This window comes from Morus notabilis, unplaced genomic scaffold (genome assembly GCF_000414095.1).
Source record: "Morus notabilis unplaced genomic scaffold, ASM41409v2 Scaffold1725, whole genome shotgun sequence".
NCBI lineage: Eukaryota > Viridiplantae > Streptophyta > Magnoliopsida > Rosales > Moraceae > Morus > Morus notabilis.
Window position 1 is genome coordinate 38,432 of NW_010362632.1, and position 68,037 is coordinate 106,468.

Consider the following 68,037-nt stretch of genomic DNA (forward strand, 5'->3'; position numbering starts at 1 on the left):
ACAATGTCGGGTTGTTGTGGTAATCAGCGCAAGCTTTCCGCAATCCGGCGGCGAATCTAGGATTGTATTGGGGATCGCACTGGGAAGATTTGCTGTAATTGTAGATCCCATCGCTGAATTCCTTGCAATGGGAGAATCCGACGGTGTGGGCACCGCATAGGGCGACCATTTCCTGGACGGAGAAGCCGCGTTGGGCGAAGATTCGGGTGATTTCGGAGATCGGCATTGTCGGTTTGGGGAGATTGCCGTCGACATCTGAGGCGCGGGAGACGCGGGAGTCTTTGCGGCCGAGGGGGACTGTGTAGAAGGGACCGCCGACCATGGTGAGGAGGTCGCGTGTAGCGACGGCGAGAATGTCGGCGCAGGAGACGGTGTTGGGGCAGGCGAGCTCGATGGCGGTCTTAGCGCGGACGACGACGTCGAAGGCATCGCCGGGGAGGGAGAGGTTGATGTCGGCGTCGCGCTCTGCCTTGTTGAAGGGGGTGGAGGAGAGGAGCGTGGAGGCGTCGCAGCCGTTGAGGAGGCAGTCGTGTAAGAAGAGCCGGATTGTGGCGGCGGCGGTGGTTGGGCTCGCGATCTGCTTGTTGGTGACGGTGTCCTGCACGATCTGCTCGAATCTCGGACACGATTTTCGGTAGTAGTTAGTGTACAGCCTCGGAGATGCCGCTCTTGCTCCACTCCCTCTGGGCTTCGCCTCCACTACCGCCATGGAAATGGCGAGTAAGAGAAGGAGGAGATTTTGCATTTGCATGATCGCCATTGCCATGGTTGAGACTTAAGAGGTGTTTGGATTGGGGTGATTGAATTCCTCTGTCTTAAGATAAAGGATCGGGCTTTTTAGCTCAAATGAAGTGGTGAGAGGGAGAGTGTGTGTGGGAGTTCTAGAGAGAGAAGTAGATTGGGAGGGTTTCACAATCTACAGTCAAGTGTGAACTGTGATTTCTTTTTGCTCCTCCAATCACGGGAAGCGTGCTGCTCTGAAACCTCTGGCGCGTGGTTTTTCTTTTTCTTTTCTTTTTTCCGCGTAAAGAGTTTTAGCTGGCTGTCCAAAAAAGTCAGAATATCCTTTACCAAAATTCTTACTGTTAAATAACGCGCTAAATTATCAAATAAAAATAATCGTATTAAAAATTCTATTTTTGAATTTACAAATTGCCATGACGAGTGATGAGTTTGGTCAGGATAGAAAAACTCACGTAAATAACACATCTATACTTTCTAAGCCCTCGCTTATTTTTTAAGTTTTTATAGTTAAATTTTTTTAAAAAATATCACATTTAATTTTTTTGTTACAATTAATTCAAAAAAACGTTATATCATAATTTAAATTGAAAATTTGAATTTGTAAAACAAACAATATCTAAATTGTGAAAAAAAGGTTAGAATAGTGAGAGATAAACACAAAACTACTTATTTACTTTTACTAAATTCTGAAACTGAATATTTGATAACACACTAGTTTATTGGGAAAAATAGAATAGTCGATTCACTAGTTTTTATTAGAATATCGAATTACAGTATAATCACAAAAAATCATTGGAGTGTTCGTGGTCGGGTTGGACTTTTTTTTTTTTTTTTTAAGAAACCACCAACCAAATGAAAATAATTTTTTTTAGACTATTTGATATTTTTAACAAAAACTAAATTGAATAAAATCACTCATAAACGGTTTAGGCGGTTTAAGTTTAAAACTAAAAAGTTTGCAATGATTCATAAAAATTATAAAATCGTTAATCAATAAAAATAAAAATAAGGTTTAAGTTCACAATATAACTTAAAAATAACAAATGTCTAAAAGTTCACAATTTAAAGTTTTAAAACAAACCAATAAAAATATGATAGGGTATATTTTATACGTGTAGAACATTTATTATGATCAATACAAATTAAAATAAGTATAAACATATATTAAAATTAAAAAATATATATGTATATTTTTGGGCAGATTAGAGGACGTTTAGTTGATGTATTCGTGTCATGATTTGAATTATAGTTCGTGATTCGCTACAGTATTTTCTTTTACAAAAAATACATGTAAATCGATAATAATTTAAAATCACAATTTTAAATCCATAAACTAAATGTCAACGCAATCTATGATTTGAAAACTTAGATTAAAAAATCAATTAAACTCTCTAATAAAGAAAAAATAATTAATAATTTAATTTAATTTGATTGGAATCAGGAATTTTCACAGTTTAATGGATTTTTTGAACATCCGACAAGCAGTTTACCAATGATGTGCTAAGTCCCGTTCATTTCACAAATTTAAATTTAAAATTTAAATTTTATTACAGTAAAAAATTATCAAAATAAATTATATTTAACTTTTTTACTATAGTAATAACGAGTGGAGTTTCGGGCGCGTGCGTGGGGTACAGTGAGTAGTATTCTTTTTAGCTGTGGTCAGTTCCAGCAAAGCACAACAGACATCATCTTAAGAAAAGCGGCACGTAAGTAGATAAACTTAAAGAGCAATTTTAAATGACGTAAATACCCACACCTGTCGTTTCAAACGACGTCGTAAGCCAAGGTGAGCTATGATTGATTTGATCATAGGCAGGAAATAAAAATCGGAGAGACTAGAGACTGCATCGGAGTGTGGGTCCTTTTTTGACTCCAGTCATAATCAAACGGTTACGGCTTGCCACGAACCTGCGGCTTACAAAACTGTGCGTTTGTCTCTCACTCATTCATTTTATCAATTTAAATTCAAAATTTAAATTTTATTATAATAAAAAAATTTTAAGAACAGATACATTTAAATTTTTTTATTATAATAAAAAATTCTTATATAAAATTTCATCTCAACTCAAATTAAAAATTCATATCAACAAATTAAATAAGCCGTTTATTAATTATTGTTGACAATGCGGTGGAATAAAATACAATATTTTCCCCTGTTCCAATTAGAGAAAAGGGAGGCACTTTTGTATTGGTTTTATTTACGAAATCTGGTTTGAGAGAAATTGGCGGAAATAACGAAGTAAGATCACGTTTATTTCACTGATTCGAGTTTAGAATTCGAGTTTTGCTACAGTAAAAAGTTCTCACATAAAATCACATCTCAACTCGAATTAAAAACTCAAATCAGCGAACTAAATGGGTCTTAAAAAAGTGAAAACAATTCCTTATATTTTTAGACAAGAAAGAATAAAAATTAATTTTATTTAACAAATATGAAAATAATATTTAAATTTTTGAAAAAGGAATAAAAAAATATTCATAAATTTATATTAAACTTAAGATATAAATTTTGAAGTTTGATTGAATTTTTTTAGAGAACTAAACATTTTTATAAAAGTCATGATAAATAAATTTTGAATCCAAAAAATAAAATATAACCTTCAATAAGCAGTGTAAAACAAGATAAAAGACGAGCAAGAAGAAAAAAAGAGATGACGTACAAGTTTAATGGATTTTTTCGTAGAAGACATATTGTTTAATCATTAAAGTATTTGAAAATGTAACGTCGAATTTGGCGCATATTTCGTTGGGCACATGAGAGATCATGCCCATCATTGCTTTCAAACACCTAATTGGCACTCATCGTCCATCTTAGCCGCCTATACGCAATCGGGTTTTGCTCAAAATGGGACCCATCCTAAAACAGCTGTTATCCTTCTGGTATTTTATGATGTGGTAGAGCTCGGAAGAGAACAAAAAACAAGGTTGGGTTTGGACGTTTCGTTCAAATGGAATGGATGGTCCCGTTTATTTCACTAACTTGAGTTTAAAATTTAAGTTTTGATATAATAAAAAATTTTAAAAAATAATTACATTTAATTTTTTTATTACTGTAAAAAATTCTCATATAAAATTACATCTCAATTCAAATTAAAAACTCAAATTAATAAATTAAACGGACCCTACATGTCAAATTATTCTCTTTTATGGAGAAAAAAACAGAATTAGAAGAGCTACGGAAAAAAAAGGAATTCTTGAATACATTTTGACTTGTAATTTACATATTTTGGATTGAACCCGAACCATGATATGATTTTGGATTCCATCTCTTTTCTATTTTAGTGCATTTATTGCCCAAATGTAATCCAACTTACTTTCTTTTACAAAAGTGTCGGTGAAAGCTTTCGAGTACTCTGATACCAGGCAAGTTCAATTCAAAAGGTGAAACAAAAAAACGTCATCGATGATAAGACATTACTTCGGCTTAAAATTATATTTAATTTATATATTTAAAATTATAATTTAAAATTATTTTTATTTTATGTGTAATTTTTATAAAAAAAATATTATAAATAATTATAAATTATGAATGAATATAATAAATAAACGTCGTCTTAATGGGTCTGCGTGGTTGGGCAAATAACCAGAGGGAAGATGGTTAGGTGGACGAGTGCATGTGATTGGCTACAGGCCGGTCCCACCTAAGCCTCAATGGACGGTGTGATTCTTCTCTGGCCCATTTACGTTCAACAGCACTCTTTTTATTATTATGATTTTTTTTTTTTTTGTGTGTGTGTGCATGTGTGTGGGGCTGAAGTAGTTTCAACGTGACACTTGTATCACAGCTGAGATCTTACCGGATTTGGGCCAAACAATGTCTTGAGATGGCCGACTCATTGTGATAAATTTCGGTTTGTTTTGGCGGAAAAGACGTCACTTTGGGTGGGTACTACTAATGCCTCGTTCACTTCGCGGATTTGAGTTTTCAATTCGAGTTGAGATGTGACACTTTCTGAGAGCTTTTTACTGTAGCAGAAAAATTTGATGTGATATTTTCTGAGAGCTTTTTACTGTAGAAACCTAAAACTGAAAACTCGAATCGGTGAAATGAACGAGGCCTTAACATCACAATTCAAACATTTTTTATTGTAGTTTGTGCCCGGTGCCTCACAGGACTATGCTTCGTCAGGGTTGAATAGAAATCTTTTAAGCATTGTATAATTTTTTAATTTAAATTAAAATGTGATTTTATAATTAAATGTGATTATTTTTTAAAATTTTTTTACTGTAATAAAATTTAAATTAGTGGAATGAACTGGACTTCAATTTATGTTTTGCTTTAACGGAAAAGTTATCACCTTAGCCTTAGGTGGGTTAAGAAAGATTTTTATTGGATGTACCTTCTCTTTTTAATATATGTTTTTATCTTGTAACAGATTACTGATAAAAATGCATTTATATGCTACTCAAGAAAAGAAAGATTGACTTGACTGAAAAAACGACATGATATGTTGACGAGTGAAGACGAGAAATATGAAAGGCAACGATAAATGGACGAGTGACAATAGGATGGGAAAAAAAAGAAAAAAAAAAAACGGAATAAGAAGAATGAAAAAGATCCAACTATCAATAATTAAAAGAAATAAAGAATACAGAAATTGATCACAAATAAAAACAACAGAACACGATGACGAGTAGACATTTCTAGACAACAAAGGAATAAGCCGATTTACATTGAAACGACTTGAATGGAGAAAATGATAGAAAAGCCACAAAAAAGAAAAAAAAAAACGACAATTAATTGAATAAAGAACCACGTAAGTAGTAAAACAGAAAAGCCACAAAAAAGAAAAAAAAAAAAACGACAATTAATTGAATAAAGAACCACGTAAGTAGTAAAAAAGAGAGCGCGACAGGGAATATATGAGAATGAAAAAGTACGGATAAACGACCACCAGCACTAGAGCGACAAAGAAAGAACTACAATTAACTTAGTACGATAAGGCAAAAACGACATCAAAAGAGAACGACAAAAGAAACTCAAGTTGATTGTCGTTGTTATAGTTACCCTGTCGCTGCCAGTGCCAGAGAACCCTCTCTAAGCTCGCCACATCTCAGGATTTCTTTTTTTTGTTTTTGTTTTTTCAAGTTGCCTTTTATTTGTTTTTCTATGTACCGTAACGATTCGGGAGAAAATTCAAAAAGTATCCGTTTAAAATACAATTTTTATTCTTGAGTTTTTTAAAATTTAAAAAGTATTCCCTGTGTTTCTTAACCCACACAAAAAGTATTAATTCTTTTAATTTTTTAGGTTTAAATTTTTTAAAATAACCAAACTGTCCTTGAATATTCTATATATTGTCCAATGATAAAAATGAGTTACCAAATGAAATATACAAACTCCAAGGTTTATGCTGCACTGGTTGTAGTTTATAGATGTTTATACAAGTGACAAAAATTATCTTAGAAAGCAAACATAGATTAACAATTACAAACAAAAAGAGGAGCAAGAATCAACTGTCCGGTAAAAACATAGCACAAATGAAGAATGCAAAATTTATCCAAATTTCATCGTTACAATTTATTAGACTTAGTTGACTAGTAAATGTAGCACAATGAAGTGAGATTTGGGTAACAATAATCTATAATTCAGAACTTCCCTTCGGAATAGTCTTTATATTTTCGACTCACCATGAATTTAGTGAGTTCTGAGGAATAGGATCTTCCCATAGCGTCCTTGTAACCTTTCCACCAGTCCATGAAGCTGCTTCCTCCCAAGAATATCTCAGGAGACACTGAATAGTTTTTGAGCAAAACCAGCACATCTTTCTCAAACTTCTTCAACTTCTCATCGCAAGTTTTCTTCTCTTCAACACTTGCTTCTTCTTTCTTCATCAATTTGCATAAATTGATAGCCTCCTCAACTTTTGCCCAAAAGCAAGAATCTTCAGTCAGAATATGAGCAACATTCTTTCTTTTCTCAATTGAAATGCTCTTATTGGTCTTCTTCGCTGCAGCGGACAATTGCTCCAAGCGGGTTAAGTGTTCAAGCCTTCCGTGACTTTTATAGTCCGGAGGACTATTCTCATGGTAGTAATCGGCTATGTAAAGTGGCTCAACCATCTTCATATAGGTTATACCAGCGAAAAGCCATCGAGTCCGTAGGGAGGCTCCATCTTCCTGAGGCTGCTTGTCTGCTTCTTCAACCACGTCTGTCCAGTAGTTGATCAATCTTTTAACAATCTCCTCAACGTTTATGTCACTCATAAAGCTCTTGTTTTTGTAGCTGTCATAGTATCCAATTCCCTTATCCTTGGAGGTCTTCTTGTACCATTCGAGTTTCGCCATATTTATTTTGGACTCGTTCAACTTCTTGTCAGGATTAACTTTCCTTTTTCCCATTAGGAACTTCATTTCCTGTTTCTCTATCCATTCAACCAGTGGGTTTATGTCTTCATTCAGGTTATACTGCTGTGGAGTCACAGAATTCAATTGAGAATAACTTGTTTCATTACCAGAAAGGAGATTAACAATAATTTAATAATAATAACAATAAAAAGAGTAGATAGGACTTGCCTCTATTGCTGAGAGTTGTGTAACAATGCCTGCTGCATACGGACTACTAGCCCAGTCGGCGTCCAATACATTCTTGAATAAGGCCTTGCGTTTAAGAGTTTCCAAAATGTTTCCATAATCACCTCCTTGATCGGAACCTTCTGAGGCAGTTGTCCCCAACAATTTAAGAATGGTATCGGGCTCCTCAAAACAAGAACAGCCCAAATTGGAACACAGGAGGAATGTCCCAAATGGCTTGTAGTCATTAGCATTATGGTTTATGAGCTTCCTAGGTACTGGATCTTGTTTTGAGACCACATGAAGGAAGCAAGAGTTCCAAGGAGAGAATAGAAACAGGGTCTTTTGCAGGTTGCTGTCACCGATAAGGGGTGAACCAAATGTGACACAAATTGGGCGTTTGGTGTTTGAGAAGTTGACGCTTTCCAGGAGCCATAACGTGAAGAGCGAAGCAATTGAGCCTCCGTGAGAGTGTCCAGTGACAATTATTGGGTATGAATAGTTTATCTGCATTTAATTTGTAAAGTATAAGAAGTTAGGTTCAAATTAGTCCTAATCCGTTAAGCCAAAAAAAAAAAAAAAAGGCCCCTAATCTGTGCAAAAGGAACTATGAACAGTGAACTAGTCACGTTCCAAGTCTCACGGGCATTTTTGGAGGTAAAAGAATCATCATACGTATGAGTACTCATTAGGAAGATATTATGGAAAAGTAACAATCCAATAATTTGACAAATGCAAAGGAACTGTCGTAATCAAAATCTTAGGGTGCATTTAGAATTGGTTTCAAAATGTTTTTATTTTTTATATGAAAATGAAAACGAAAACGTTTTTATTTTCATTTTGAAATTATTTCTGAAAATGCGTTTGGTAGTTTTATTTTGAAATTGTTTTCAGTTTTAAAAAAAACTAAAATTGTGTTTGATAGTTTAATTTTTAAAAACATGTAATAATATTTAAACTAATAATATATTAAATAAACATATCAACCCATTTCCTTACCTCATCAATCAACCCAAAAACGGGGCCTAAAACAAGAAAAAAAAAAAACCCATTTCTAGATGAGGAGGGGGTGGTTAGGGGCAGTGAGGTCGAGGCGGGAGAGGGCAGTCGGAGACGAGTGGGGGGATGGGGGCATAGTCGGAGAAGACTGTGGGGGGAGGCAGAGGAATTTGAGTTGATTTTTTGATTGAGATTCGATTACAGCTTAGAATTGGAAGAAGAAGAAGAAGAGCAAAATGAAAATGAAAATGGAAAACTAAAAACGATTTTCAATCGTTTTCAATTTTGTTGAGTTTTTAAGAATAAAGTAAAAAATGTTTTCATTTTCTGTTTTTCAAGAAATGCTGCCAAACGACTTCCTCAGAATATTTTCAGTTTTTAATTCTTAGAAAATGTGAAAAATAGAACCAAACAGGCCCTTGGTTTTTTTTGCTTTTGAAAATGAAAAAGAGTGGTGGGATTTTCTTAAAAACATCTTTATTAGATCGCCCAATCATTTCAATTATTTTTCGTAGTAACAGTAAAACCAATACTAGCAATCAAAAGAAAAATAATTGGTCAACCACATAGTTCTGTAAAGTCAACATTTCCGCAAAATCATATTCTTCATCAGGCAATCTGAGCTAGCTATTTGCAATCACAATTCACAATTCCTACTCCGATCAACAAAACAAAAAGATTTTGAAATTTCAAGAGGAGAAACAAGAAGCACCTCATTTTTCAGCTGAGAAAGCTGGTGTCGGTGGCGGTCAAAGAGGGTAATGGCAGCTCTGTCAACGGCGAAATCGGCCTTTCGGCGTAGAAATCCAAAAAGAGCGAAACTTTCCGCGGCAATCGACGACGAAGACGGGACCAAATCAGCACCTTCTTGAAGAAGCTGGTGTGTGGCAAAATCGGGCTTAGTAACAAATGTAATCACAGTGAATTTCTTTTGGTGGTCGTAGCGCAAATTGAATCTGAGACTCGAAGATGAGTGATCATGAGCATTATTGAAGTCCTTGTAAAGCTCTGAGATATCGTTCCATAACAATAGCAGTATATTACTGTTGATCAGCAGATTTGCTTGTTCCAACCCAGTGCTGAAACTGCAATATCACCAAACTTTGAAAAATCGCCACCAAAAAAAAAAAAAAAAAAAAAAAAAGACAAGAAAAGGGGGGAAAAAAAAGAAGCTAGAAAATTCTACTCACAGCTTCATCTTCTTTGGGATGGAGGAGAGAGAGCAGAAGGAGAAACGCGTGTGTATGTGTGTAAATATATATATATATATATAAAATAAAATATCTTGAGAAGTTATTGGCCCATTAATGGAAGATGAAACTGAAAAAAAGAAGCTAGAAAATTCTACTCACAGCTTCATCTTCTTTGGGATGGAGGAGAGAGAGCAGAAGGAGAAACGCGTGTGTGTGTGTGTAAATATATATATATATATATAAAATAAAATATCTTGAGAAGTTATTGGCCCATTAATGGAAGATGAAACTGAAAACTTATTTAAGAAATGGAGATAGGACCCAATGGAAGTCAACGTGAAACATGTTGTCGTCTAAATCCGTGTTATTCCTTGGATGCTTCTTCGTCGTCTTCTTCTTCTTCTTCATTTAGCTTCTCTCCAAAGTAAGAGGGAGGAAATTTCCTCTCTCTCTCTCTCTCTCTCCCTTTCTTCTAGAAATATTCCTTCTTGTGCTTCACCTGCAAACGTAATAAGAATCATTCGAACTTTTTCATCGACGTCGTGTGGACTCAATTAAACTTCTGTGTAAAAGTGATTGATAATTCTTTACCTAACTCTTACGCCCTTGTGATTAGCTCTACTTAGTGCCACGTGTACAGTGTTTATTGGACCCCTCTCTCTCTCTCTCTGCTGCCTCTTCATTTTCTGGTAAGATTTCCATTTTAGACAGAGAATGACAACGGAAACTCGTCCGCAATTGCGTTTTTTAAATGAATTTAAAAAAAAAAAAAAAAACGGCCGTTTTACATACGCTGCTGAACTAGTAACAATATTTGAACCCTTTTTCACTTTTCTTTGTTTACAAGTAGAGTTCCTAATAACAGATTTATATTTTATAAGAAACAAAGAAAACAAAAAAATAATAATAAATAAATAAAATCCTAAGAACAAAACTAGGAAAACGACACAAAGGGAACAGACATGGAAGAATTCGCACGGAGACGGAGATCCTCTCAAGTAGGGTGAGGATGGAGGACAATCATTCGAGATAGGGGCATGTATGGAGATAGAATTTTGTCCCTGAAATATGGCAGGGGAAGGAGAAGCACACTCCTGCCCCGCCTCCCCACGATATACATATATTATAAATTTTACACACATAAATATTATATAATATTAATGACCCGTTTAGTTCGTTAATTTGAATTGAGATGTGACTTTATATGAGAATTTTTTACTGTAATAAAAAAATTAAATGTTATTTTTTCTAAAAGTTTTTTAATGTAATAAAACTCGAATTCTAAACTCAAATCGGTGAAATGAACGAGGGGCCTAAATATTCAAAAATAATTAGTCGTTTTGCTCATGTTCAGACTTTGAGTTCTTTTAGAGAACCTAATTTGATTTTGGTTTAAATTTATATGTAACTTTTGTTTTAAACTTGTAATAAGTTACCATAATTTTCTTACCGTTGAATGATTTCAAGCGAATACTTGTATTACTTAAATCACGAAACTACATATATATATATATATATATATATATATATGTCTCTATCTATATGAGTCAACTTGTCAAAACTCAGAGACATCTGCATTTAATTGGTGACTAAAAACCGTTCAATGGAATAACTTGAAAAGAAAAGAAGTCGCTTCATTAGTCGCTATTACTCACCATTGGCTCTAAATAATACATCTCAAATCAGACGTCACAAAATGATTTGATGTACGTTCTGAACTCGTTTCTGTAAATAACAATAACTGTAAATAATTGATAATGGTCTGCTTGTATTGATAACTTGTAAACTCTTCATGAAAACCAAAATTTCAGTTGTAGTCGTACAATGAATGGGAGAAACCGGGGGAAAAAAAATCCCATTGGTCAGAAGCTAATCCTATGTGGGCAACAAGCACTTCTACAAAATTCCAGCAACAAAAAGCACTTCTCCAAACAAAGGAGAGGAAGAATCAGAAGCTGCTCTTAGAAGAGGAACACAAGCGCTTCCATGAAGACCGTTAATGCTTACTATTTCTTCAGGGAATCGGTAGATTTTGGTGCTAAATTACCGCTATTCAGCTGCGGATTCTTACATTGCTTTCTGAGAGGACGGTTTCAGTGAACTAATTTGGATATCTTTTGTGTATATGTTGGTGAGGGCAAAAAGCAAGAGCACAAACACAACTTGAGCGCTCACGATTCCAAAATGGCTGATGCTGTTGCCAATTTCCATCCAACTTCCTGTATTTCGTACCTGATATCAATTGAAAAAAAGGGTTGGTAAGACTACTAAAGGCATGTGACAATATGAAAGAATTTCATCTCTAGAATATAATAGGGATGTACCAGGAAGAAGAAATGGATAGTCATAATATCTGAAAATAATATGACGAGAAAATAACATCCCAGTCGTGGAAGTCGGTTCATCTTTGTTATTGCACTGAATACGCATCTGCATTGGAGTCCAAAAGCAAGTAAATATGAAACATTGGTTTTGTGTGTAAAAGAAAAAAGATGGGCAATGTTAAGTTAAACTATGCTTACATGACAAGCATGAATGGAATGAATAGCTTGAAGATAAGTAAGGCTGCCATCAGGAACGGCTGCAACTCAGACGCGGATATATCAGAGCAAAAACAGATGTTAAGGAAAAGAAAAATGGCAAAAAAAAAAGGAAGGAATTTCAACCTTTACTTACACTGAAGATGGTAATGAATCGATAAACGGATGAAATCTCAAAACTTGCAATACTTGCAAAATTTCCCGTTCCGAAGAAGGCGACATTAAATAAAACCATCTAAAATCACAAGAGAAGTGAAAGAAACAGAAAAACTTTGATGTTATAATCGTGTAGAATAAAAATGCTGAGGATCTAAATTGGCTTGGTTTAAATGAACTATTTAGGCCACCATCAAAATAAAGCTAGGTAAGTGAAACCGAAGAAAATATATTACTTACAAAAACTAACGGAATCCTCACGTCAGACAACTGCAAGTATCTATCATTGGCTTCCAGAATATTACCCTCCAAATTTTTGAAGGAAGCTGATGATCTTTTCACCTTACTCGTGTAAATAATTGTGTTTTCAAATAGTATCCATGCCATAAGTACAAGAGCGAGAGCACCATAAAAGACAGCTTCATATCTGCATGGGTTTGACTTTCGAGTAAAATGGATTTGAAAAAAAAAAAAAAAATCCCATCTTTACATGAAACTATTAAATGTATACTTCCAAATCCGTAGCATATGAAAAACACATACCCGATGGATAACAGAAGGAAAGGGGGTGCAAAACCGAGGAATATAGAAGTAAGCCGGGATAAGAGACTATTTTCCGAAAACAAAGGGAGAACCATTGAGAAACCTATGACACCATAATATAGACAGACAAGTAAGTTCAGTCCTAAATGACGCACAATTTTTGTTTTTTTTAAGATGTAATGCTGAAAAAGCTTCTGCAACTAAACAAAACAAATAAACAGTGTAGACTTTCGGAAGTTTACCAGCAATGGACCAATTAATGAACTGGTGTAGTGGAAGCAGTTCTTGTTTTTGTGTCCTATGAGACGTTGATAACGGCACCATGACAGATGATAAACCAACCAAAAGCACCTGAACGAAAAAAGAATTTCCATTAGAATTCGTTAATGCAAATGGTTGAGCTTCTCATGCCAAGAGATGATAAGGTAACTTTTCTACCTGTAAATGAAAAAGCATGGGAAACTTTGGTTTCTTGATCTCATGATTACAGAGACTAAGCCAATATTTATTTCCTTCAGCATGGAGATCAAGCCACCTTGCTGCAATTCCTATAATGATGATCATGGCTCCACTCCCGATTCTAAAAACAAGAATGTAACAAAAAAACATCACCAAAACAACGTCGCATGATTAAATTACAAGTTTCTTCTTTTCAGAATGATTTAAACTGCTTACTAGATTGCAGATTTTAGTTTTTTTATCTGTATCTACAGATATGCTCTCCTCCCTTCAGAAATTTGCACATACCCCCCTCCCAAATACACACACCAAAAAAGAAAGGGAAAATGTGACTTACACTAAATAAGTATTATCTGGAATTTCTGCTGGCATTAGGGTAAAGATAGATAAGAACCAACACACGACACAAACAAATATTGGTATCCCAGATCGCCATGGAATTGACTTAAATACATAAACTGAAGCAACAACTCCCGCAACCAGGAAATACCAAGAATAGAGTTTCCTCTCTGTGAAGCTATTGACCTGCAAAAGTTGCAAGATCATATGGTTTAGAATTCATACTAGCACTTTACCTTTGACATAGTGCAGGATAATTCATTGTATGTTTGATTCCAATACCAGAAATTCAGAAATGAATACTGACACAGCACAGGTGGCTAGAATTTTGGCCATGTAATAAATTCTTCTTCCATGTAACTGCTTCCACAATGCTTTTATAAACCGGTATTCACTAAATATTTGTGTCCATGAAAACACCGTCATTGCAGTGTAGGCATGGTAAAGAGGAGGAGAACGTTCAAGAAGCAGAAGAATACTAATTACCGCCATCAAAAGGCATCCACATACTTGAACCTGCCATAAAGAGTATTTGAGACGTGTAATTTCATAGTTACATAAGAAATAGCAAACTTGAATTACTTGGAGAGTTACTTTTCTGGTATCTTGTGTTTGGTAAGCTGTTTGTTCCTTTCTAAAGAGATCACCTGGCAATGAAGTATAAGATTGCAGCACGTAAAGAAAAAGATAGATCATCCAACCAAGATATCCAAGGCCAATGACACTCATAAGCATCAGCCAATCGTATGTTTGAAAATAATGGAGTCCTTGCAGTGCCAAGCTTCGGAGATCTTCGGCTAGCTTCGTTGCTGCTTCATAGTTTCTGCCAGATATGAGTTCCTCAATTTGGTCCAAGACTGAGGAATAGTGGGCCAGGGGTTTGAAAGGCTTGAAACTTAATGAATTAGCCTGTTTTATTTCTAAGTTTGTTAAGAAACCATATATACTATTTATCCATTTCCCGCTCCTTCCACAAAGGCTTTACAAAAAAGATTCCTTGCTATAACTGAAATACTAAGAAAAGGAAAAAAAAAAAAAAAAAAAAAAAAAGCATTAAAAAAAGGAAACGTGACTTCCGAAGGCTTTACAAAAAAGATTCCTTGCTATAACTGAAATACTAAGAAAAGGAAAAAAAAAAAAAAAAAAAAAAGCATTAACAAAAGGATACGTGACTTCCGAAGAAACTGGTTCAGAATTTGCTTCGTATTAGCTAGAACAGCTTCAACCTCTGCTGCCTGAACATTAAAATAAATGAAGAACCGTCGGTTTCTGCTTTATGCTGGACTAATTAGTCCCAAAAAAAAAAGCATAAAAAATTCATTTTTTCCATGGAAATAATGAAAGGTAATCTGTCACATCTTCATTCTGAGTTGGACATTGAGCTAAAAAAATTACAATTCTGCAGACAGAAAGATCCAAAATCAAACATTTTTTGCCCTATGCAGATGAAAAAAGTCTCAACGAGCACTAGATATGGGACTATACCTCATTTATGTTGATGTAGTCAAGAGGCAAACTTCCAACCGAGTTGACAGGACATGGCAAACCTAGAAGAGTTGACTGCCAGAACAGTTGATGAACATGTGTCAGCTTCTAGAATCTTCAAGATAAAATAAATATTCTTATGAAATCAAAGTGTACAACCATGAGCGGTGCAATATCAGCTTGATTGACATCCACCCTTTCAATGTCATGAAGGCCCCATTCTGCGGGCGTTGGTGTGTCATGCATATGTTCATCAACAAAACGAAAACCACAGTCAGAATGGTTGCTGCTAGAAACTGGCCTCGGATATTTAACACCAGCACCCCAAACAACAAGGGGAGTGTCAGTGTTTGATGGATGCCCGTCACCATGGCTACCTATCAGTAAAACCATAATTGTGTAAAAATCTGGTATATAACCTGAAAGGTCATGTTGACATATTCATATTCCAGGACAAAGACCAATGTTTCAAATTCAGTACCAGCCATCACTTTTAGGAAGTGGCTGAGGCTTGGGACTTGGGAAAAGCTTTAACTGCTAATAACATGTTTTAAGCACCATTCATTTGCTTGTTTGAACTTTGAACAAGCATTCCTCGAAGGAATTAACTAGGCATAGTTGTGACAGATAAAGGCTAAATAACCAAAGACGAAGAGTAAAGGATTGAATTCCAACCATTTATCTGGTCAAAGATTATGATTATTAAATTATACATTGAATGCTTTTTGGAAAATTGGTCATTTATATAAACCCAGGAACAACTGACACTAATTTATCTGATTAATGCAAGCTTTGGACAGTATACAACGATCAAACAAATTAATTCAGTGAATGAAGTGAGAAGATAACACCCCAACTATAAGGCAATCAAGTCTAGTCTCACCTTTGTCACTCATCCCATGATCAGCAGTGAATATGTACGCTGTACGATTGTCCTTGAAATAATCTTCAAGAACGTTGTAAACCCTTACGGCAATATTGTCAACAACCTTAACATTATTGAGATAAATGGAAGAATATGGTCTATGTGCATGACCATTCGAGTCACAACCAAGTAAGTGCAAAAATATAACAAGATTATCCTGTAGAAGCAATTCCTTCAACTTTGGGTCTTCATTGGACCTATTAAAAAGACTCTGAAATTGATGAAAAGACCACTCATCCAGAAAGGAGGCATCTGCATATTAGACTTACATCAATTCAAAACCTTTGTGCTAAAGATAGTTTCTGAGCAAGTAATTATTCAGGAAGGAATCCCTAGTAAATTTTCAGGATTTCAAAGCATGATTGAATCCAAAAAATAAAGAAAGAAAAAACGTATAAAGCATCGAAAATCTTAATAACCCAACTTTAACATGTCATTATCGGTATGGTGACTTTAGAAAAACCTATAATAGGATGCTCCTATCAATCACTTGGAACATGTAATTTCTAACGGAGCTTAAAAGAAAATGCAAAATAGCAGCTTGGAGACAAATGTGTTTAAAGATCGTACAAACCAGTTGCAAAGTCTTCAAATTCATGAGGATATGTTTTCCAGGTGCTGTGTGGCAAGGCCCCACAGAAAATTGGAACTATATCAGGGCTACCAAAAGCAAACGTATGCCGACTTCGATTGAATACTGAATCAAACTCTACCGGGTTCGCTTTCCACCCTGAAAAGACAATGTAGTATCTTTAGCTGACTGAACGGGACGCCACAAAGGTGGCTTAAACAAAGAAAAAACAAGTAAAAATACCTATGAGAATTAATATCTCGAAGGTAGCACAAAAATACAGAAGCATCCACCTTTTGTTACTGCACTGGGATCCTCATAGAAACCCGCGATTATGGCAACATGTCCGGGCCTCGATTCTGTTGGAGGACGAGCATGAGACACTCCCCAGCGACCATGCTCTTTAATCACACTTCTTAAAAATGGCGCTCTGTAGTTTCCCTCCGAATCGGGCTCAAAGAATTTGTCAGCACGCAAACCATCAGCTGCAGAAATTTGAAGCTCTGAACATATCAACTTATTCTTTATCGAAAAAAACTATATTTAGACAAACTATGACTTTTGCAGCTGACAAATAACAAAAACTCCACAACCCATTTCACATTCTAGTACGAGGAATATATCGACACCGACAAAACAACAGAAAAACATTTGACTTTCAGTGAGGCAATATAACAAAGAGGTGGTGTGCGAAGACAGACCAACGAGGAGAACGAGCCGCTTTGCAGGAGCGTGGAAGCGGGGTTTGACGGGATCCATGCCATGAACAATGGGGGTCTTGAAGTAGATATCGAAGATGCTTAGCATATAAACGGCGTGAAGTATCACGCCCAACACCACCAGCCATCTCTCTCGGCTCTTCACCCATTTCCTTGGATTCGATATGCTCGATTTTCTGTTTCCCAAAATCCCGTCGCCACCAGCCATGTCTCCTCTGCTCTTCGTCTTCTATGGTCTTGCTTCGTGGTTACGTTTTCCCGCTCTGGTTTCCGCTGTTAAAGAGGAGAGTAGAATTGGTAATTCGTAATTTGGTCCTCGCCACCTTGAGTTTGGTTGTGCACCGGATCTGGTGAAAAGTCGCCCGGACGTTCCAAAGTTTTTTTTTAATGGAATTTCAAAAACTAGTTTTGATTTATTTCAAAGAAAAAAAATCTCAAAAAATAAAAATAAAAATAAAAAATGAGTAATTTGCAATGTTGGTCTATAACAAACTTTTCAATTTTTTTGCTAATCCTATAATAAATTTTTTTAACAAGTGACATTAATTAGTTGTTGTTCTTTTAATCAAATTTTATTAATTTTTGGTCCGCAGCAATAGCGACGTCGGAGAAAGAAATGAGAGAGGTGGCAGAATGTTAGAGAGAGAATATACAGAGTTGAGAGTCAAAAGAATCTGATAAAAACCCTATAAGGATAAATTTGGAAATTACTGATTTTTTTAATTATGAATAATGAAGATATGCCATAATTTATTAAGCTTTTAAATTTTTAAAATCATGTTATTTACTTTAAACATAGATAGAAAGTATGGCATAGAGTGTATTGTCCTTTTTTTTTCCCCTTAGTTGGACCACTACAACTATTTTGCTTTCAACGGAGAAATTCTTATTTTAGAGTGTGTTTAGTTCGTTGATTTAAGTTTTTTATTCGAGTTCAAATGTGATTTTATGTAATAATTTTTTACTGTAGTAAAAAAAAAGTTAAATGTGACTGTTTCTAAGAGCTTTTTACTGTAACAAACTCGAATCGGTGAAATAAACGGAGCCTTAAATTATCTTTTTACTTACAATTGCGTTGTTTTGCCTTTTCATTTCTAAATTTGATAAATTTTCTCTCTTGCTCTGAACTGAGATGCTTTCAACGCATAAGGTATTGTTTAGCAGCTCGCGTAATCTGTATGCGGCTAGTGGAAACTAAGAAGTTATGACCGTGTTTGGAATTGATCCGTTTTTATTTTTCATGTTTTTTGAGAAAGAAAAAATAAAAACGTTTTTAAAACGGCGTTTGACACAATAAAAATAAAAAACATGAATGAAAACGATTTTTTGATTTAGTGTGAAATAAGAGAGAAATGAAAAATGACTTTTAATCATTTTTTATTTTTTATTTTCATTTTCTCCTCTCTTGAGTGGAGAGAGACATTAATGAGTTTTTTTATACTGAAAATAATCTCTTAATAAAACTATTAAACGCATTTTTAAAACTAATTCTTATTTGAGATTAAAAATATTTTTATTTTTATTTTCATATAAAAAATAAAATTATTTTAAAACGAATTTCAAACACGCTGGTGTATCTCCCGAGCAATGGTTTCATATTCTCAAAACAAATTATATAAAACATCCCATCATTTTTATTAGTACAAAAATAAAAGTAACAACGTGCGATATTAAACACTAAGACTTCGTTCATTTCATCAATTTAAGTTTTTAATTTTAAATTTTTATAATAAAAAATTCTTAAAAAATGTCACATTAAAATTTTTTGTTACAGTAAAAAGTTTTCAAAAAATATCACATTTTAACTCGAATTAAAAACTCAAATTTGTGAAGTGAACGATGCCTAATAAAATGCTTTCACAAACTTCTAACAAGTACACGACAAATAACACATGATTTTGAAAGCAAAATGCTCTAAAAGAACATCATGATTAACACACATATATATGCACACATAGTACAGGCAAATGGGAACCTCTTTAAGCAAAACCAGAGTTATTACAGCAACGCTTGTAATATATATAGCCAATCAGCTTTTGACTGAAAGCGTGTGAGAATAGTACGACTTGGCGCATCATTTGGGGTTGGTGGTGTTTCAACGTCTTGTCCAGAAACAGCCAAGATGAAGCTAACAAACAAAATAACAAATATGGAATTAGCCCTTTTGAAAGGCATCTTAAAATCTGATAAGTAAGTTTGATATATAAAATTTGCAATATCTGATATCCGGGTATAATGTATGTCACCTTTTATAGGGGCATTCCAATTTCCCACATAAATGTAGAAAAATCAGAATTGCCTAGCTCTCTTCTTAGCTATAATAAGGCAAAACCTATGAACTTTTCTTGTCTTTTTGGATAATCGTAATGCATACCGAATAACGCGGAGATGATGAAGTGTAAGATGTGGTATTTGTTTTGTTTGTTTTTGCTGACAATTGAAAAGCCATGCATAACTTGCTATATTTCGGCCTCGTTCACTTCGCTGATTCGAGTTGAGATGTGATTTTATGTGAAAATTTTTTACTGTAGCAAAAAAGTTAGATGTGATTGTTTGTGAGAGCTTTTTACTGTAGAAAAACTCGAATTCTAAACTCGAATCAGCAAAATGAACGGGGTTAATTCATTCCTAGATTTTAGTGATGCTGATTTTTAAGCAGTCTACCTGCGAAACTGCTTGTTCATGTGATGAATTTTTTATGTTCATTTTTTTTTTTTTTTTTTTTTTGCCGAGGAACAATGTTGGAAATATCTAGTAGGAGCTTTTGCCCATGAGAAAAAGATCCCATACCATATTGGAGGAGACAAAATTTCACTTGGCTGAATTAGTTTTAGCTTTTGTTACTTAAATGTCTTCAAATACGTAGACCCACTACATGACACCAAAACACACACAAAAAAAAAAAAAAAAAGATTTTTAGGACATAAAAAGAGAGGGTAAAAAAATATATATACATGGTTAGAACATAAAAAGAGAGGATAAAAAAAATATACTTTACTAGTACTGCGTAGTTGTGATTTTCCTACCAAATATCAAAATGTAATGGCACATGAATTTGACACTGCAATGACGCTGGGACACCTCTAGCATAATGAATGCCAATAATATTGAAAACTGCTTATGTACGTTTGGAGGATATTTTCTCTGGCATAATCAATGCCTTAAATTCCCCCCCAAAAGCAGACACTCAATTGGTGAACCTTTGGATCACGGGTCATCGTCATGCCACGTGGACCTTTTTATTGAAAAACACACAATTTCTAAGCAGCTTATCCCTCTTCAGAGTCATTTAAAACACATAATTTGATCATCAGAGAGAAAAAAAAAAAAAGAAACACATAATTTTATTGATGGTGAATTGCAAGCAGAACTGTTTGTTTTTATTCGCTACCATGGAATTGCACGTTTAAGAAGACACTCTTGTGAAGGATGATACATCTCAAAAGCAGACAAATTTCGAAAGTTTTTTTTTTTTGTTTTTTTTTTTTTAAAGAAAAAAATTATACATATGATCAACACATGAGAGAAGAACTACACCAAGAACTATTACTATTATTCTTACATAATGATCCCATAATAACATAACCGCAGGGAAGTAGTAGAAAGTCAAGGGAGCAAAAACCACCATCGTTTTTCTCCTCATTTTCTCATGGTTTAAACATCACAGATCTTCTTAATCTAATCAAAACAAAATCAAGGGCACTTGTATTGGTTGCGGCGGGTTCTCATCTCAGAATAGCACTTGCCACATTTTTCCCTGTTGCCGTACGTGCCTGGTGGAACACACTTGCATCTATCGCAGCACGTCACGCATGCCCTTTTGCATACATTTGGCCTCGAGTGTAATGCGCACCTTGCGTCACATAATGGTATGCAATCTGCCACCCCCACCAAAAATAAAAAATTAAAAATTCAGTCCTATTTGGGAAAAAGGTCATCGCTATTGTATGTATAATCCATAAATGTGATCAGTCATGACATTTTTCACGAGGCTAGGAAGATCACATGCATGTGTCATGATCTAATAATATCTTGACAACTCTCGTAGTAATAGCTCTAGTAGTTTCAAATATTGGTTTTTATGTGTCAAATTCTTATTCCCCTCAAGATGTGTCAAATTCTAACATCTTAATGCTATGACAATAATGTGGGAGGCCAGTCAATAAGACAGGAAATTCGGAACAGCAGATTCAGATTCATTGTTTACCTTTTCTGGACTTAACTGGAGGCAATGGTGGAGACACAGGAGCTGGAGGTTTAACCACAGGTGTTGGAGGTGGTTTGACCACAGGTGTTGGAGGTGGTTTGACCACTGGAGTTGCTGGTGGTTTGACCACTGGAGTTGGTGTTGCTGGCGGTTTGACCACTGGAGTTGGTGTTGCTGGTGGTTTGACCACTGGAGTTGCTGGCGGTTTGACCACAGGTATTGGAGGCGGTTTGACCACTGGAGTTGCTGGCGGTTTGACCACTGGAGTTGCTGGCGGTTTGACCACTGGAGTTGCCGGCGGTTTGACCACTGGAGTTGCCGGTGGTTTGACCACTGGAGTTGCCGGTGGTTTGATCACTGGTGTTGGTGGTGGTGTGACCACAGGAGCTGGTGGTTTGACCACTGGAGTTGGTGGTTTGACTAATGGAGCTGAAGGAGGAGGAGCAGATGCCTTAGGAGGATATGTTGTTGATGGTGCTGTGTTGTCGGCATAAGCAACCTCCTAAATATCAAAGTGGTCAAAAACTTTCAAAGTTAGATTTCGCCAATCAGTTTGACAACGCTAACACCAGAGAGGACTTTGTTGTACTTCGAAAAAAGCAGTATTATGGGACAAAGACAATTAATGTAACTTAAGCTGCTGTTTTATATAAGTTAAGTGTGACCCATGAAGTGAAAAAGAGTTGGGAACCTTTCTTATGTTTATAATCATCAAATGAAACTTAACTTGAAAAGGGTATTTTTAACTTACCATTTACAAAGCCACCTAGCTACTAAGAAGGAACAAAGAAATACACAAAAAAAAAAAAAAAAGTGATTTACTTTTCTTCCTAGTGTGTGGGAGGACTTGAGACTTGAGAGTGAAAAAGATCTAAAGAGTGAAGAAATTTCGTACCTTTGTGGTTACTAGGAAGGTAGTAGCCAATAGAAGGAGCACAGCAACAGCTCTGGAAGCCATTGGGGATAAGGAAACTAGAACAAATCTCTCAGATGATTCTAGCAAAAGCAGAGTGGCTGTATAAATAGTGTGAGAAAGAATGATCAGTGAAGAGAGAGAAAGATGGAGAGAGAACTAGTAGGTGGTGGCAGTCTGGTTAAAGTAAAAGAATTGTGCATGCCAGCTTCTTCACCGAGACATAAAGTGTGGCTCGCTGACCAATATCTGACTAAGTAGTTCTACCCACGTGGCCCAAGTACTGTGTCTGCTAAACTATATTATCTATTCTTCTTCTGCTTCTCACCTCTAACTCTAACATCATGTCGTTCACACTTCACACGAGGTCTGTCTTCCAAACTTGCAAGCAAAGCAATTCTTCGCTTGCTACTTTCTGGCTCTTGTTTTTGCAACTCTCCTGGTTTAGCAGCTTCATTTTATATTAAAATATGGGACAATTAAAGTCAGCGGTGCTAGTCCTGCCCAGGAAACATGGACATGTGCTATTTATTAGCATATTAACATCACCCAATTGAAAGAAAAGGTTTCTTGGTATTTATTAGCTAAGCAACAGATTTAATATTGCAACGCAAAGGTTTTCTTTTTCTTTAAAAAAAAAAAAAAAAAGAAATAGAAATAGTACTGAGGTACTAAATATATCAATGACTAGCACAAGTGCAAAATCTAGACCGTTTATTATTGTGATCTACGCCGATCCCACAATCAAGTCTACACGAAAGAACAATCGAGATCTTGCATTTTACACTACTTGTGAGTGCATTTTAGCATTTCGCTTGAAAACACATGGCAGTAAAAAGGTCTCTGGTAGTAAAAGGAGGGTTTTTTTTTTTCTAACTATGAAGGCTTTAGTTATGAAGTAGCTTGAAACATTGCCTAGTTGAGACTGAAAACTTCATTTTACTAGGATTAATGAGGGATGAAATCCACTGTGTAGTCAATGCCAAGATTATTCCCCCGCAAGGAAACAAAAGATTTGAGTCGGTGAATCTTGGACCACACGTCACTCTCACCAAGCAATGTGGACTTTTGTTGAAACAACAAATAATTTTGTGATATCGGATTGACCCTCTTCAGGACCATTAAAGAGCATGACACAGTTGGTGTGTAAATATTATATGTGTAGGCAGAGGTAGGTAACGCTAGATTACAGCTTGCTGAATTGTCTTGGCCAATCACAATATAAAAAATCCATAAGCAATTTGACGGTGCCTTGGTTTCCTTTCTCTCACTCTCAAGCACCAGTGCACGTGACATATCACATGTCGTGCCATGAACTATTAATAAAAATGGAAATCAATGCATTGAGTGAGCTAGAAAGATCCGTGTTGGTGTTTCTCCTAGTGTAGGTAGGTGTTGGACTTGGACCGGTTTATGCAGAACAAACTCCAGAAGCTATGTATATGTATATATTATACATCAACTTGCCAACATTGCAGTGTTATTAACAAAAAAAAATGAAAATTAAGTAGCAGATCCGATAACAAACCATTCCAAAGCAGCCACGGGGAATTTGACGGTGGTAAGATTATTATTTTACACAAGAAAGAGTGAATCCTATCAATAAATTATATATGAGGACAAATTTCGTGAACGATTAATATGCTAGCCTGCTAGGTTAGGGTGCATAACCTTTCTATTCCAAAACAATCGCGAGGAATTTAACAGGATGGCGAAATTGCCCATTTTACTTGACAAGATTTCGAGTTCGGGTGAATCCACCTGTAAATCACATATGTACAAACATAGCGGACGATCTATATGCTACGTGAGGATATCTTTATTAGGTCATTAATTTCTGTGAATAATTATGTGTTGCGGACTGTCATATAAGGTTAAGTCTAATTAAATGTGATATACTAATGCCTCGTTCATTTCACCGATTTGAGTTTTCAGTTTTAAGTTTCTACAGTAAAAAGTTCTCAGAAAATGTCACATCAACTTTTTCTGCTACAGTGAAAAGCTCTCAGAAAATATCACATCTCAGCTCGAATTAAAAACTCGAATCCGCGAAGTGAACGAGGCCTAAGGTTTGAGTATTTTAGACTTTAATGTACCTAATAGGGTGTGGACCTTTAATGTGTAGAGATTTAAGTGTAAATTCTATTTTTATGATGGGTTAAAATATAAATACCAAAAAATAATAAGAAAATTATCTATAAATATAGCGATTATGATTCTGAGATCGCACGTTACATTCTATTCTTTCTGACATTCTATCATTAGAGAGAGTATAGAGAGAAAGTTAAAAGATTCTTTAAAAAAAGTATTAATTTAAAAGATAAACTGTATGACTGTAAAGAAAAATCAGTCAATATAAATTTAGATACGCTTCCGCTTATAAAGTTATTAATTTTTAATGACCCGTTCGGTTCGCTAATTCGAGTTGAGATATGATGTTGTGTGAGAGCGTTTTACTGTAACAAAAAAGTTAGATGTGACTGTTTCTGAGAGCTTTTTACTGTAATAAAACTCAAATCAGTAAAAAAAATGAGATCTTAATATGAATATTTTTGACTTTTGAGCAATGATTTTCACCTTTTAACTATCTTGCCTAACCGTTCCAAAGCAGTTCCTAGTAATTGATGCAAATGGGGTTTGGCCCTTGCTGGAAAAGAAGTTGTTCAAAATTGGCATACAGCAAACTTTTGGGAGGAAACCATTTAAGAGAAGCAGAGTATCCAATGCTTTTTTTCCTCAGAAACACAATGCTTGATTTGATATTTCCATGAACGTGTTAGGTTGGATTTAGGTGCATCCGACAAAATATCTATCATCAAATCTCGAGTTTTAGTGACTTGCGGGTCCTCCTCTCGTTTGTTTGGATATGACACTAATCTGGTCTTTTAGGTGTTAACAAAAGCCGCATTATGAAAAGGGCTCAGCTCAAACAAAAACGCTAATCATGTTAGTGAAATTAAAAAGTGTTTTATCTCTCTGTTTTTTCTCATTACTCAAATTGAATGAGATTGTGAAAGAAGTACGACGTTGGGCAATAGGGTAGGTTTTCCAAACGGCAGTGTCTTATTGGATCAGGAAATAATATCTCTCTGGCCTCTGGGATGTACGGAACAGCCATGAATCGACGCAATAGACCCACCTATTAAACAAAAGCTTACAAATAAGTACTATATATGATCAATAATTATGTCCATGGGGAGGTGGAGACTGGAGTCTGGACTGGACCAGGGTACAGATCTTATGGTGATCCAGCTATTTACGCATAAAATAGACCCTGCACTTGTCAATTGTCGTTTCTTCCTCCCAGCTTTTATGGGCATAGGAATGGGATCCTACTTTATGCTGGTGATGATCGGACGACATTGCTGGTGATGCAAATTTTACGTAAAGTTCAGACGTCTTATGTCCAGACCCAGACCCCAAAGCCTACTCTGTCCAATAGATTCAAAAGTAAAAATAAAAGGATACTCGATTTAGAATTATAATTTTAAATTTAGTTCAAAATTAATATTTATTTAAAATAATTTTAAATTATAATTCTAAATTATGATTTTAAATAATAATTTTGAATTAGTATTATTTAGATTATTTTAAATTATGATTCAAAATATGATGTGATATTTTAAACTAATTTAAATCTACTCATCTCTTGATTAAAGTGATTCAAACTCTTAATTCTGAATCATGATTTTAAAATCATGATTTAAACTCAAAATTATAAATTATTATTTTAATTTCAAAATCATAATTAGAATCAGCATAATTTAAATTATCGTACCAAACAAATTCAAATTAATTTAAGTAAATGGGTCATTTGTACTCCATTGAAATAATAAAAAAAGGTTTTTTGCTTGGAGTGTCTAGGTGCATTTACTCCGCAGGTAAGAACTATTTTTCTACTATAATTAATTTTTTAACAGTTAAATTTATAATAAGTGCATTTCTTTATGACGTAAATTTTTATACAAATTTATACAGATTTGAACGGTTAAAACCTATTATTCCCACCAAGAGAGCAAAATAGCATCCTTCACGTAAAGATTCCCTTTTTTGCTAAAAAAAAATAATAAAAGGGGTTTGATGAGACTGAGAAATGAGTGTCTTGTGCTTGCAAAAATGTCTTGGCAAGTTTGTGCTCGCCTTTTTGGGGAAGGCCATAGTGAGACTGAAAACTTGCCGAGGCGTGATTCATATTAGAGAGCTTATAGTTGTTGATCCGAACTTATAGGTAATACTAGCTAGGATTTACTCGTGGCATCCAAATTGGTATTTATACTATAGAGCTTTCTATGGTAGGAATACCAATCGCGTGTTTTGAGCGTTATCATATTTAAATCACATCAAATGTACACGCCTGCCAAAACCCGATACGAATGGACGATCTTAATAGAGTCCTATCAACAAAGTATTTCAAACCAGAACACTTGTACCAAGGAAACTGCAAAATCAGGGGACCTGCATCATGAAAACAATTTCAAACAGAATGATATCATTTCTCCTCTCTATGCAGATTGCAGAAGATCATATTGCTCAGACACCAAGTAGCGTACAGCCTGTAAACACTATCAATTCTCAGTAACTACAACAAAGATGCCATGATCCAAACTTCAACAATAAATTTCTATTTTTCTTTTTTGGGCAAACTATGAAACTAAAGATGAGCATTCATGAATCATGCCCTAGACGACAATACTCTCTTCATCCGCGAAACTCAAATTCAATGTTTGTAGCTTGAAGCCAGAGCCCTGTATGCTCTCAACCAAGCTGGAAGCCACCCCAGTCGCTTGCACTGTCGTCAGTTTTTCCAACTGAAAAGGAGAGAGTAAAAAATATTATCCACATTAAACATGGAATTTCTTCTGAAAAACATTAAAATTTGATGACTTCATAAAAAAAAAAATCGAAACTACTGAATTTTGATTTTTGACAAACTGATCTATAAAGTTTAGTCATTAGTTTCCTGTGGGCTGATATATTATGTGTATCATACATTTTCCCATCTTCCAATGGGGTCCAGCCGAAGAATTTAGCATTTTCCTCGAGTTCGGTTATCCGAAATTATAAATAACTTAGAACATATAATAGCGGAAATGAATGGCAGTTTGGTAAATGATACAGCAAAAAGCAAGTTGTAAAGTCAATACATACCTCAACACTTGCAATGCCCTCAATAACTTTAACTTTCAAATTGCTAACACCCTCTATTTCCTACGAGACGAGGCATGTGTCAGCAGTGTAAGAGGTTGATAGGCTAAATGCAAGAATATCCATGAAAGGTAGATAGCTCCAGCTGATCAAACTAATTGTTTAAAAATAGATAAAAATGCCATTAACCAAATTGAAAACTTTGAACATCTGAATAGATGTTCATGGTGTTACTTCCTATGTTTCACTAATTGTCTTCTAATCTTTCCGAACACCATTACAATGTCAAACTTTTCTAGAACAAACTTTCATTATAAATGGACCATAATATATAAGAATATAAACCAAAAACAACCATTTGCATTCAAAAACTGAATCAATGCCTCATCAGATAATTTTCGTGTTAAAACTGTTAACGTAGTTGCAACATAGAAATAAGCAAATATGTACTATGAAAACGGAATGTATCATCTCCATCATGAATTTAAAAATCCCATTTAAGAAAATAAGATCAAAGCAACATGCAGTTCAACCCGTAAATATAAGAACTTGGGATTATACATACCTCTAAGGCTTGGATCACAGTAGGAATAGCCGCCTCACTCAAAGTTCCATCTGCCTTCAAATATGCAAGAATAGAATGTCATTTAATACATCAAACAGCGCTCAACATATACCATTAATATCCATAAATTTCTTTATCTCATGACTGAGAAAATCCGAAACAAGAAACAACAATAAATGCAATTGTAAAGAGCAGAATATCTTTTTTTGAACCTTCCAACGAAGCAATTTCAAGAAAGAGTTGCAATTGATACGCTACCAAAGCCATTACTATAAGAACAATTCAAAGTTCGTTTCTTTGTACAATAATATGTCTTTCTATCCTTTTCTTTCTTGAAAATTGACGAATTCAACAACTTCCTGTTCGCAGAATTATCACAATCTATATATACTTCTGGAAAAATTAACATTGGCGTAGTGTCTTCAATTCCTGTGTTAATTTGACAACACAATTCCTCTCTTTTTTTCAAAAAACCTAAAGCATAAGTCTACATATATATATAAATATATATATTACCTGAAAGAACATGGTGAGAGTGTCAGAGGGCGAAACGGGGACCGAAACGGCTTGCTCTTTCGACGAAGAGGCTACCTCACCTTCAGCTTCAGCCTCTTCTTGTTGGCTGCTCCCCGGCTCTTCGTCTTGCTCCGGAGCCAGGGTTTCTTCTTCGGCGGACCTCAACCTTCTCAGTCCTCGGCGCTTGTTCGGCTTCGCCGTCGCTATCCGATGCCTTGTTGAGGAGCTGGCGACGCCGTGGCTTCGAAGGCGAACGCTTCGACACGGAAGGGACGGAGAAGAGCTGGGACTGAGAAGCGAAAGACTGGGCTTGTGAAGAGCTAGAAATGTTGAGAATGAGAGAGTCGCCATTTTCGGTTCGTTGAGTGAGAGAGAGAGAGAGAGAGCTTGCGCTTCTGTGCTTCGCTCCGTGTCATACGGCTATCCTTTAACATCAAAAGGGATTTCTCGCGGTATGAGCACTCAGACGATTTACAAAGTTACTCCGTGCGTAATCAAAGCCGTCGAAATGTTGTCCTTTTAGTGATGAGCGGGCTAAGAGGAATGTTACGAGAAACGGCATGTCGTCTGATCGATATATTTATCAGTTGGAGGGCCTTGTAATAACTAAAAAGGGTCAGATTTAACGATATCAAATTGTAGGATTTTTTTTCCCCCTCTCCGTTCTCTCAGGAACGATCTTAAATTCAATGCGAAGATTTCAACACCCGAGTTTTTTTTTTTTAAAATAAATAAAAGAATAATATATGAGTCTTAACTTTTATCCAAATTGTTTTGTTTTCTTTTTTTTTTTTGTTCTTATATGTGTTTCTAACATTTTAAATAAGGTTTACCAAATTGATACATCAATTAGTATTAAGAAATTGCAATCAATGGAAATATACCAATTTACCTCCATGAGTTGGGAGAAAAGTATGATATCATAAAGTTGAGAAAAATGTTTGAGTAGCACTACTTTTTCTTTTTCAAGAAAGAATCCCAACTGTAATTAGCAGCGCAAATATTGAAACTACAATTATAATGCATGCACAAACAAAAATACCTACATACATTATACATAAACAAAAACTTGTTTTATGTTGCAGAATAATAAGAATCACAATCTCTTTCGTCAGTATGCTTCAGAGAGGTTCCTGTATGGAAAAACTGGTCAGCAGAAGGTTTGCTACATGCAAAGGGACAACCCTGCATCCTGCGTCGAGGGCATTGTTTAAGAGAAGTTCAATTCCAAATGCCTTTTCCGAAAGTGTTATATTACAGCCATAAATAAGCATAAAAAGTATTCATGTTTTCCTTTTTAAAAAAAAGTATTAATACATCAAGACCTTGTACCATAGTTGGATATTCTATACATCAGCTGAACAAAAAGATATTCACCCAAACCATTGTGCCCACAACCTATAAAGTATTAAGAATAAATAGCAGTTGGTAGAAACTTAAGTTACATCCTCTGACAATCCTCTTCTACTTGTCCATCTGCAGATGCATACCCTGATCTCATCAATTCTACTGAAATACAACATTAACAAAGATCGAATGAAGCTCAAACTAGGTGCTTACCCTTGAGATTTATAGCTCGGTTGGCTTCAGCATCAGCCTCAAAATTGAACTCCTGACAAATGAAAAGATATATTCCAGTTTAGGAAGAGAGTAAATTCTGAGTTTCTTATCTGCGATGACGCACTATGAATGTCATTGCAATGTTGTTTACCAACTATCATACTATACTCTGTCTTGTACCATATTAAGTTCTCAGAGTTTTACAACTATACAGAAGCTTTGGTTTTCTTGAGATTAACAGCAATAGAGCATAAATAATTGATAAATCTATATCCACACACCCTCAGAACATGATTGATCTGAAACGAAACAAACTTCTCCTTGAGCTCCCTTGCCTGTTCACACAAGTTAGCCATATTCTGGTTTTTGGTTTTCCATAGACCTGAAATCTGTTATATGAATAGTTATCATTAGAATCACAAACAAATTGTATCTCATCATTGAGAGATAATAGAGGCATTTAAAATGATAATGTGGATGATAAATTGATATTAGGGTACAAAATCAACAAACCTGCATACAGACAAGTTTAGAGTCGCCCTGAACGCGTATATGTTTGAACCCTTTCTTAAGGGCATGTTTCAATCCTAAAAGCACTGAGCAATATTCGGCCACGTTACATGTTGCCTTGCCAAGCCCTTGTCGTAGCCTCCAGATCTACAAAAAATAAGAGTTAATATGAAGCTATACTTCACAAAGAATAAATGTTAACAACCTCATATACAATCAAACTGCATACCGCACTTCCATCGTCAGCACGTAAGATAGCTCCAGCACCAGCTGGTCCAGGATTTCCTTTTGAAGCACCATCAAACTCGAGAGTACAGGAAGCCTGAGAAATGATGACATAAACAAGACATTCTCACAGTTCATTTTCCAGAATAATCATTAGTCTTTAACATGTTTTTGCTTCAAGAAAAACTAAAGATATCACATATCAATATGGAAGATTATCATATACACGAAAAGTGTTAACAACCGAGTAGGCATATACAAATTCGAGAACAAGTGTCATTCAAAAAGCATGATTTTTTAGATCTTTTATACATAGAACCTGGATTTCAGCCATAAACATGTATGTAATATCACATGTCGCATCAATAGAGTTTGTACTAAACATTAAAATCAATGACAGAACACCAAATATCTTCAGACAGCAACTTACACAACTTAGAGAAACTGTTTGAGTGTTAATGTAAGTCATCGAATCATCGAACTTGAAATTTTTATTTTGAGCAACTGTCAGTATCGAACTACCTACAACACTTTCCTGCAAAGAACAAGAGTCAAGAAGCACATCTTTAGTGCCACAACATGGTAATGCCAAATAGAGGATTCTGAACATGGGACATGGGAATATAAGTTTGTAAATGAGCAATAAATATCTTCAAACAGACACTTACACGACTATACGAAACTGTAGGAGTTACAACGGAAGTCATGGAACTATCTGATTTTAATTTTTTTTTAGGGCTTGTTAATGCACTACAGCCAGCCGTCTCCTGCAAAGCAAACAAAAATTGAGTCATCACCTGCCACAGAATCAGAATGACAAAGCCAACATAAAGGCATCTGGATCCAAAAGCTAATCTGATCAAATCTCAGTGACAATATAGGACCAAGCATAAAACAAATGACTATCCTTAACTACATTCCCAATGTTGATGTTGGAAAGACTATTTTCTCATATCAAAAACTTTATAAAGCATTGTAGACATACAGCAATTTCCATTAACTTAATGGCTTCCTGCCATCTCTCTGGTGAAGAGTCGTCAGATGCTTCTACTTCAAAGGATTCTGGTTCCTGAGAAAAAATAAAAAAAAAATAAAAAAAATAAATAAATCAGTTTCCTTTGCACCTAAGTCAGAATTTAGATTCGTTACTATCTCAAAGATATAGATTATGATTTTAAATCCCCACCAATATCTATGCCTAAGAACAAAACATCCAAGTTTAGAGAGTCTCGAGAGAAGCAATAGATTCAAACCTGGTAAGGACAAGCAACTAGTGACCCAAGTTTACCAAAAAGACCATCTTTAACATCATTGACGCATACAGAGTAACAAGCATTCTTAAGCCCGTGTGAGCAAAGGAAATCCTCAGCATCCTTGGGCATATTATAGCCCTTATACACACTGATTGAAGGATCACACGCCTACAACCAAACAATAAAACCTCATGCATATATAATTGAAAGTTCAACTATTATCAAACCAATGCAAGACGCAGGCTAATTATCATTTTTAAATGGTCACGGAAAAAAATCATTTTATAAAGGTGAGGGAAACTACAATCAAGAATTGCACAAACCCATATCGAAATCGATGATGAACATGCAAAAACAGGCCACAAATTAAAATGAAGGAAACCCAGAAGAAAAAATTTCGACTAAATCCGTCAAGTTTTATTTTTGAAAAATAAAAAAGAAAGGGTAGGGTAATGAAAAAGTACCGAAAATCCTGCTAGAGATTGGCAATCGCTTAAACTCTTATATATACCGATCATCTCTCCCTTCCTAACAAGATAAAATGCGTTGCTTTCTTCCTCCATTTTTAACTCTTCAAATTCAAAACAAGCGTGAGAATTACCCAAATGGAAGCCCTAATCTTTTGTATTCAAAATTTGAATTTTGAAGCAAAGAGAAGATGGGATGGCTGCCCAGAACCCAAAAACCTCCGATGGCTTTTCCTCTCCGATCACATGTCCAAACTCCAAGGGATTTAGCATAATTGAGGTCAAAGTGTGTTCCTTTTTTTACTTTAGAATACGCGATTATGTCGTGAGGTTGATTTTTTTCTCTCGTTTTGAACGTGTGTTGACCTGCTAATCTGAGAGGAGGACGACGACGCGTTCCGGCGGAGATTGGATGGCTGCGGTGGCACTTCGATACAGAGGGGGAAGAGAGTGAAGCGAGGGCATTTCGGTTTTCTGAATTATGACCTTTTTTAAAAATATTTACGGGAAAAAGTAATAATTATGGAATTTTTTTATTGCTCGAATTTATTCTAAAAAAAAAAGGAATTCTTTAAGTGTAAAAGAAAGTGTTATTTAAAGAATTAAAACATATTTGTAATATTATGTGAGAAAGGTAGAAAAAAACTAAGTGCTAAAAAATTAAACATATTTGTAATATTTTGTGAGAAAAGTAGCACAAATTAATTGTAGATATTCGTGTAATTATCTCATAAGACAAACATAATTTGAATGTTGGTAGATTCAAGCAATATTTGAACAATAATACATGATCCACAAACTATAGAAGGATATTAGGTGATAAAAATTTATTATTAAGTTAATAAATTGATAAAAGAAAAAAATAAAATATATTTAATGTTGATGTTTGTAATTATTTTGCGAAAGTTTTTAATATTTTACCCAATATTTTCTCCATATTTCTATGATATTTTCCGAAATTCTGTAAAAGAATACACTATAATTAACAATCCTACTGGAATCGGTATTCTTTGATATTATTTCAAAAACATTTATTTAATTTGGACAAATTTAAAAGAATTTATGGGGATCGTTTTTAATAGAAGAATAAAAAAATATATTTAAATAAGATAAGAACACATTTGAAAAGAAAAAATTTATTATGGGAAAATAGAAGAAGTATTTCAACATGCACATTTAGTAGTTAAATATTTAAAGATCGAAAAACATCCACCGTCGTTTTGGTCCAAATTAACAGAATTTTGAATTTTGACGAATAAAAGGAGAAATTACATGCAATTAATATTACAGATTAAAAAAACAACTCTTTTTAGTTTCTTTGAAAAAATAAACTCTTTTTGGTTGGAACTAACAGAATTATGAATATTGACAAACAAGAAGAGACGTTACATGAACAGAATGGAATGCAGCAAAACTGGCTTCACAAGATAGGATATTTCTCAGCGAACCAAAAGTCATTGCTGCAAATAGTTCCATTGCGAAAGAGGTTGAGATCAACTGGCCATGAGACAATCTACGTGGAAGAATGCTTAGACGATTCTAGAACATGTGCGATGAAGTTTGTCAGTTACAGCAAGAGCCCGCGCATCAAAGATCTCTATTTTCCGGCACAACCTTAAGTAAACGGGCAAGGTCATAAGAATTGAAATCTTTGCCATAACAAAAGGCCAGATCCAGAGGTGTTTTTCCATCCTGAAGACAGTAAACCAACAATCTTAAGATATCTTTTTTAAGTAAAACAGAGTTTTCGATGCACTAAAAAACTTCAAAAAAACAAAAAAAAGTCTATTGTATCATGCAGTTGAAATCTGGATTCCTTGCATGTTCATCTTCACAATGTAGCTCAATTTAATCAATGATCTTTCTTGAAACAGATTTAATTGGATTCTATCCGAGCTCTAAATTAATTCACGAGCACTTTGATCCAAATCGCAAATGCAAAACTAATGTATGATTCTACTGTTCTACAAGGTTACCTTGTTTCTTCTGTTCTTATCTGCGCCGTTCAGTAATAAAACCTTCACTATATCTCTATTTCTACTCTGCACAGCAACGTGCAATGGAGTCCACCCCTCCTGAAAGATACCAATAGTCAACAAGCAGAAAAAGAAAAAGAAAAAGAAAAAACATATGAACTGTATACAGGTATTATACGGGGTAAGGCGCAAACTTTAAAGCAGTACTCACATTATCTGCAACATTGAGATCAACCTTGTATTTAAGTAATAACTTCACAGTGTGCATGGCACCAACTTGAATAGCATAATGAAGAGGTGTAGCACCATCCTGTTACAGTGATAAAATCCTTAAACATTTTAAACAGGAAAAAAAATGAAAGGAGAAATTAATAATAAAAAGGTTTAAGCTCACCCTATCTTTGACATGAGGACTCGCACCTTTTCTCAAAAGATGGCTGGTAACAACATCCTTTCTGCCGATAATTGCTGTGTGAAGGGCGGTTAGTCCGTCCTGTTTCAGAATAATCCATGAGATCACTATTCAAATTTCCAGGTGTTTCAGTGAAAATCAAACGGTATGAAAACAACTACTAGTAGAATTGAGACACAGATTATGCTTGCCTGATCAATAACATTGATATCTATGCCTTGTTCAAGTAGTTTGTCCATGAAAGGAATTTGTCCTGATAGTGCAAGAGCATGGAGCGGATTCCATTTTGCCTAAATAATTAAGTATTCAGTATTAAGAAACCACGTGTTTTAACTTTAATGTATAGCCAATATGCATAAACAAGTGAAAGTTAGTTCAATAGATAGCTGACTACTGCTTTCGGCTACACAAAACTCAGAATCAAAAGAAAGGAAGATGGCAAGAATTCAAATATTTTCAATAACTACTGTCGATATTTTTCCCAAATCGGGAGTTGCAGACTTCTGCAAGATTGCCCTTTCTTCTGGTCCTAAAAGCTGTTCAACCTCTGAAAAACAGAGAAGACTGATAAGTGACCTCATGTGAACAAAAAAAGTTATAAATTGACTAATAGCAATGATTTTGAAATTTTGGCCATATAACCTTTTACAAGTTCCTCTTTATACTTGTCCTTCTGAGACTTCTGAACACTAGCAGCTGCAGGAGCTTCCTTCTCTTCTTCCCAGTCACTTTCAATGTCCAAGTCATTCTCTTCCACGTCCTCATCGTCTTCGTCATATTCACTGCCACTGCCATCGTCAGGATCTTCCCAAGTTCCCTGATGGGTTTGCAACGACGATACTTTGTTTGACTCCGCGACAAGAGTTCGAATGCTCGAGTGCTTTTCAGTCAGATGGAAACCAAATCTTCTCCACTTTGGACTGTATTCTTGCGAGATATTGGTATTATATCTAGATGTTGATGCAGCAATATCTCCAGCGACAACAGCAAAACATAAAGGAAGCTGATTCAGTGTATAAGCGGCCGTAGCCCATGAGACCACCATTGTCTGCGTATCACACAACTGTTAACAAGTTAATGAATTTCATATCAATCCACTTGATGAGATAAAATAAGAGGATAACATCCAAATCCAATTATTATTGATCAATGTCTCTTTATCACTCCAAGTCCTCCCTAATCTGCTTCCTAAATATTCATGGCACAATGCAATGCTTTGTCTTAGACATTTTGACAAACACTTGGTGTGCAAAGCGCTACTCATTTCAAGTTTAAAAAATAAGAATAATGAAAATAAAATTGAACGTTAACATGTGCTACCGATTGAAAACTATATCACCCAATGGATGCAATGTTGACATATCCATGGGATTAATTCTAAATAACACAATACATAAAACAAATTGGAAGGAAACTTTCTCCAAGTACTTTAAAAGACCCTGGTCATCCCAGGTTTTCTGAGAAACCAAACACCAGCCTTTAAGTGACACTATGAATTAGAGATAACGAACAAAGGGAAGGAGACGAATCCATTAATGGGCAAAGATCGGATATATATTTGACCTGAGACACAGCGAAGATGGTGCTTCTGAAGAAGCGTACACGGTAGTACGTCTCCGATAAACCTTCGTAATCGTCTGATGGTAAACAACAATATCTAACTTGAAGTACAAAACAAACAAAACAAAACAAAAACAAACAGAGGTGATGTCGTGTGAATGTCTAGATTTTGCCGTCGTTGATTCGTTTATGGGGATATGTCCTGTCGTCTACTGACGAAATTCAGTTCGAGTTTCGCACGTTTTCAGAATCGGTTTTAGATTTTTAAAATAATCTCATTTTTTTTAATTTCATTCGCTTTATATTTAAGTTTTCAATTTAAATTAAAATTTAATATTTTTTAAAAATTTTTAACTGTGACAAAAAATATTAGATATAACATTTTCTCATAGTTTTATATTATAAAAATCTGAAAATTTAAATAAATGAAATGAGGCCATGAATCTTAACCATGTTCTAGCTGTTGTTTTTCTCCTCCATGTAAGTTGTCGTTTATACCTACAAACTACATGTCGTTTTTATACAAACGACAAGTAGTTGGTAGTTACAGTAGTTGCTGCCATTTTATTCAAAATTCACGTGTAGTCTAGTTTGTCATTTTTGGAGGATGCCTTGTGCTTGTGTTGTGAAACTCGTAAGCAACCGGAAAATGCAATATTCATGGTATAATACTAGAGTCAAAAGAGAGGGAAAAAACAAAAAAACAAAAACAAAACAAAAATGAAAGAATAACTGGTTTCTTTATACTGCGATAGTCATTATTATGAATATACTGATCACATATGAAATTGTACAATATTCAACTTAGTTCGCATCTCTTATGATTTCCTTACACATTCAAGTAGTAAATAACTCAACCTGTGATAAAATCTAGTTCCAGCCCAAGCTCATTAGGCAGCAAAGAGCTGGAAAATCTGTTTGTAAGTTCAACATATATAGCTGTCAGAAACTCAAAAAAAAAAAAAAAAATTACAAGTAAACAAATTCTCACTCATTGATTTCAGCTAATCTGCTCTCCTATTAAGTCCAACCCCATAACAAGAAACGACAATCCCTGGAAAAGCAAGAAATAGAAGTGGAGTCCATGAGCAGATAAAAGGCTCCTGGCTGAGGCAGTGAGTAAAAGAAAAGCAAGTGCAAGCTCCTTCTTATAGAGCTTATTGGCCTTTTTCTTAGAAGCCACTTGTACTACTATTTCTTGCTCTTTTAGTTTACTTAGCAGTTCTAAACCCGATTCGGAATACCTCCTCAAGATCTTCTCTTCGTTGGAGGACTTCGATTCCCTCTCCACGAGGGCTAATAAATCCGACTCAGATGATCTTCCCGTCTTCTTTGTCACCACCCACTCGTAAGCACTTCCGAGCTGAAATAGCCCGGAGACCATGGCATTGAATTTTGTGACTGACATTGTGTTCTCAAACAAGAGGTATGGGACCAGGAAAGGGAAGGATTTTGGTGCTGGGAGAATGTTCAAAAGGGACATACATATGGGCACATAGCAAATCACCCAAAGAGGCAGTTCAGCCTCAGGAATGAACATGGTCAATGGAAGTATAATACAAAACAATGTGAATGAGTAAAAGGGCAGTATTAACTTCCTCAGAAGAAAGAAGAGAAATATCAAGTTAGCCTTCTTCCACACTGATGTCTGCACATACAAAAATTCAACTGTCTTAGACAACTTTCAAGTATAACATTGCAGTTATTGCATTCAAATATAACAATAGGTGGAATTTAGTGTGAATCATAGGGCCAGTTTGGTATTTCTTTTTGGCGGTCTCAATAGACGTGATATTAGTATTGTTAGTCCTTAAACTATGAGAATCGTGTCACTTTGATCTTGAACTTTTTTTCTCTACAGATTACTCTCTGAATTTTTATTTTTTGACAGTTTTAGTACTTAACACTAAAATTGACAAAAAAATTTCTGAAATTTAACAAGATAATCACCGTTTTTTAAAACTAAGTCGTATATAATAGAGAAATCGTACCTTGGAAGTTATGATAGAAGGAAGGCATAATCTGAAGAGCTGCATTGGGCCAGAGTGCCATCTATGTTGCTGCTTCTTGTAAGCTTCATAAGACTCTGGCAATTCACAGAGAACTTTGACATCATTAAGAAAGACAAACTTCCATCCATTTAAATGAGCTCGAACCGCGATGTCCATGTCCTCAACCGTTGTCCTCTCAAGCCAACCTCCTGATTCCTCCAAGGCCTTGATCCTCCAAACTCCTGCAGTTCCATTGAACCCAAAGAAGTTGAGGAAAACACCATTCACTTGCTGTTCCACTTCAAAGTGGAAGCAAAGGTTGATGTTCTGAAGCCTTGTCAGCAAGTTCTCATCCTTGTTCACAAACGACCACCGTGCCTGGACTAGTCCCACATCAGGTTTCCCCTGCATCAAATTTCAGTTTCAGGAATGTTAATTATATTGACATTAATTAAACTTCGCCAAGAAAATCACTTTCTCCATAATCACTTCATTGGTACTTTAGGACTTTTAGTTAATAACTTTAACTGCACTAATAAAATCACTTTCTCCAACTGGGTGTTTTTTTTTTTTTTTTTTTTTTGGGAACAAAATCATTTCTTGGCTATTTGAGGACTGTTAGTTAATAACATTAGTTTCACTAATAAAATCACTTTCTCTAGCTGTTTTTTTTTTTATATTAAGAAAATGACTAAGAACTAACTTTTTTTTTCCTGACCAAGGGACTCACTTTCTCCAGCTGGTTGTCTCTCCCTTTTCTTTTTTTTTTTTTTTTTGAAAATGACTAAGAACTAACTCTCACTATCTCTGACTGGGTATGATGGATCACCTTGAAGTGAGGAATAGTCTGTTTAAGGAAATCAGAGTTAGGCTGGAAATCTGCATCAAATATGGTGACAAACTCATAGTCCTTGACATAATCACAGGCCATGGCTGACTTAAGGTTGCCAGCTTTATACCCAGTTCTGATCAATCTATGTCTGTACACAATATTAACCCCTTTCTGACTCCATGAAGACACTTCTTCCTTTATCAAAAGCTGCACACTTCTATCACTTGAATCGTCCAAAACTTGGATTAGAATCCTGTCTCTTGGCCAATCCAGCTGACAAGCTGCTGCTATTGATTGTGCATACACCTATATATATATATATTATAATTCACACAAACACAAATTATTTGAAAAGTTTAAAGGAAACAAAAATTTATTAATATCTTTATATAGTTTGTTTTGTTACCTCTCTCTCATTGCACATGGGAATTTGAACAAGGACTTTTGGGAAGCTTGAAGGGTCTTCAATGTCATAGCCTTCTGGCTCTGCTGTTGGCTTCAACTTCTTGTATTTGATCCAGAAACATCCAACACAAAGGACTAACCGGTCGAGCGACTGGATCAAGAACAAGACAGTGCAGAATTTGGATAACATGATCACCAAAGGAGCAACATAATCAACCCTGAAAGAAATCCAAGCCATATAAGACCACTGAACAAGGCCTTGGACTTCCCATGGCTGGATCAGATTCAGATTCCACTTCTTGAAATGGGCAATCACTTCCACAACCAAAGCCACTATTGACAGAACAAGAAAGGCCTTGATGAATCTGTAGAGCCTGCCTTTGCTTTTCGTCTCTTCATCGCTTATATCCTTCAAGGCAATGCGCTTCTTGGCCGAGACAAACATGGTCTTGAGAGCCATTGTCAGCCATGAAACGCAAGCCAGAGTTCTCTGGATTTTGAGGAGAAGAACCCACGTGAGTCGTTTGGGACTCACCGCCTTTTGTTTCTCCAGAAAAAGAGTTGATGAGCTCACAGGCTTCTCAACTGTAATCACAACTGTGTTTGGAGCCATTTTTTCTTTTTCTTTTTCTTTTTCTGGGAATCCAAACAGAAGAAGCAGTGGAATGATAGGTGGTGAGTACTCAGATGTCGGATCTTCACTCCATAATACAACAGAAAGTGATGGAAGGAAAAGCTACTCAAAAGGATCAATTTTTTTTTTTTTTTTTTTTTGGGTTATATAATTTGTTTGTGAAATCTGGATCTTTGGAATCAGAAACTTCGTACGTGAAGGTTTGAGAGTTGAGAATTGAAGTCAAACTATAGGCCACCCTCACACTCTCCTCTCAGCTATATAAATAAATGAAAAGAGAACAGAGTTTAAGTTTTTTTTTTTTTTTGGTTTTTTATTCTTTGGTAATAATTGGAGTTAGTTCACTTGTTTTCTTATACGTTTCTTAATTAGCCAATGATCAGGTGGAAATGCATCAATACAAGCCTAATCAACTTGATTGATGGCAATGAGGCTTCAACATGCTCAAATCTTGGTTCAAAACTCTGGTTAAGATTTAAGTCACATTTAGAGTAAGAATTCGTGTTATAATTTGTGACGTACTACAATATTTTCTCTCATTAAAAATACATATAAAATGAAAATAATTGTAAACCTATGAACTAAACATTCACTTACAAAAATTGAGAAAATGACAACTAGGCCACAACCCAAAATTGCAAGAGAACCCCACAAAATGTTCCACTTGTCTGCTAGTTTGGGCACCGTGCATTACTGCTAAGGTCTTTTCTTCTTTCATCTTTTTCACCCAAAATTCCTTTTCTGAATGGTTAAACTTTTTGACTAGTCCATCATAACATCTTTCATATTCATGCAATTTGTCATTAATACGGGATCTACTTTTTATATTTAAATAATTGTTAGTTTAGCCGTCGCTTTGCAAGATTTTGGATGCGTAAGCAGTGGGAAAATAACAGAAACTCAATCTCTAGCTGGTTGTTTTTTTGTGAATCATGTGTACTTGGAAAAAGATAGTTTTTTTTTTTTTTTTCTTAACACTTTGGAGGTTTTAGATAAAAAAGAAAGAGAGTAGAGTTCTAAGAATGTGTGTGTGTGAGAGAGAGAGAAAGAGAGCTAGTTAATCAAACAAAAAGTACTGCCAGAATTCACATTTTATTTTATATTCAGAAACAATTTGTTTTCCTGTATTCTGACCTTTACTATATAAGGAAAAGAGGTGCATATGAAACAAATGTACTGAAAACTTATTATTTTAGTCACCGTACTGCTTTAATTAAGAATTACAAATATAAGCAACGTCAAACTAAGCACATATTTAAAAAGATTGTTTTGTACATTGAAGCTCAAGTACTACCTTGCCAGCTGCTTCTTTCTTTTTTTTTTCTCTTTTTTTTTTTTAATTTTATACCTTCTGCTTCTGAGTATATTCCTAATTCCCATCACACTCTAGAAGCACAACCATGTTCTTTATAGCTTCAACTTTACCTTTCTAAAAAGTGCTTTTGGGTTTACCCTCCACAACCAGAAGCCATTCAAGCCAACCAACCTTCTTTCTCTTTCTCCTTCTTTTACTTTTTTTTTTTTTTTTTTTTGTGATTTTTGTATGATTATATAAAATCCCAACAGGATTTTGAAAAAAGAGCAAAGTTGGCTCTTCACATGAGAAACAAAAAGCAGATCTATGATTTATTTGCTTCACCTCAACTTTGATACAAAACTAGGCCGAGGACTATGATGATCTGACAAAATGGCCCATGTAAGCCATGTTGACAGTTTTCACTCGTACGTACACACCATTATTGCCTTTGGTGAGCATTATGTATGAGTCCTATATATGACCATGCCGTGCACATAATATAGTCTCAGGAAAGATCTTCTAGATTTAGGAAATCTCAGGCATTATTTTAGCTAATAATTTCTTCTTTTACACGAAGCTTAAAACATAAAAAATGCTTGGAGGCCGGTATTAAAATAGGTCATACTTTTATCTCTCATGTCGCAGAACTCACTTTTTATAAGTGATTGATGTTTAACACTTCTGGTATCTTATAGCATTGTTTTTAAAATTATTATCAAATCTGCTTCCAAAACTTGGCTCACTAGAGCAATAAATTAGTTCCTTGATTTTCTTGGTTTAAAATTCATTAAATTAGGATTAAGGGTAGAGAGCCCTCAAATAGTTTCCAACATTTTTTTGGCATAGTTTACAAATTCAGTTCTTTTCACTTTTTTTTTTTTTCTCAGAAGAACCATGGGAAACTCATGTTTAGGGACTAGCATTTAATGTGGTTAGGTTTCTCATTTCCTATTGTTGAGAGCCCATGTGAGCCGCACCTCTCAAACACATTTCCGGTGGAAGTCCAATAAATGAAGAACTCCTGATGATTTTGTGTCAGTTAATACAGTTAATTTAATCCACACAAAATATGTTAAAGATCTATACTCATCATGAGGTTATCTTTTTTTTTTTTTTTCTTTCAGATGAAAGTATGTAGCAACTTGTGCATTAATAATACACCAGAAACTTCTATGTGGGTTCAGGTTAATTAACAAACTGTATAATCTGTACTTGAAGATGAATATTAATATTAGAGAAAACGTTACTTTAGCTTACCATTAAATGCATTGTCTGTGAATTATATTTGTTCAGCACAGAGTACTTTTTATCTTCCCATGATTACAAGACAACAGAAAATGGTTGTCATGGATGTGACTTTGTATGGTAAGATGCTTCACACATGTTATATCTCTACAACATGATCATGACGATGGTTTTGCCAAAATAAATTCAAGGATTTACCATCACAGACTTCCCATTATTGGATAGTCCCTGTGTGTATCTGCAAGATTTTTAATACAAGTGAGAAACATCCTGTCCTAAAAACCTGTCAATCAAAAAGTACAGACTTCAATGAATGGAGTTCTATATCTTTATATATATATATATATATATCTATTTTTACATGTATATAAAAAGGGGTATGGGAACATTTAAAATAGTGAAAATATGGATAAGAATTTTTTTTTTTTTCTTGTGTCACTTTTCCTAGAAAAATGAGGTTTAAAAACAAATGGGGTTTGCTTGTTTGTGTGGCTGGATGGGCATTGTGTCCCAGCAACCAAGCAGTGAAACCCCAAGCCCCCCCAACCGGCAAAGTCCAACTAGCAGCTGAGGATATGCCAGATTACTTGCATCTCAAAGAGTGACTTTGTCTTTGGCGTTGGCAGACTCACATGTGACTTCACTAATAAATATTACAAGTATCCCCATGTGATCAGCTACCCTGAACATGGCTGTACACATCAATTTAGATTAATAATATCAGCTAGTTTCATTTCACTTGACTAAGCTGATTTTGTTATTGGTCGATTTTGTTGACAATTTTTTTTTTTTTTTTAAATATTGAATCTTGTTTATATATTGTATACAATATTATACATGGTAGTATTCCTATTTGTTGTTTTCCTTCATTTCTTTCTCCTTCCTTGAATATTGGCATTATTTGCATTGACCATCTGGAACCCAAGTGCCGGTAAATCCACTGCAAGCACATCAAAACTTCCTACTTCCATTGGTTTTTCACCAACACTTGTGTAATCTACAATGACCATTCTCTGCATGTGGCTAGAAGAAGGCATGATCACAAAAGTTTTGAGAGATGATGATGTCATGTTGGGAATCACTCGTTTAAAAAACGAGTGGCGATTTTTAAATTCGGTGGTGCCTGACACCGCTACCCACAACATACAGTGTAACAAGTGTTCTACACGAGATCAATATGTTATGTATAGTGGTGCGAGGTAATACTGATGCTTTATTATTATTATTATTATTTTCAAAAAAACTTTAAACTGGTAGATGTCGAGTTACTAATTATGGTTACATCTTCATGGAAAAAACAGCTAATACACCAACCTATATGCTCCAAGTATATGTAGAGGGTTAAAAACTTCCATATGGTTTACTAAACTCATATAGCAAGCTCAGTGCTACCATATATGACACAAAAAGTTTTCTAAAACAAGAGAAAAGGCAGCAAGCACCATATTTGTAATGGACATGCCTTTTAAGATTAATCCATAAAAATCTTAGGTCTAATACTAAATAGGGCCCTACTTAATGGGCCAAGCCATCCAAGGAGAACCATATCTACCGAACACTTCCTATCCAAAACTCAATAAATTGGCAAGACAAACGCTCCAAGAGGGTCATTCTCCATTAAAAAAAAAAAAAAAAAATCTCTCTTTCTTTTTTGCCAAGATGTCATTATCATGATTTAGATACAAACCCATTGGCTGAATTATCTATGTCACCCCTTGCCGACACATATTAGTAAAATACACTACACAGTACACGTATAATTAGTGATTTTACCCACCAAACAGTTTTTTATACTGTTTGTCTTCATATTACTGTTTGCCTCGACCAAAAGACTGTGATATAAGCCATAACAAGAGAAACAAACAACCCATGAAGGGTCCAAGAAAGTTTGGCATTTGGCAGACATGGAATTGGGAGAAGGATTACTATGACAAAAGTCAGGAGAATGTGAGAGTGTCTGAGACTTTTATAAAAGATTCTAGCACTTGTCCCTTTGGTGAAACGTCCATTTTTTCCCTTTTTTTTCCCGTTTCTTTTTATGCAAATCGAGGTTTGGACATGTTGGGTAAGTGCATCAAATTATTTTTGGATAAGTTATTATTTTGTGTTTTTAGATAAATTACTATTTTGCATTTTTAAACAAAAATTATTTTATGGCTCATTAAGAATCTATAAATAAATGCTTTGTGTAGAGTTTTATGTGGTGAGAAAAGTAGAGAAAAAATGAGTGTCTCTTTGAGAGAGAGAGAAAGTTGATTAGAGAGATGAGTAAAAGTGTAAGGTTTTGGATTGAGAAAATTGTTGAGTGTGTAATTCTAAAATTATTAGTAAATTGTCTCTCTAATATACATAAAAAAAATGTTCTAAACCATTTAAATCCTCGTATTCTATTATGTTATTTTTATTTCAATTTATTTTTCTAATACATAGGTATAAATATAAGGACGTGTTTTTTCCTAATAAGACCAATGATTTAATGCATATGGACCATGATGTGACCAGCTTTTATGATTAGTATGTATCAGCAATTTAATGGCTGTCCAAATACCACTATTTGTCTTTCTTGCTAGCTATATCAATATTTTAGGGGAATAAACTTCATTACAGGTTTCTATCAATATTTTTTGATTACAGGTTTCTATTGTTATGCTTCTCTGAGTTCCTTAAAGTCAGGTTGAGCACCTGAACACTTTCAAGACCTTGATGGAATTTTAGAATAATAGAATAAGGTTGTCACATGAACATAAGTGAAGCATTGCCCAACAGAGGAAAAAGCTTGGGACGTTTGGAAGAGGGATTCGTATCATGATTCGAATCATAGTTCGTGGCTCGTTACAGTATTTTCTCTCATAAAAAAACACACGTAAAACGAGAATAGTTCTGAATTATGGTTCTTAATCCAAGAACCAAATGTTTTGATTCCATCCCAAAAAGACAACTGAATAAAATACGCGAAAATCTTCTTGGAATTTGAGCTTTAGGAATTTATGTGTTCAATTTCAACAAAACATGCAACAGATCTCTCAACACCAGAGTATATAAATATATAGGTGGTCATCTTTGGAATATTTAAGTGGGTGCATACAATCTATATGACTTAGGCCTTGTGGAAGTGTGTCCGTAGATTTGTTTAGGGACTACTCCAAGTAAGAGTCTAAAAGAATAATATTCGGACGGATTCTCGAGTCTTATCTCGGTTTAAAGGGTTAATTGTGCTTCTTCGATAAATTAGATTGATTTTTCTAATTTTATTTTATTTTATTTTGATTGTCAAAAGTTTTGTGATTTTGTGCATTTGATTTCATGTATTTAGTTTTCTGTTTTTGATGGTTAGTCTATATAAATTGGCTACAAGCTATTCATGCTCGATTTTGTGCATTTGATTTCATGTATTTAGTTTTCTATTTTGATTGTGTAATTTGTCTATATAAATTGGTTACATTATTACAAGGTACAAGCTATTCATGCTCGATTAATGACTATGGAATATAATTTCAATATTATTCTCCCTCTTGATTGCTTCTTCCTCTTCTCTCCCAATTCTTCCTAATTTCTTCTTCTTTTTCTCACATTTTCTTCCCTATTGTTCTACGTCAATTGATATGAATTCTTTGTTCTCTCACTAAATCTCCTATTCTCACTTACCTCTTTAGTTCTACATAATTGTGTCAACTGCTACATCAAGTAGCTTATAAATTAGGGGCAACTTGTTAAAGGGATGAGAGTTTAAGGTATTAGAATGTAATTTAATTGTCTTGGGCCTCTACTGCATAGTCAATTAATCTACAAGTTCTTCAATGAACCATTGTTGTCTCTCCCAACAACCACACATGAGTCTGACTAATTGTTTGTCCCCAACATTATCAATTGGCCAGATGGAAACTCTCTGTCACAACTCACAATCACCGCCCGGGTAGAGTTCATAACGTTACTTTTGGCCGTCAAACACTGACTAATTAGATCATAATTATTTGATTTACTCTTATTATTAGTTTACTAATTCATCCTAAAAGTTTAAGTTATTAAGAGGTGGGCCAATAATAATTTTATATTTTAATACTCTCCCTCACGTGTGAGCTGGACAATGGACATGGGTAAATTAATTGAAAAGCTTAACACGTGAATATTTAAGCCTGAGATAACCCAACATGTGATGACAATTTAAATGTGGATAAATAGTGTAATTACGGGAATTTAAACTTAAAATTTCTCGCTCTGATATCATGTTAGTTTATCAATTTATTTTAAAAATTTAAGCTATTAAAAGGTAAGTCAACAATAATTTTTATATTTTTGACGGGAAGAAGCTTTATGTGAACACAAACGGAGAGAAATTAATAAAAATTCTATAAGTTTATTAACCTTTTTGGTTTTCAGTCAATGATGAAATACTGAAGGGGTTGGCAAGAGGTTCCTCATTCATGCACATCGCGTGGAAAAAGCTTTAGCTGTAGAAAAGCAGCCATTCACCAATCACTTAGCAAGCCACTGTAAAAAATACAAAAAGCAGCTAAACACCTTCTATCATTATCATTAATCTCTTCATTTATGTTTTTTTAATTGTGATCTTAATCTTTGATTGAACGAGTTCAATCCTTATAATTGATAATGATACGTACTTATCCATTGAATTACAAAGCCACAGCCGTCTAGAATCTGCAGCCGGAAATGGATTCTTCTGGTACTTCAAATTTTTAGTATTTCACCAATGAAAGTGTATGCTTCATTGTAGTGACTACTGACCTAAATATCCCGACTCAGGTTGAATCAGACCCTATCGCTTCCCGAACCCTCGCATCTTAAACATTTTCCAGGAGGAATAGGAATTGCATATCTGATGGTAAAGGCTGGAAGCTTTTTTAATGGGCTTTTTCTTTTACTAGAGCCAAAAGGAGAAAAGAAATGAATATGAGTCTAGATTTTTATCTCTTATTCTTGATCAGTGTTATTTTAATCAAATAATTATATTAGTCAAAAGAGTATTAATTAAAAGTAAGAGATAAAAATCAAGACTAATACACTCTTTAATGATAAATTCAGTAATTTTCCTGAGCTAAAATAATGCTTAATAAAATATGATTTTCCTTTTGATTTTTCAAGTAGTAGCTGGTAGCATTTCTCCTGCAATATTTTAAAGCTGATAGTTCAGTTCAATAAATAACCTAACTAGCAATTTGATAACTTGCAACGTCCAAGGTGATGTAGCTTTCGAAGTTTATGGTTGTAAATCTCAACCAAACCAAAGGTCGGATCAGGCCGGCCGAGCCATTCTCTGCATTTAGGTTCTTGACTATCCTAAGATTGATTCTTTCATTGTTTAGAAAAAGTTTTATCTGTTTCCCTGTATATTGGAAGAGGATGCCACTTGAATATCTATCCCGGGAGAAGTACATAGCACTCGTCAAGTACGTTTTTATATACCAGGAAAATTCTTGCTAAAATGAATAAACCAAAAACAAAAAAACTTTTGGCATCCATTGAGTAGAGAGTCGAGCATAGTTCAACCAAAACACTTGATAGGGAAAACAAAAAAATTATATATATATATATATATAGGAATTGTCTCCAGTTCAGTACCGAACTAAAGTGACACTTGTATATTTCTTAAAACGTGTATTATTTCTCTTTTAAATGTGTATATTTTCACTTAAAACGTGTACATTTCCTTTTATGATAAAATATACAATATATACATGTTTTAAGAAAAAATATACACGTTTTAAAAAAAATACATATTTTAATAAAAAAAGATATACGAGTGCCGCTTCAGTCCGGTACACCGAAAACTTGGCCTATATATATATATATATATATAAATATATATATAATCAAGAGAATGGCAGAGAGCAATGTTGTGAGCCATGCATGTGGTTCATGTGAGAAATACCCAATGCAAAATAGAGAAAAAAAAATAGAAGAGGGAAGAAGAGAGAAACGGAGGCTAGGTTTTCACATTATTGCAATTTGCTTAACAAAAATACATTTAAAAAAAAAAAAGGAAGGTTCTATAGAGCCCCAAGCAAATAATAAAAGGCCAATTAATTTATCCTTATAAATAAAGAAAAATAAATAGACATAATAATCCTAATAATTCGTAACAGTACTTCAGGCCTAATCCTGCCAATCCAAGATTAATCCCAGCAATGCAATTAAGAGGGCTTAGCTTTGTTACTGTAGTTAATTCTAACGAGCTTGTATGATAATGCTTGATATGGTTGTAAAAGAGCATTCATGAAACTACTCTGCCCTCTAACTCTAATATTATTAATGTCTTGTTCCAAATTTAGACTCTCAATTTCCATGTTCTTCAACGCACGCTTCACCTTGTGCTTCCAACATTTTTGACGATTTAATCGGCAGCACCTCACACTCCTTCTCCATCTTTGTACATTCTCAGAAAAGTCCTATTTATATAATATTAACCAAAGGGAAAAATTAAAAAGTTACTCAAATCCAGAGAAAAACCATCATGATTAATATTATGGTTGAATTGTTTGATTGTTTCAGTGCAGTAAGCATATTGATTTGGGTGGAATTAAATTTAACGAAGGATTTGTAATTTTAGTACATACCTTAATAAATTTGGAGTCGTGATCAGATGATGATGCTATATAAATAGTATGCCGGCGAATAAATATGCGTCCGACCGCATCTTTAACGCTCAACGGTGACTTACTAATGTCAAATATAAAGTTCTTATTCACATCCTTAAGGTTGTGTAATTATATTGCATAGCAGTGAATAACTGAAATCCTTATGGAAGATCAAAATATTCTGCATAAAACCACAAGGCGGAATTTATGTAAGCACACAAGAGATGTCTGATGCTAAGATCAGATATTAATACGAGAGAAACATCAGATTAGAAGAAAAATATAATAATTACTATAACAATAATGATTACAAAACATATACCTGCTTGGCCTCGGGCTCGCATTGAACAGCCATTCTCACATCTTTACGATATTGATTGGTTTTGGCAAATAATTTCTCCAATATGTGCAACCAATGAGCATTAACAGGTTGGATTTGACGGTGTGAACAAGAGAATTGCACACGCAATAAATTATTTGATCTGGGCAGAGAAAATAAAGGGTATTCATTGTCCATGAACTCTGCAAAACGCAAGTTTGGAGCATCAATCACGGTGTCCTCGTTGAAGCCTTTGCAATATCTGATGACTAATTTACGCAGGCTTGGGCTACAAATCTTTATAGCTTCATTGTTAGCATTATGAAGGGAGTGGAGATCCAAATTCTCGAGGGAAACAAACCTAGAAACCATAGTTTGAAGCCAATACTTATTTGGAAATTCGATCTCGCTCAATTGTAGTTGCTCCAAACTCTTGTCACAAGCAGCTAAAGTAATCTCAGGCCTGATCTCTGAAAATCTAGTGCCAGAAAACGAGAAATTGCGGAGATTCCGTGCATGTATATTAACTCTTTTGAGATAACTACAGGAACGGACCTCAATGCTTGTGATCCAAACTAGACCTGAAACTTCAAGAGTTGGCGGACCGTCGCATACGATGAGACTCAAGCTCTTGAGCAAAGGAATGCTTTGTGGATAATATCTGAATTATTTAATTTCGTTTCCATCAAGAGTAGATCTTGGAGGCACGGAAACTTGATGTTTTCAAAACTATCCTCAAAACGGCATCTATACAATTTCAATGTGGTTAGTGTGTTTGAAGGACCCAAGTTAAGAGGGAAGCCTGCGGGTATGTGAGTAGCCCAGATGACTAGTTGTTTGAGGCTGTTACCTGCGGCTAATGCAAAGTCTAGCCACAGACTCATTGAATCCAATATTTTATATTCCATGTCCTGCGTGAATGACGTATTCCAGGATATATTCAACTGTTCTATTCCAAGACCTTGATGAACATACCTCTCCAAGGCTTTCATCGTGAATTCCGGGATCTTCTCTTCATAAGGCTTCAACATCTTTAAATCTAGATCCACTATGGGGCGTGAATCCCATGCGCTTTTCCATGACTTCGAAAGGACGCTTGTTTGAGTTGTTGCCTTTGTAGGAAGGAATTTCAGTATGCGATGAATAACGCCTTGTGGCAATTCTGAGAACAAATCCATGGTGATTCCAATCACAAAACCCTTTTTTTTTTCAATATTGGAATAGAACTTTTTTCTTATTGGAACAGAATAAGTTCTCTTTTATTTTTTTTCTAAAGAACAGTTATCATCCTTCCTTTTTAATAGAAATCAAACGGATAAAAAAGGGAAGTTGCCAAAACATAGTTGGGAAAGTATCTATAAAGTATGGGAATTTCTCTTGTATTCTCTCCTTTTTGGAAACATTAGTATTAGCTGTCGAATCTGTAGTATGTTTTCAATTTGATTTGACTTTTGACCATATTTAACACAGATCCGACTACTGATAAGCAAGAAACACCGTTAGAGAACACCAGAGAAGGTCTCATATAATATAACCAAATCAGAAAATTATTCAAAAATATAAGATTTATTTTTCACGGTTATCTATCTAAATAAGATAATGAGATACTGAGAAAATTATTTTTTTAATATAAAGGAAACCGTATGTCAAGATTAAAACTACCTTATGGCATTTAAACAACGACACTCAAAAATAGAAAGAAAAAAAAAAACAACCGTGCTCAAAGTTTCCCTTCATTTGATTGGGGACAGTTTATAAATTTGCCTCGAAATTTCCCTTCAAATATCAATATCACATCACCCTTAGAAATAAAATAATAATAATTAAAAAAAGAGAGACAGTCGCCCAAAAGCGATCAGGAGAGTGTACATATTATATGCAAATCAGGAAATAAAAATTAAAATTTTTCATAAAAAAATAAGAAATAAAAATAGTTTTATTCAAAATAAAGAGTTAGTGACCAGACTTTGTGAAGAAGGTAATGAGCTGAAAAAGGAATCTCATATGTATCTTTGTCAAATTCATCATTTGCACAGCACAGTATTTGCTTATGTTTGATGGCATTAATTCACTACTAGTCATAGTTTCCCTATTAATTGGTTTGTTAACATATTTTACTATTGGGTTATTGGCACAAATGGTTCCCAACCTCTTTAATAGGTGACAATTTAGTTTTTAATCTTTTTTTTTTGACAAAATAACCCACAACTTCTTTAAACATGTGCAATTTGATCTTTTCCATTAAACATACCAATATTTGAATTTAAAATTGCACCAAAAATTGACCCAAAAATTTTTTTTGGTAAAAGTCAACTCTCAAGGCAAAGTCAACTGGTGACTGGGACAGGACTGGGTCGGGTCAACCCATCCCGGATAATCATTCCAGCCCCCCCTTTATTTCTGAATTATGTGCCCAATGGCCTTACTTTTTTTTTTTTTTTTTGAAATATAGCTGCGGGCTTTGGCCCGCAGCTTTGTTTTCCTCTCACGGGCTCAATTAGGCCCGTGTATCCTGAGTGCAGCCCGCTGGGCTGCCTTAAACTCCTTTTTCTGTTTTGGCTGCGGGCCAGAGCCCGCAGCTTCCACAGTTACGGGCCCAATTGGGCCCGTGTAAACTAAACTGAAAACCCTAGAGAGACCCTTAGGATTTTCAGTTAAGTTTGCACACCCAATTGACCCTTAGATGAAGCAGAAGGCGGCCAAACGGCCTCCACAGCATATGCCGCGGCCAGATGGCCACGGCTGTTTCTCTCCGGCGCGGCCCAACGGCCGCGACCGGTAAAGCCCGAACGCCGGCGGTAGCAGGGACTTCCGCCGGCCAAAAAGAATTTTTTTTATTTTCCTTAGGCGGCGGCCTCTCTTCCCCTTTCTGCCGCGGCTCTCCTTGCCGGCGCGGCCCAACGGCCACACCCTGAATCCTCAGTGCCGGCGGCAGTGAAGGTTGCCGCCCCGGCCAATATCTTATTTTGGGTTAAAAATAATCCAAACAGATATAGTTTCCCTTATTCCCAGATTCAACCGAAATATACATGTCCAAATAAACCAAAATTTGTTCTCAAATCCAACAACACCAAAACTAGGAATTGTTAAATCTGAGAATTCCTACGAGAATCACATAAATACTGAATTGATTCCTAATTATTCAACGTTATACCACTTGTTAGATAAACTTACATTTAAAAGATGAAAACCATCATCAAAATCAGGATTGTTCATGTCAAATCATCGAGAGAAATAACAAGAAACGAGTACCTGAACCCATAGAGTATGACTTGATTCCGGAGTTTGGAGATTGTGGATCTTTCAAGTCTAGCACACAAGCCCCTCCTTATAGAATGACTCTCTCTCTCTATCTCTCACTTAATTTATTAAGGCATTCTATCCGTGGTTATTAGAAAGTTTAGTTTATAAATTTAGAATTATAATTTAAAATTTTTTTTTATCTATATTTTTTAAAAAAATATTATAATAACAAGCCCCTCCTTATAGAATGACTCTCTCTCTCTATCTCTCACTTAATTTATTAAGGCATTCTATCCGTGGTTATTAGAAAGTTTAATTTATAAATTTAGAATTATAATTTAAAATTTTTTTTTATCTATATTTTTTAAAAAAATATTATAATAAACTTGGTCCCCTTGATCACGCTGTTAGCACGTGGGCCTTGATTGGCAGCAATGAAATCAGGGTCGTAGATTCCAGGAAGTGGGACCATGGACTCCATGTAGGGCCTCAGCTGCTTTTGGAGGTCAATGTCAAACACTTTTGCTCTTGCCATGGCATCAGCTAGGTTCATGTCGCTTATGTCCCAACCTCCAAACACAACGTCATCTGGGTTTACCTATATATTATATGAAGATCTTTAGAAAAAGATTTTACTTCACATTTCACTACTTGTTTGTCACTATTTATTAATTTATTTTCATTGTACATAGTACGATCATTTCAGCATAACATTGTCACGTATATATATTAGTGTCATTGGCGCAGTCTAGTATGAAAAATGTTTAGGGCTACCAAAGGTGTTTAACATAACGTCAAATAGAAACTGGGGCCCCACCTACCGGTATTGAGCCTCGAGTATTGTTCATATTAATTAAATACATTCGTTGATTCAAATAATTTTATATTGAGACGTGACTTTATAGAAGAGTTTTTTTACTATAGTAAAAAAATTAAATGGGTTGTTTCTAAGAACTCTTTAATGTAAAAAAATTTAAATTGATGAAATGAATTTTAGACTCAAATCCCTAAGATGTATATCACAAACCAATTGCTACGTAGAGATAAGAGGTCACCAAGTATGTCACAAGAATTTTGCATTGATTGAAAAAACAAAAGCCATCATTTTCATTTGTTCCTAGTAATTTTACTTATTTATTTTTTCTTTACCATGGGAAGAAGGTTCTTGAATGGGGCATAAATCTCCTCGCCATTGAAAGACCCAACACGAATGGAGGATGCTTGGGTCAGTGAGCCGAAGTAATTGGCTTGCTGCACCTTATCTTTGGTTGCCCAAGAGATACCTCTGAGAAATACAACACACCCAAATCTCAAAAACCAAAACTAAAACATATTCATAATAAAATAAACTCTACATATACAGACAAATTACTGTAAGTGACAGATACATTTAACATTTCTTGAAATAAAAAAAAAAAAACAAAAAAGATTGGCAAACATTAACCAAAATCTATAACTGAAATCGGAAAATTTAATAAACTAACAAAAAGGAAACTCACTCTCGGTTCGCTATGACCCCACCAGTGAGAGTTGCGCCATTGTTTCCTCCCCATCCCACCAGCATGACCCTGCCAATATCAAAACGTTATTATTATGATTAAAAAGGAAAAAGGAAAAGAAAAAAAAAACCAACAAATTGTTTGCAACAAAAGAATATATAATCATTTAGGGAATAAAAAGGGAAATATATAATCATTTTACTAAAAAGATTTCTTGAACATAAAAAGGGAATAAAAATTACCCTAATTTAGGGACACGAGTATCAGTTTTGAACTCGTATTTGACAGTTTTGGGCTTGACAATCCACTGGTAGGTTCCTTTCCTATTCTCATGGACAAGCTCTGTGGTTTCATAGTTGTACACGGAGTGAATCTCACCCTCTCTGTACGTTACGTTTGGGCTCTCAACCTTAAAGTTTTCGATGAACATTTTCCCGAGAAAATGAGAGAGAAAATCGGAAAGAAAATGAATTCAACAAAAAAAAAAAAACCCCCCAACTTGTCTCTCTCTCTCTCTCTATGAGCGTTGTGTGTTTGTGCTCTCTCTCTCTCTCTCTCTCTCTCTCTATGAGCGTTGTGTGTTTGTGTTTATGCACCTTCAAGGTTTGCTCCAATGCGCTGTATTTATAGAGCAAAAATGTTGTTGACACGGAGATACACGTGGCGAAGAAATAGGACGTGGGCCCGCAAATATTATTGGCGTTTTGATTTTGGAAAAGCCTGGCCATGCAGAAAAAGAAAAAAGGAATGAAAAAAGAAATATATTGAAAACAGAAAAAAGACTTTTTTTTGTGGTCCTTCACTATTTTTATTGACAAAATTTCTCGTATCATAAAAGATTAGAGATTAACGTAACGTTATGTATAGATTCAAAATCATAATTTAAAATTATTTTTAATTTATGTGTATTTTTTATAAAAAAAATATTATAATAAATTATAATTTATAATTTAAATTGTGGTTTAAATTTTTTAATTAAATAGACGCTTAATTATGCATTATCAGTGTGTTTGATAGGATGAAAAAAGAAAGAAAAAAATAGAAAAACAATTTTACAGAGAAAAATGAAAATTTAAATTATTTAATAGAAAGAAAATGATAAAAGAAGGAAAAAAAAAATTTATGGAGTTTATTAATTTTTAATCCTTCTAATTTTAGAAAGAAAAAATGAGAAAAATTTTTAACAATAAAATGAGATGTAAAATAATAATTTTAATTTTTTTCATTTATCATGTTTTGATTTGTATTGAAGTATTATTATAAAATACTTTAAATTTAACATTTTCTTTTTTTTTTTTTTTTTACTAAACAAAATGGGAGAAAATTATTTTATTTTCTTCATTTAAATATTTTACTTCTCTTTTTTTTTTCTCTTTTTTACCCATCCTACCAAACATAGTATAATCTATAATGGTTTAAAATTCAAATTGATCACTTTAATTGGACTAACCTCATATAACCTATAATACACATTTATTTAATATATTAGCCCATAAATTGGATTTAACTCCAACATTGGCGTCTTTTGTGGAAATTGCACTCAGGGCCACCTCTGTCAAAAACAACTCTGCCAAGGCATTCTAAGGGCTCGTTCATTTCACTGATTCGAGTTTGTAATTTGAGTTGAGATGTGATTTTATGTGAGAGCTTTTTACTGTAGCAAAAAAGTTAGAAGTGACTGTTTCTGAGAACTTTTTACTGTAGCAAACTCAAATTCTAAACTCGAATCGGTGAAGTGAACGGGACCTAAGTTAACCTGTAAATAGTCATTATAGCATCAATTGTTTCCACGCTGGTGTACGAGGATGGGAAAAATAAAATAAAGAAAACCAAACAAATTATGGCCCTGTTCATTTCGCTGATTCGAGTTTAGAATTCGAGTTTTGTTACAGTAAAAAGCTCTCACAAACAATCACATCTAACTTTTTTGCTACAGTAAAAAGCTCTCACATAAAATCACATCTCAACTCAAATTAAAAACTCGAATCAACGAACTAAACGGGCCCTATAAATTCACAAATCATAGTGAGGCAATATACGTGATCAGATCAAAGAGCAAAATTGCTTCTGAAGTGAAGCAATTACTTGATGGACAATCCCTAATCCAGGAGGAACAACAAGCATGTTGTTGGGTAAAAATATTTATTAATATTGAAATAATACCTTACACATAACATAATTTTACTTATACTGAGATTTAATTAGTATACGAGTTTATTATCTTTAGTTTGACCTATTCAAAATTATAAGAATAACCTCTTAATTACAATCCCTTGGTACAAGGGAAAACCTTTTGATTCCAATTAAAGTAGTAAATTCTGTTTTCTGTGAATTTGAAAAATTTAAGTTGATTTAAAATTGCGGCTGAACTCGGTGAATTTAGCCGAGTTGCCTACATACTCCATTAAGGGATCAAGCCACTTGTAGTTCGAATTTGGAATTGAGATTTTTGTTTGGATAATTTGGTTTTAAATTTGAAATTTGTATTTGGATAATTTATAGGTGTATGATTGTCTGAGAAATTAAAATAACTTTGAAAATTTGACTCGAAATTTAAAATTTAGATAATTCCTCAGTATATCACCGTGTGAGGAATTAAAAAGCCTTTTTGAAATTTGATTTTAAGATTTGAATTTTGATAATTCCTATTTCAAAATTAGATTTGAATAATTCCTCGGCATATGACCATACGAGGAATTAAAAAGATTTTAGAATTTTGACTTAAGATTTAAGTTTGGGTAATTCCAAGTGGAATTTAATTTGAATTTGAAAATTGTAACTGCACCTAGATTTTATATCTAGGTTACCTACGTATCCAAAATAGAATCAAGTCTTCGTAGTTCTTGAATTGCATTTTGATTTTGGAGAATTTTTCGATATATGACCATATGAGGAATTCAAAGATGTTTTAAAATTTGATTTGGAATTTTACTTTAGAATTTGAATTTGAAAGTTGTATTTGGATAATTTTCCGATATATGACCTTATGAAAAATTAAAAGGATTTTTTTGAATTTAGTGTTGAGATTTTTTTTTATTTAAATTTAGGATTTAAAAATTATATTTTAATCACCATATAATTTTATGAGACAACGAACTCATCTTTTTAAACTAAAGGACCATGCTCAACTTGTGCACTTTAAATTTTTAAATATTTAATATTCTAAATTTCTTTAAAATTTATCCTTTATCTCATATTTTTTTTTAATTTTAAATCTCATCATATCTAAACCGATTAATTCAATTATATGATATATATCATTTCTTTTTTTGTTAATAATTTAATTTAAAAGGAAACTTGAATTTTCTTCATCCTTTTACGCGTTTCTTTATATATTATATATAAACCATTACGCAAACGTTACGGCAACCGCAAACACCACCGCAAGTGCAAAGCAAGTCTGACAACTTTTTGATATATATACACGTGTACGTGAAGGAAGAAAAACATCAATCTCATCATATCTCGATTTGTGTGTAGAGCTATCAACCCAACCCAAGTAGTTGCTCCCTTTTTTTTTTTTTTTCGGTAGTCTATTGCATATGTTTTGACGTTAGAAGAAAACGTGTATCAGTGTCTTTCCATTCTTTTCTCTCACACATATATATGTATATATGATTCAGTTTTTTTTTATCGTTCTTTCTTTTTATTCATTTTTTTGTTTTTTTAACAGATCGTCTCTTACAGCATTCTATCATACAGAGTTATCCCATCCGTCAGTTTTTTTTTTTTTTTGTTTAAGGCCTCGTTCGTTTCACTGATTCGAGTTTAGAATTCGAATTTTACTATAGTAAAAAGTTCTTATAAATAATCACATCTAATTTTTTTATTACAGTAAAAAACTCTCATATATAATCACATCTCAACTCGAATTCTAAACCCGAATCAGCGAAACGAACGGGCTCTTAGTCTTTTGACTAAAATTTTTTACAAGAAACGGAGACATCAATCTTTTTTTTTTATTTCCGACTGCACTTTGTAAGTTAAACCCAAAATTATAATTATAGTCAGATTCATCACATATATATACATATGTATATTTTTTTAGAGGTTCTAATTCTTGCAACCTTATGATTTTGTAGAGTTTTAAAATTTACAACTTTATTTGATTTTTTTAAAAGTTTTAAATTTTACAACCTCATAATTTATAGAGTTCTAAAATTTATAACTCTATTTTGATATTTTTTTTAAAAGTTCTAAAACTTACAACCCCATAATTTATAAAGTTCTAAAATTTACAACTCTATTTTGATTTTTTTAGAGGTTCTAAAACTTACAACCTCATAATTTTTTTTGACTGGATTCAAAAGTTTGCAGCCCGTACGTCTTAAACATGAATCTGACTAACAATGCCAGATGAACTTCTTATCTTGAGATGGTACTTCGGTACAGAAGAAGGCTTGAGAGAAAAAAAAAACGTGTAGACAATTTCATGTACAAAACATCATAATGAAATTAAAGTAGATGAGTAAAGGATAAATTTTTCTACCTCTTCTTTTTTCTGACAATTCTCTGTACACATACAACCTCACATTTCTCCCACTACTTCCAATACATTCACTTTTTTATGCATAGAGCTGTTTTTTTTTTTTTTTTTTTTTTTTTTTTTTTTTTTTTTTTTTTTTTTTTTTTACGTGGGTCTTTAATAGTCTGCCCTCCCATGTCGATATATAGACGTTTGAAGCAAACCCACTACTTTTTTTTGTATTTATTTATTTAATTAGTCAATCACTTTTACCCCCACCAATGTATAACAGTTTTGTAGATTTCTCCACATAAATTTTTTTTCACCAAACCCCCCACTAACACATTTTACTCTTTCTTCACGCACCCACTACTTCCAGGAAGTTTTCCAACCTCCCACGTGACAATTGTAGCTTTTTTTTTTTTTTTTTTTTTTTTTGCTTTAACAGATGCCCCCTCGAGTATGTTCGTGACATTTATGTTGGTGTGTCATACTCGAAAAAAGAAGAAGAAAATCTTCTATTTTTTTTACAGGCTCATTTATAGATGCTTTTGGCAAACTTTGTTACGAGCCCCTGAGGAATCTGGCAAAGAACTTACTTCAGAGCCAAGTTACCAACGTTCGGTTGGTTTAGATGAAGTTCGAGCTTCAACAAGATTTAGCGGTCCCCTTTATTTGCTTAGGTCTCGTTCAATTCGCTGATTCGAATTTTTAATTCAAGTTGAGATGTGACTGTTTGTGAGAGCTTTTTACTGTAGTAAAACTTGAATTCTAAACTCGAATCAGCGAAATGAACGGGGCCTTAATTCTTAAGAAGTTTATTCTGGTTATTTAAGATATCTCTTCGATGGTGAATAAAACGTCATCCAATTGAGTAAGAAGAAAGGTGTCGTTTTCAAAGCTGAAACCCTTGAGGAAGTTGACAATGGGCATGAAGGGGATCTCAGGAACGCGGTTACTCCCGATTTTTACCATGGTTTGCATCGAATGCTACAAGAAAAAAAAGAAACCTCCTTTGCAATTCAATTTTCGTGGTCGGACACACTTCCAACCTTGTTTAATGGAGTGGACTGCGAAGATTATAAGTTGTAACCACAACGTTTTGAAGAGAGCAGAGATTTATGATGCAGTAACTATTGCACAATATCCTTTTTCTCATAATTGTAATGTTTGGTGAGCATTCGTTGAATTGTGGGGACCAACAAGCAACACTCTCCGTCATATTGGTGGTGAAATGGGAATCTCATTGTATGATCTGAAAACCATTGGAGGTTTGCCTATTTTGGGAATCCGGTATGAATAATTTATCCCGATAAATAAGAAGTTGTTAAACACTTATTTATATCATCCTTGCATTGTAGAACTTTTAAGGATCCATTCTCGTATATGCAATGCTTTGAAAACTCAATTTGTATCTTGGGATCAGTGGGCTGAATATTTTTATAGAAGAGAACACATGTTTGTTGGTTTGAAAACTGAGCAGGCTCAAGATTCCCATTCTAAAAATTTCCATAAGTAGCCTTGAAAAAGCCAATTAAGACAACTTCCTTTGCAGGTTTCAAAAGTTGGTATGCCCTCTGCATTCGTATCACTGTGGTTAAGTCGTTTTGTCCTTCCTACTAAGGATGGCAACATAAGGCCTGAAACTTTTTATATGGCCTCTCTGATGGCTCAAGCCACGAGAGTGTCACTTGCTCCTACAGTTTTGGAATACATTTATCGCGCATTTAATGACCATAAAGGGGCTCAACTTGTGCACTTTAAATTTTTGAGTATTTAATATTCTAAATTTTTTTAAAATTTATCATTTATCCCTTATCCCTTTTTTATTTTATTTTAAATCTCATCATATTCAAACCGATTGATTCGATTGTATGATGTATATCCCTTCTTTTTCGTTAATAATTTAATTTCAAAGGAAACTTAAATTTCTCTCATCCTCATTCGTTGTACACGTTTCTTTTTTTATTTTTTTTATGTATATGTACATATATATATATATATATATATATATATATAAACCATTACACTGCAAACGTTACAGCAACTCTGGCAACTTCATTACACTGCAAACGTTACAGCAACTGCAAACACCACCAAGTGCAAAGCAAGTTTATATATATATATATATATATATACACACGTGTACGTGAATGAAGAAGAACATCAATTCTTATCATATCTCAATTTACGTGTAAAACTATCAGCCCAAGTACTTGCCCCCTTTTTTTTTCTTTCGGTAGTCTATTACAGACGTTAGAAGAAAATGTGTATTAGTATCTTTCCATTTTTTTCTCTCACACATATATATGTATATATGATTCATTTTTTTTTGTCGTTCTATCTTTTTATTCCTTTTTTTTTTTTGTTTTTTTAACAGATCGTCAATTTTGAAGGTTTTACTGCATTCTGTTATACAGAGCCATTCCGTCAGTCAGTTTTTTTTCGTTTTAGTCTTTTAACTGCAAATTTTTGCAGGAAACGGGGACATCAAACTTTTTTTTATTTCGGGCTGCACTTCGTAAGTTAGACCCAAAATTGTAATTATAGTCGGATTCATTACATACACACATATATATATATATACACATATATTTTTTTAGATTGCATCATAATGATCAGATCTTTTATTAGCGGTTTTAATTCTTATAACTTTATGTTTTTATAGAGTTCTAAAATTTAAAACTCTATTTGATTTTTTTAGAGGTTCTAAAATTTGTAACCTCATAATTTGTAGAGTTCTAAAATTTACAACTCTATTTTGATTTTTTTAGAGGTTCTAAAACTTGCAATCCCATAATTTGCAGAGTTCTATAATTTATAACTTTATTTTAATTTTTCTTAGAGGTTCTAAAACTTACAACCTCATAATTTTTCTTGACTGGGTTCAAAAGTTTGCAACCCTATGTCTTAAACATGAATCTGACCAACAATGACAGATGAACTTATTATCTTGAGATGATACTTCGGTACATAAGAAGGCTTGAGAGAAAAAAAAAAACGTGTAGACAATTTTATATACAAAACATCATAATGAGATTAAAGTAGATGAGTAAAGGACAAATTTTTCTACCTCTTTTTTTTTTTTTCTTTGGACAATTCTCTCTACACACACAACCTCACACTTCTCTCACTACTTCTAATACATTCACTTTTTTCTGCACAAATTTTTTTTTTTTTTTTTTTTTACGTGGGTCTTTAATGATCTGTCCTTCCATGTCTATATATAGGGCTTGTTCGTTTCGCTTATTCGAATTTAAAATTTGAGTTGAGATGTGATTGTATGTGAGAGTTTTTTTACTGTAGTAAAAAAGTTAGATGTGATTGTTTGTGAGAATTTTTTACTGTAACAAAACTCAAATTCTAAACTCGAATCAGCGAAACGAACGAGGCCACAGACATTTGAAGTAAGCCCACTACTTTTTTATTTATTTATTTTTTTAATTAATCAATCACTTTTACTCCAATTAATGTACAACAGTTTTGTAGATTTTTTCACGTAATTTTTTTACACTAAACTCTCCATTAGCACATTTTATTCTTTTTTTACACACCCATTTCTTTCGGAAAGTTTTCCAACCTCTTAGGTGACAATCGAGTTTGTTTGTTTTTTTTTTGCTTTAACACATGTTATCAAATGCATTCGATCCTCACACCCGAATCCCCAATTAGGACCACCTTGAACAGGTAATCGTAATCGTCGTCCGTTCTGTACGCTCCCATTTTGATTTTCTTTTCTTCAAGTTTTCCTCTCTGATTCTGAGTACTTTTTTTTTTTTTTTGGTTGTTGTAAAAAACAGTGGCGGAAGATCAAAGAGAATTCTTTCTCTTGTTGGGGTCTGAAATTAGGGATTTGGATTGATCATAGAAATGCGGTGCTTGTGTCCTTGCGAACAGGGAGAGAGCGTCAGACATGAGAGAGAGAGAAAGACTAGAGAAAGAATGAGAGCTTATCTTATTTTATTATTAAAAGTCTCACGCATAATCAATTTTATTAATTAACAGAATAGTTGGACGGACTTAATTACACTCATTTAAAAAAATTAAGATTGTTTTGTAAAAATAAAATTAAAGATAAAAAAGATCAGCCATTTCAATTTCCCTTTATTATTTTTAACCCACTCTGTAAGTCTTGTGGAATAAACATCAAACATCTATCTACAACATAACGCTAAATATGACATCTGATCAGCTGCACCTCTATTTCTTTATTAACATAGGAATGATGGGACCCATTAAAGATCCACCAATTCTCAACCGTTGGATTCTTCGTTATAGCGACATAAATGTAGGTTACTTTATTAATTTAGATATGGTCACTTTACCGATTTAAATTTAAAATTTGAGTTTTATTATAGTAAAAAAATTTTAAAAATAGTTATATTTAATTTTTTTATTATAATAAAAAATTCTCATATAAAATTATAAACTCAAATTAACGAAGTAAACGAGTCTTATTATAACAAATTCCTAATAATAACGATAATGCTCTTTCATTTCCTCTTCTTCATCTCCTTCCTTTCATTTACCCTTTCTCCTTGTCGCCAACCAACATGCCCTTCTTCTACTGCTTCAACGTATCACGACAACCAGATTTCATTTCTTTTTTTTTTTTTTCGAGGTATAGATTTTCATTTCTTCTACAACTACTTATAAGGTTACATTTTTTTTTTTTGCCATAAGAAGAAGAGATTTTGCTGTTTTTTTGTTTTTTTTTGCAAAATCAAATGCTTCAAGATCGCACCTTTTTTCTCATTTTCATCCGCGTGAAAAGGATAATGATGGCAATAGATTCACATCATTATATCATTGTGTTTGGAAATCGACCTTCCCTCCCCATCGATGAGAATGTCAAAAAAAAAAAAAACAAAAACAAAACATTCTCGTTCAAACAAATATGTCAACTACTCTTGGTGTTGCAGGTCTGTGATTGATCCCATTTCCTGCTCTGGGTAATATTTCTTGCTCTATTTATAACTCACCAGTGGATGCCACAAGATTTGTTCTTGTTGCATCCTAAAAAATGAATATGCCAACTACTCTTGGTATTGCGGATATGTGACTGATCCCATTTCCTGCTCTGGGTAATATTTCTTGCTTTATTTATAACTCACTAATGGATGCCACAAGATTTGTTCTTGTTGCATCCTAAAAGTTGTAGTTTTATATTGATTTAGCAAATTAGAAGGGAAAAAAAAAAAGAAAAAGAAAAGAGAGGCACTTGGTGTGGCTGTTAAAAGATGGTTAATTGTCCTAGAATTAGAACATTGACGATTCCCTAGTTAATTTTGGGCTGAAGCGAATTCTTATATCTTTATGCTGCTCAAGTTTCACTATCCTATGAAAGTTTCCTGGCTCTACCAATAAACTTCACTCTGTGATCATCATCAGGTTCTCAACATCAACATACTAATGATCTGGAAGCCATAGTTTGAACGCAAGTTTCAGGAAGTTTACATCTGCTTTGTATATGTTCTTCATTCGTGATATGTTGAAATCCTCTTTTGCATTCTTTTGAAGAAGGGATGTTGTTCAAGACACCAGAGAGTCCAAAACCTGAGAGATTCAAAGCCTTGACAAGAAACTCCACCCGAATGGCAGTGAGAAGAAGGTGATGGTCTGTGAGTTGGAGTGTTTCCATGTCTAGAGATGTTAAGAGTGCTTGGAAGGCTGTTGTGGAATTGTATAAGGTATAGGGCAGGCTTAGGCAATGTAGTTGAGAAAGCCAAACCAAGGAAGAAGATGCAACAACGCAAAATATGCTTACCAGAAACATGGTCTGCTATTTTTGTTTTGTTTTCTATAGATATAAGCTTTGAAATGGAAAAATAACAAGAACATGGAAGAGAATTTCGAGTTGCTTTTGCAATATTCAATACTTCAAGATCTCTCTTTTTCCAGCACCACCCTTTTCATTTTCATCCACGTGTCTCTTCTCTCCTCTCCACAATGATAATGATATCATTGCCTTCACATCATATATCATTGTGTTTGGAAATCAACCCCCCCCCCCCCCCCCCATTGACGAGAATGTCAAATAAATTTCTCCTCTCTTCTTCTTCTTCTTTTTCTTTTTTGAAGAATAAATAAATATGCCACTACTCTTGGTCTTGCAGTTCTCTGACTTGTCCAACTCCCTTCAACATTTCCTGCTGTGTATTATTCCTCACTATGAACTAAGGTAACTCTGCATTTATTGCTCTGATAGATCATGTCCACTATCTTTTTTTTTTCTTCTTTTTGTGCTGGATTATTTGTACTTGGAGAAGACATCAAACTGATCCAAATACCAATTGTAGTTGACAGCCAGAGACAGTAGGATTCTGATGGTATTCATTTTGGCCACTGAAGCAAATGTCTCCTGATAATTTACCCCATAAGTTTGTGTGTATCCCTTTGCCACAAGTCGGGTTTTGTACCTTTCAAGTGAACCATTTGACTTGTACTTCACAGTATACACCCATTTGCACCCCACGGCTTTCTTCCCTTGTGGTAGATCAACAACCTCCCATGTATTATTCTTTTCAAGTGCCTGCATTTCTTCTCTCATGGCAGCTTTCCATTTCTCATCAGATAACACCTCATAAATAGTATTAAGAGTATGAATAGTATTTAACTGGACCAAGAAATTTTTATGTAAAGGTGAAAATCTTTCAAGTGACACATATTTTGCTAAAGGATACAAAGGATGTTTAGTGCATTCCCTTGTACCTTTCCTAATAGCAATGGGAAGGTGAACATCATCGGATATTGGAGAAGAAGTAATGTTTGGAACTGTACTCACCTCAATTCCAGGAATGGGAGCTGATTCTTGGACTTGTTCTGGAGTGGGATCCGGATCCCTACGCCTAGAGTAAACCTGGTCAAACCTAAATGTGTCAGGGATTCTTGTCATTAGTGGAGAAGTTGGTTCTGTTTGAGATAGTTCAGGCTCTGTTTGGGATGGATCAGGTGACTTAGCTACTGGCTCAACTGGCTTAAGAGGTACTAGTTGAGGCAAGGAAGTTTTTCTAGTGGGTGGATGAAAACATTTGTAACCCCTCTGGGTTGGAGAATATCCCACAAAAATACACTTGACAGCTCTTGGATCTAATTTTCCCCTGTTGTGGCTATGAATGTGAACGAATGCAGTGCATCCAAAAATTCTAGGAATAAGGTTACTTGTGATTCTAAGGTCAGGATAGAACTTGGAAAGAGTTTCCAATGGTTTTTTAAACCCTAAGACTTTCGAGGGCAGTCGGTTGATCATATATGCAGCTGTGAGAACAGCTTCCCCCCAATAGTTTTTCGGAACATTTTGGTGAAAGAGAAAGGCTCGAGTGGTTGCTAACAAGTGACCATTTTTCCTTTCTGCCACACCATTTTGTTGGGGAGTATTAATACACGAGGATTCATGAACTATGCCTTCTTTTTGAAAATACGGAGAAAGGGTTTGATTGAAATAATCCCTGGCATTATCAGACCTAAATCTCTTAAGTTTAACCCCAAATTGGTTTTGGACCATGTTATGAAAATTTGGAAGAACACTGCTAACATCCGATTTTGATTTAAGGAGAAAGATCCAAGACACTCTAGTGCAGTCATCAATAAACGAAACAAACCATCTTGAGCCATAAATATTTGGTATTGTGGACGGTCCCTAAATATCACTATGAATTAGATAAAAAGGAATAGAACATTTTTCATTTTTGATTGGAAAAGATACACGCTTATGTTTCGCAAATTCACAAACCTCACAGTGTGAGTGTTCATTCCCCAATCCTTTAAACAAAGATGGAAACATAACTTTTAGGATCCCAAAAGAGGGATGTCCTAATCTAAAGTGATAGAGCCAAATGGTATCTTTATTGGATAGTGACAAAAAAGAAAAATTTTTCTTGACATTATTAGATTTGCCTGATTCCTCTAGGTAGTATAGTCCGTCTCTCTCCTTAGCAAGTCCAATCCTCTTCCCTGAAACTTGGTCCTGAAATAGACAATGAGAGGGATAAAAAAGTACGTTACAGTTCATGTCATGAGTAAGTTTTTTTATGGATATCAGGTTGGTGGAAAGTTTAGGGACATGAAGCACATTTTTTAGGATGAGAGAGGGAGAGATCTAAACACCCCCTAGACCAGCTACAATGATAAGGGAACCATCTGCAACAACTATTTTCCTATTGCTTGACAGGGAATATAAGTGCTGAAACTTAGTGAAGAATGGGTCATGTGATCAGTGGCTCCTGAGTCAATAATCCATATATCCTTGATACTATTTTCTGAGACAGTCAATCCTTGAGAAACAGAAAACTTACCTGAGAATGCAAGGGAGCATGCACTAGTCGGTTTCTCTAGGGTACCCAGAAGTTCTCTCAGTTTGTCTATCTCGTCTCTAATCTTTCTTGGACTAGAATGCCTTTCCTAACTAGGCTGAGTTTGATTTGCTGTGGTATTGGCTTGACTCTGGTTTCTCTGTGGAGCTCCTCGTTGATTCCATTCCCTGCTTGGTGGCTTGCCATTTAACTTCTAGTAGTTCTCTCTAGTGTGTCTTGATTTCTTGCAATAACTACACCAGAGAGAGTCCTTATTGTCTTGATTCCGAGTCCTTGATAGCTCTGCTTTCCCACTCTCCTTCGATGCTGGTTCAGGAGCTGTCATCATTGCAGATCCGTCCATACTTTGAGGCTCGAGCATAACCCCTCTGCGACTTTCCTCGGCACGAATCAAGGAGATTGCTTCATTCAGTGATGGCAATTCCTCTTTGCCTAAAATGTGGACTCTAACTTGATTAAAATCAGCATTAAGTCCTGCAAGGAAATCGTAAACTCGATCTTTCTCGATAAAGTTTTTCGGAATTGCTGCATCTTCGGAGCATTTGGTTTCAATGCACCGGTAGTAGTCAAGTTCCTGCCACAGATTTTTCAATATGGGTCACAGTTTTACTACCTTGCTTTGTTCCACTAACCTTGACCTTGATCTCAAAAATTTGGGCTACATCAAGAGCTTTCGAGTATGTCTGTTGAATAGCGTCCCAAAT

General features: G+C 34.6%; 10 protein-coding genes and 1 long non-coding RNA gene across 16 annotated transcripts in view; all 11 read right to left on the reverse strand.

Annotated features, from left to right (window-relative positions):
- The window catches only part of LOC21387029 (peroxidase 31), a 1,461-nt gene extending 484 nt beyond the window's left edge, over positions 1-977 (reverse strand). The window contains exon 1 of the mRNA XM_010102627.2: positions 1-977. This exon is cut by the window's left edge and continues 484 nt beyond it. Within this exon, the coding sequence (XP_010100929.1) occupies positions 1-766 (766 nt within the window). The 5' untranslated portion in view covers positions 767-977.
- A 5,252-nt stretch (positions 978-6,229) lies between these two features.
- Positions 6,230-9,756, reverse strand: LOC112092417 (senescence-associated carboxylesterase 101). Of its 3 annotated transcripts, XM_024168535.1 has the most exons (5): positions 9,736-9,756; positions 9,450-9,573; positions 8,972-9,344; positions 7,264-7,767; positions 6,230-7,158 (listed from the first exon to the last, which is right to left on the reverse strand). In XM_024168535.1, exons 2-5 carry the CDS (start codon positions 9,455-9,457, stop codon positions 6,337-6,339), a joined length of 1,707 nt encoding a protein of 568 aa, XP_024024303.1. In that variant the 5' UTR covers positions 9,458-9,573; positions 9,736-9,756; the 3' UTR covers positions 6,230-6,336. The 3 variants fall into 3 exon arrangements, with proteins under 3 accessions (XP_024024303.1, XP_024024302.1, XP_024024300.1); XM_024168534.1 differs by lacking the exons at positions 9,450-9,573; positions 9,736-9,756 and adding an exon at positions 9,612-9,645; XM_024168532.1 differs by lacking the exon at positions 9,736-9,756 and having other exon boundaries at positions 6,230-7,155; positions 9,450-9,539.
- Positions 9,757-11,121: 1,365 nt separating this feature from the next.
- On the reverse strand, positions 11,122-17,576 carry LOC21387030 (GPI ethanolamine phosphate transferase 1). The gene is made up of 18 exons (XM_024168537.1): positions 17,172-17,576; positions 16,764-16,955; positions 16,474-16,629; positions 15,858-16,151; positions 15,134-15,351; positions 14,975-15,049; positions 14,658-14,724; positions 14,084-14,409; positions 13,772-14,005; positions 13,488-13,675; positions 13,130-13,271; positions 12,934-13,042; positions 12,692-12,794; positions 12,389-12,575; positions 12,129-12,227; positions 11,975-12,033; positions 11,777-11,882; positions 11,122-11,684 (listed from the first exon to the last, which is right to left on the reverse strand). Exons 1-18 carry the CDS (start codon positions 17,395-17,397, stop codon positions 11,520-11,522), a joined length of 2,946 nt encoding a protein of 981 aa, XP_024024305.1. The 5' UTR covers positions 17,398-17,576; the 3' UTR covers positions 11,122-11,519.
- Positions 17,577-20,682: 3,106 nt separating this feature from the next.
- On the reverse strand, positions 20,683-22,703 carry LOC21411216 (gibberellin-regulated protein 14). Its single transcript, XM_024168538.1, has 3 exons — positions 22,292-22,703; positions 21,397-21,898; positions 20,683-21,067 (listed from the first exon to the last, which is right to left on the reverse strand). The coding sequence occupies exons 1-3, from the start codon at positions 22,352-22,354 to the stop codon at positions 20,883-20,885; spliced, it is 750 nt and encodes a 249-aa protein (XP_024024306.1). The 5' UTR covers positions 22,355-22,703; the 3' UTR covers positions 20,683-20,882.
- A 4,078-nt stretch (positions 22,704-26,781) lies between these two features.
- On the reverse strand, positions 26,782-28,959 carry LOC21387031. Its single transcript, XM_024168542.1, has 4 exons — positions 28,536-28,959; positions 28,020-28,073; positions 27,458-27,517; positions 26,782-27,117 (listed from the first exon to the last, which is right to left on the reverse strand). The coding sequence occupies exons 1-4, from the start codon at positions 28,884-28,886 to the stop codon at positions 26,989-26,991; spliced, it is 594 nt and encodes a 197-aa protein (XP_024024310.1). The 5' UTR covers positions 28,887-28,959; the 3' UTR covers positions 26,782-26,988.
- A 559-nt stretch (positions 28,960-29,518) lies between these two features.
- LOC21387032 lies at positions 29,519-34,028 on the reverse strand. Of its 2 annotated transcripts, none has more exons than XM_024168528.1 (10): positions 33,940-34,028; positions 32,084-32,251; positions 31,816-31,899; positions 31,499-31,597; positions 31,261-31,365; positions 30,835-30,927; positions 30,609-30,752; positions 30,377-30,484; positions 30,096-30,147; positions 29,519-30,011 (listed from the first exon to the last, which is right to left on the reverse strand). In XM_024168528.1, the coding sequence occupies exons 1-10, from the start codon at positions 34,024-34,026 to the stop codon at positions 29,977-29,979; spliced, it is 975 nt and encodes a 324-aa protein (XP_024024296.1). In that variant the 5' UTR covers positions 34,027-34,028; the 3' UTR covers positions 29,519-29,976. The 2 variants fall into 2 exon arrangements, with proteins under 2 accessions (XP_024024296.1, XP_024024295.1); XM_024168527.1 differs by lacking the exon at positions 33,940-34,028 and adding an exon at positions 32,548-33,043.
- A 91-nt stretch (positions 34,029-34,119) lies between these two features.
- On the reverse strand, positions 34,120-36,748 carry LOC21387033 (ankyrin repeat domain-containing protein EMB506, chloroplastic). 3 transcript variants are annotated; one of them, XM_024168531.1, is made up of 8 exons: positions 36,502-36,748; positions 35,581-35,986; positions 35,406-35,485; positions 35,130-35,228; positions 34,921-35,019; positions 34,738-34,836; positions 34,527-34,625; positions 34,120-34,242 (listed from the first exon to the last, which is right to left on the reverse strand). In XM_024168531.1, the coding sequence occupies exons 2-8, from the start codon at positions 35,981-35,983 to the stop codon at positions 34,138-34,140; spliced, it is 984 nt and encodes a 327-aa protein (XP_024024299.1). In that variant the 5' UTR covers positions 35,984-35,986; positions 36,502-36,748; the 3' UTR covers positions 34,120-34,137. The 3 variants fall into 3 exon arrangements, with proteins under 3 accessions (XP_024024299.1, XP_024024297.1, XP_024024298.1); XM_024168529.1 differs by having other exon boundaries at positions 35,403-35,485; XM_024168530.1 differs by having other exon boundaries at positions 35,403-35,485; positions 35,581-36,001.
- Positions 36,749-37,240: 492 nt separating this feature from the next.
- LOC21387034 (xyloglucan glycosyltransferase 4) lies at positions 37,241-40,603 on the reverse strand. Its single transcript, XM_010102632.2, has 4 exons — positions 39,728-40,603; positions 39,319-39,627; positions 38,490-38,894; positions 37,241-38,146 (listed from the first exon to the last, which is right to left on the reverse strand). The coding sequence occupies exons 1-4, from the start codon at positions 40,337-40,339 to the stop codon at positions 37,499-37,501; spliced, it is 1,974 nt and encodes a 657-aa protein (XP_010100934.1). The 5' UTR covers positions 40,340-40,603; the 3' UTR covers positions 37,241-37,498.
- Positions 40,604-48,938: 8,335 nt separating this feature from the next.
- Positions 48,939-50,442, reverse strand: LOC21387037. The gene is made up of 3 exons (XR_002902586.1): positions 49,818-50,442; positions 49,475-49,676; positions 48,939-49,306 (listed from the first exon to the last, which is right to left on the reverse strand). It is a non-coding gene; the product is annotated as an uncharacterized LOC21387037 (long non-coding RNA).
- A 57-nt stretch (positions 50,443-50,499) lies between these two features.
- On the reverse strand, positions 50,500-50,992 carry LOC112092420 (F-box/LRR-repeat protein At1g55660-like). The gene is made up of 2 exons (XM_024168544.1): positions 50,665-50,992; positions 50,500-50,561 (listed from the first exon to the last, which is right to left on the reverse strand). Exons 1-2 carry the CDS (start codon positions 50,990-50,992, stop codon positions 50,500-50,502), a joined length of 390 nt encoding a protein of 129 aa, XP_024024312.1.
- Positions 50,993-53,421: 2,429 nt separating this feature from the next.
- Positions 53,422-55,058, reverse strand: LOC21387038 (inositol-3-phosphate synthase). The gene is made up of 4 exons (XM_024168536.1): positions 54,799-55,058; positions 54,557-54,625; positions 54,207-54,342; positions 53,422-53,655 (listed from the first exon to the last, which is right to left on the reverse strand). The coding sequence occupies exons 1-4, from the start codon at positions 54,984-54,986 to the stop codon at positions 53,422-53,424; spliced, it is 627 nt and encodes a 208-aa protein (XP_024024304.1). The 5' UTR covers positions 54,987-55,058.
- Between the last annotated feature and the right edge of the window lie 12,979 nt (positions 55,059-68,037).

What these genes read in the sequence shown, in the direction of transcription:
- LOC112092417 (XM_024168535.1), bottom strand. An exon ending in TTTCTCAGCTGAAAAATGAG is followed by an intron (nt 7,768 to 8,971) that starts GTGCTTCTTGTT and finishes AATTAAATGCAG; the next exon opens with ATAAACTATTCATACCCAAT. An exon ending in CACAACTCTCAGCAATAGAG is followed by an intron (nt 7,159 to 7,263) that starts GCAAGTCCTATC and finishes GTGACTCCACAG; the next exon opens with CAGTATAACCTGAATGAAGA.
- LOC21387030 (XM_024168537.1), bottom strand. Translation starts at nt 17,397, where the DNA reads ATGGCTGGTGGCGACGGGATTTTGGGAAACAGAAAATCGAGCATATCG. An exon ending in ATTTGAAGACTTTGCAACTG is followed by an intron (nt 16,152 to 16,473) that starts GTTTGTACGATC and finishes TCTAATATGCAG; the next exon opens with ATGCCTCCTTTCTGGATGAG. An exon ending in TGAGGATTCCGTTAGTTTTT is followed by an intron (nt 12,228 to 12,388) that starts GTAAGTAATATA and finishes TTGTGATTTTAG; the next exon opens with ATGGTTTTATTTAATGTCGC.
- LOC21411216 (XM_024168538.1), bottom strand. Translation starts at nt 22,354, where the DNA reads ATGGCTTCCAGAGCTGTTGCTGTGCTCCTTCTATTGGCTACTACCTTC. An exon ending in CCTTCCTAGTAACCACAAAG is followed by an intron (nt 21,899 to 22,291) that starts GTACGAAATTTC and finishes TTTGATATTTAG; the next exon opens with GAGGTTGCTTATGCCGACAA. An exon ending in TCCAGTTAAGTCCAGAAAAG is followed by an intron (nt 21,068 to 21,396) that starts GTAAACAATGAA and finishes TGGGGGTGGCAG; the next exon opens with ATTGCATACCATTATGTGAC.
- LOC21387031 (XM_024168542.1), bottom strand. Translation starts at nt 28,886, where the DNA reads ATGGCGACTCTCTCATTCTCAACATTTCTAGCTCTTCACAAGCCCAGT. An exon ending in CTGTGATCCAAGCCTTAGAG is followed by an intron (nt 27,518 to 28,019) that starts GTATGTATAATC and finishes CTCGTCTCGTAG; the next exon opens with GAAATAGAGGGTGTTAGCAA. An exon ending in AGGGCATTGCAAGTGTTGAG is followed by an intron (nt 27,118 to 27,457) that starts GTATGTATTGAC and finishes TCTCCTTTTCAG; the next exon opens with TTGGAAAAACTGACGACAGT.
- LOC21387032 (XM_024168527.1), bottom strand. Translation starts at nt 32,646, where the DNA reads ATGGAGGAAGAAAGCAACGCATTTTATCTTGTTAGGAAGGGAGAGATG. An exon ending in TAGTTGCTTGTCCTTACCAG is followed by an intron (nt 31,900 to 32,083) that starts GTTTGAATCTAT and finishes ATTTTTTCTCAG; the next exon opens with GAACCAGAATCCTTTGAAGT. An exon ending in AGATCAATCATGTTCTGAGG is followed by an intron (nt 30,148 to 30,376) that starts GTGTGTGGATAT and finishes TTCATTTGTCAG; the next exon opens with GAGTTCAATTTTGAGGCTGA.
- LOC21387033 (XM_024168529.1), bottom strand. Translation starts at nt 35,983, where the DNA reads ATGGTGGTCTCATGGGCTACGGCCGCTTATACACTGAATCAGCTTCCT. An exon ending in TAAAGAGGAACTTGTAAAAG is followed by an intron (nt 35,486 to 35,580) that starts GTTATATGGCCA and finishes TCTGTTTTTCAG; the next exon opens with AGGTTGAACAGCTTTTAGGA. An exon ending in ATAAGAACAGAAGAAACAAG is followed by an intron (nt 34,243 to 34,526) that starts GTAACCTTGTAG and finishes TACTGTCTTCAG; the next exon opens with GATGGAAAAACACCTCTGGA.
- LOC21387034 (XM_010102632.2), bottom strand. Translation starts at nt 40,339, where the DNA reads ATGGCTCCAAACACAGTTGTGATTACAGTTGAGAAGCCTGTGAGCTCA. An exon ending in AGACTATTCCTCACTTCAAG is followed by an intron (nt 38,895 to 39,318) that starts GTGATCCATCAT and finishes AATTTGATGCAG; the next exon opens with GGGAAACCTGATGTGGGACT. An exon ending in CTTCTATCATAACTTCCAAG is followed by an intron (nt 38,147 to 38,489) that starts GTACGATTTCTC and finishes TTGTATGTGCAG; the next exon opens with ACATCAGTGTGGAAGAAGGC.
- LOC112092420 (XM_024168544.1), bottom strand. Translation starts at nt 50,992, where the DNA reads ATGGATTTGTTCTCAGAATTGCCACAAGGCGTTATTCATCGCATACTG. An exon ending in AGACTTTGCATTAGCCGCAG is followed by an intron (nt 50,562 to 50,664) that starts GTAACAGCCTCA and finishes GAAATTGTATAG; the next exon opens with ATGCCGTTTTGAGGATAGTT.
- LOC21387038 (XM_024168536.1), bottom strand. Translation starts at nt 54,986, where the DNA reads ATGTTCATCGAAAACTTTAAGGTTGAGAGCCCAAACGTAACGTACAGA. An exon ending in ACTCGTGTCCCTAAATTAGG is followed by an intron (nt 54,626 to 54,798) that starts GTAATTTTTATT and finishes TGATATTGGCAG; the next exon opens with GGTCATGCTGGTGGGATGGG. An exon ending in GGGGTCATAGCGAACCGAGA is followed by an intron (nt 54,343 to 54,556) that starts GTGAGTTTCCTT and finishes TGTATTTCTCAG; the next exon opens with AGGTATCTCTTGGGCAACCA.